Here is a 72089-nt window from a genome sequence, read left to right as displayed (position 1 = left end):
TATCAATAAGACAGAGCCCAGGCCTACCCAGTTGGGCTGAGCCAAGCCCAGCCAAGGACTCACTGGGCCCCTTCCAACCCCCTTCCCAGTCCATCATCTGGGATGAGGGGGCCTCCATGGTCCTTACTTGCCCCTTTTATTGGTGTCTTGATAGGGGCAAGAGTAATCTCCACACATGTGATATCCTGAGGAAGAGAGCAGTTTGCTAGAGTAGTTCCTGCCTGAGCCATTCATTTATTCTAATATTATTTGAAATATCCACTAAAGAACTCCAAAATATGGCCTGGTAAAGCAACAAATAAGCAAGGATTGGGAAGCAGGGTTGACTCTGCAAAAAATGCATCAGGCCTGAGTGAAGACTCCTCATCTGGAGGAAAGGACTGGAGCTTTTTTACAGTTGGATATGACTCAGCTGACCTGTTAAAAAAATATTTAGATCATTTTTTTCTGACAGGATCACTTCCAGCATTGATTCTAAACTGGAAGTTGTGTTGGAGAAGATGGCATTATTAGTCTCTTCTGTGCAGGAGCAAGGAGATAAAATAACACCTCACAGGCAGATATTTCAAATGAAAATAATAAAGGTTGCAACTTTATGCCAAGAAGGGAGTCTAACTGCATACTCGACTCCTTTGTGTATGCATAGATAGCAAACACCAAGGTTAAGTTAACGAAAGAGGGAGGATCACCCACATTCAGTCTATCCCGAGCAAGCAGGACTGGGTGTCCACCTGGGGAAGAAGTAGATCTGGACCTTAGGGACAGCTTGCCAGACAGGCTGTTTATAATGAAACTAGTTATCTCTGAGCTGGTTCTTCTTCAGTTATTAGATTATTATCGTACGTTGGATGGTTATCAGATTAATAATGCTAACTCCAGCAAGTTTTCCAGGTCTCAGGGTCTTCAACATGGCCTAATTAGGAGTTTCCAGCCAGATGTTATACTGGGGCTTGATTCCCAGGTGACAGATGACCCCAATCTGTTGGTAGCCTTCATGAAGATGCCAAAACATACACATCTCCCATCCACCTAAGATTCAGTTTCTGGGCAGTCCATAAGGGTTTGTCCCCTCAAATCAAGCTGTGAATTTAAGAAATACCTTCCCTTAGATTCCTCTTCTTCTCTCCCTTTTTAAAATTTTATTGGATCATTGTGTAAAACAGATGGACATCAACTTGACAAAAATTGGTCTGTAGCATCCACAGATGCCAAGTCATGTCTGATATGCCACCCTCCTTGTTGTATCAAAATTTGCCCACCTGATGATTGACCTTGACCACCACACCACAGGCGATAAGGAACAATCTTCGCCAAATGATGCAGTTTTCAGGAACTAGGACATGAGGAGTGCAATGTTATTCCTAACGGTGTCTACCAGCTACCACATGGATATTAGATCCTTGCTCCCTAGATGAATAACTAAAACCAGACAACCTAACCAGAAACTGAATGAGGTCATCCCAGTGCATTCCCCTTCAGCTGAACCATATCACCCATACATCCCATGCCACCAATTCCAGGTGCTTGCTAAAACTGCCACACATGCCTTTATGGTCATAAAACAAATTAATGCACAATGATCCAGTCTTTCTCCACCAGTAGGCTCTTGAAGGGGAAAAGGAATGAACAAGGTTAATGAAAAGCAGACACTGCTGTGCCAACCCCTTGCCTCATGCATATCAAATAGACAGCAGAGTACCATCTGCCTATGTGCTGAATGGTGCCCACTGACAGTCCTCAGGCAGCTGCACTAGATGCAGCCCAATCCTGAATGAGTGTGTGCTATACCTCCCCACACACAATCCTGTGGTCTGAAGGGTGCAATTATGGCCTACCATAAATTGAAAACTGCTCAGAGGAGAACCATCAGCATGAACTAAGAAATGTGACATATCTTTGGTCCATATCAACAGGTATATTCACATTCAAAACTGAGCAAATAACCAAACTATGAACATCTGTCAGCACAATAATCTCACTCTTACTTGGCCATTTACCTTGGACTACCATATGCAGAGCACTAATTTGTCCCTTGCCAAAGATATGCCTTCAGCTACCAGACTAGACTTATCAGTCCTGTTGCAGGTGCCAACTATCAACTCATGCATGCTTAATGCAGCAAAAATGCAAAAGAGAGCCACCTCAAATGCATAGGAAGCTACAGATAAAAGTAATTGTCATAGGAACATTAAACCATCATGATTGACTGGTTTTTGAATGTCTGGATTCATGCCAGCCTACTGAGGCCACCCCACTAGTAAACGTTTAACCATAAAAATCATGTTTGGGATTGGATCATCCCTGTACCTTGAAAAAAAAAAGGCTAGACCTGTTAAGTAAGAATTAGGAATGTGCCAGGGAAAAAAATGTGCTTGTTTTTTTATTTCATTATTGGGTTGTTGTTTTTTCAACTAACTTACTTTTGTTTAATGTTTGTTATGTTTTCTTAAGTTTGCAAAAATGAAATAAACATTAAAAAACAAAACACAAAAACAGCTAAAAAAGAAGAAACAGAGCCTCCTGAGGCTTTCCTAAAGCTCATCCCTCCCATCTGGCAAAAAGGTTGGTGCCAGGATCATCCCTGGTTCCCAATTACCTGGTCCATGGGGAATCTGATGTTGAGGCCCAGTCTCAGGCCGAAGCCTCAACCTTGAGAAGGCTTAGGCCCAGGGAGAATGAAATGACTTCAGCCTAGGACCCATGCTAAGACCTCGTTTGGAATTCTGGTCCCCACTCTGGGACTTAGGTCAGGGCTTTGGCCTTTTCCTCAGCCCATTCCCAATGCTGGGACCTGGCCCAGAGTCCAGGTCCTGGTGCTGGAGCCTCAGCCTAAACCAAGGCTCAGGTATAGGCCTGACATTGTGACTGGTTCTGGAGGCCAGGTCCTGATGCCTGGGCCTCTGCCCAAGCAAAGGCTCAATGTTGGGATCCTACCAAGGCCCACAGACAAGAGACCAGGCCATGGAGGTCCTCTTCTTTCTTCTTAAAATTATGTCATCCACTGGGGATGCCTCCAAGTAACTTAACTCCAGTGCCTTCCTTCTTAGTAGAAGATGCAATTGTGTTGTATGGTAGTTTAAATGACAATGTCATTATAAGAATACACCTAGAAAGAAGAGGACTTGGTCTCCGGCATCCAGGCCTGGGCCTGGGACTTGACCTGGGCCTAGGCCAGGGCCTCTGGGTAAGATCCAGCATTGGGCCTGGGCCATGGCCTAGACTAAGGCCCCAGCATCAAAACATGGCCTATAGGTTCAGCCCCGGTGTTGGGCCTACTCCTGGGCTGAGGCCCAGGATTCAGAACTCAGCCTCCAGGCCAAGCCCTGGCATTCGGCCTGGATTTTATCCTAGGCTGAGGCCACAGTTTTGGGACCGGGCCTCTGGGCTGAGCCTTGACATCAAGCTTGGGCCTGGGCCTATGCCGAGACTCCAGCATTGGAACCAGGTCTCTGGGCAGGCCCTGGCATTGGGCCTGGGCCTATGTATCGGGATGTGCTGAGGCATCAGAATCATGATGGATGTGGTAAGTGGGGGCCTGGAAGTTTCCTGACCCAGTACATTTTTCCAGGTCTTGGGCTTTGCTCACATCTTGGCCAATGCCCTGGAATCAGGTTTAGGCCTAGGGCAAGACCCCAGTGTCACAGCCAGGCTGCATCCCCTGTGTCGAGTTTGGCCTATACCTAGGCTAGGCATAGGCCAAGATGCTGGCATCACTCTCAGGGATATGTCACAGACCATGCTTTAGGCCTTGGTCTATCCCTAGGTGAGGCCCTGGCCTCAAGCCTAGATTTAGGCCTGAAAAGTGACTTTTCTTTTTTTCAAAACAAAATGGGAAAACCAACGAAATTTTGTCAGATTTTCAATTCTTTTCTTTTGAAAATGTTATGAAATGAAATAGGAAATTTTGTTGCTATTTCCTATTTCATTTCCAATAAATGAAAGCATAAATGATGCCCTTGAAACCCAAATGCCTTGCAAAGACAATGTACTCTACTACTAAGTAAACAAGAATCGGGCCCTGCTGCCAATCCTTGTTCCTGCAGGAACACTTTAGCTGCTCATATCCCTTGACATATGCCCTCTAGGTGGCGGAGGCCATGGATCTGAACAGCAGATCCCATGTCTTTGTGCTTCAAATGCCTATAAGTGATCTGGGACTGGGGTTCCTGTTACCTTCACTCCTGGTGCCAGCTCCCTGAATAAGGACCATTTGCAATGAGAAAGAGAGTCAGGGATTTGCTTCTGCAAGCCCAAGGCATGTCTTGCTCATGCAGTTACATTAAGTCGCAAGCACATTGAAATACATTTCTTCAACAGATCATATATTAGGAAACAGCAGAATAATGACTTTATAATGTCACTTCAGAATATCACCATCCTGTTGTTCAAACAGTCACCCCAAAAATGTAAGGTGACCATGATTGAAAAGAGCGCCAGGAAGGTGATACTGCATGGGATTCCCATAGACCCTCATTCTACTGGACATTTGGTAGCACACCATAATCCTTGACAAAAAAAGCCCAAAATATATTCCCTCAGAGGCATTGTAGTACAGTTCAAAACCATCACTTGTAAGAAGTGGAGGCAGCCACACAGATATCCTGTTGAATCTAAACAGAAACATTTCCCATATGGCCAGGTCCTCCCACATTTGAGTGGCCACTTGAATTCTGTGATAGTTCGAAGTCACCGCAACTGCTACAAGTGTTATTTTTTACAGATAATTTGTTTATTTTGCTTTTTGTTTAAGTAAATTAATAGCATGTAAAGGAGTGGCCCTTCAACTGCTCTTTAACCTGTGTGAGACCAGCCATCTAGTCAGGTCCACCTTAAAAGTCAGAAGGAGAGAGAGAGAGAGCTCTGTGGGCGTTTCTCCTGGCAGGGGAATATGAATGTCAGCCCAGCTGAGAACAGGAGGTCCTGTGTCTCCAGGAGAAGACAGCTCCTGAAACCTCTCTTTTCTGAAGTGAGGCTGTGAGTACACTGTTGAAGGTTAGCATTCTACATATTGTGAATACTGGTGTGATTAATAAAGTTGAATCTTTTAAGAAAGAAGGCTGGAATCAGTGTGATACATGCCTCTAGCCTAACAAGTTATTTGGCTAATCCACAAATTGATATTTATTCGATGTCTCTGTTGTAGTTTAAAAAAGAAAAATTATTAGGCAGCACAATGTATAAGATCCTTGTTTATTTAATGTCTTTATTTAAAATTTTTATAGACTGCTTAAAGCAAATGAATCATACTTAGCGGTATACATTATAACATAGGCAATATTAAAACAAACCAAAAACATAGCAAAACATAAAAGAAGTAAAACAAGAAAAAATATAAACTACACTAACAAGTTCTTCATAAAATATGAGCAAAAGCTTCTTGAAATAGTAAAACCTTTAACTGCTAATGGCTGGATTTAATATTGGGAATAAGTTGCAGCTGGATAGGCAATGCTCGGGAGAGCAGGTGGACTGATATTAGACTAGAAAGGTAGCATGGGCCTGATCCTTTGACCAGCTTAAATACAAATGTCAGAATTTTAAATTTTATTCTTTGTGCCATCATCAGCCAATGTAGCTGAACAAGCGTTGGTGAAACATGTTCCTTCAGTTTGCCGGGCACCACTAATCAAGCCATAGCCTTTTGGAGCATCTGCAATGTACACAGACGACATTGAGATAACCCAGTAGACAACAAGGCATTCCCAAAGTCAACTGAATACTGTCCTAAAATCATTTATTGATAAAAAAAAAAAAGCTCAAAAATCTAAATTTCAGTTTATAGAAACCTGAACTTGAAATTGTTGTGCAACTCATAGCTGAATCAAGTTGTAATCCTAGATTTCTAACATAGTCCTAGATTCATCATTTTGCTATAAATTTTGCATGAATAGTGCCTGAGATAAAAAAAACGGGTGTGGTTAGGGTAATTTTTGAGATACTGCAACACACGCTATTTTAGCACATTGCATAGGTATTTTACTACAAAACACATTACATTTGTCACACACAAATCACTAGCTGAGAAAGACAGAGAGAGAGAGAGACTATAAGGATCTCATATAAGTAAACTATAGCAGCTAGGCAGAGAGTGCATCAAACTAGGTCGAGAGTACAATGTACAAATCTCATATTTGTGTACCTTTCCTCACTCCAAATTTATTTATTTATTTATTTATTAATTTCTATACCGGCTTTCACGACCAAAGGTTGCATCAAGTCGGTTTACATTTAACAAGTCGTGTAATAAACATAGAACTAGGGTAATTGAACTGGTGCAGAAAATAATAGTTACAATGAAAATCATATCAAATCTTCACTGATGTGTATTGTGCTGTTCATATATCTGATTGTGCATGTAAAACTATTCCCCTAACCCTAGACCACCACCAAAACCTCACCTCAAGTTACTAGATTCCCCTCCTACAGTGGTATAAAAAGTTGACTAATATACACCTCCCCAGGTGATATTTATCACCTGCGTGATGGCATTATCACAGGCATTAAGTCCCTAATGCCCACGATAAGGCCATAGCACAATTTGATCAATGACCTCCATAGTTGGTAGAAGGACTAAATTTACATTCAGTAGTCATACTCTGATATGAATCTGGTATAGAATGATTCAAAATCCACATAATTTCCGTTTTCTTTAAACTCAACACAAACTGATTAGACATCATTCAGGATTTAATAAATCTCAGGCAAGCATTTACATGGGATAGCATAATCTTAATAGCAGACTGGATAGAGAAAAATATATGAATATCATCCGCATAAATTTTATGAAAAGATAACATCTGATCTAAAATTTGATATATTGATCGAAGGTAAAGATTGAACAAAATAACTGAACAGATCAATAGGACATATCAGCCTTCGGTTTCTACTAAGTTGACTGCTACAGATCAATTCTAACCTGGAACTGCAACTTCTCAGGCAAAAATGATGTAAACCAAGAAAGTACCTGTTATGTTCGTGGACCCTTGGGCTGGTTGGGACCGAAGATGGAGCGCTGTAGGGGTTTACAGCAAGGATCCCAACCAGGAGGCGGTTCGGAGGCTCGGAGCAAGCGGGGATACTGGACTATGGTGGAGTCCTTTGCAACCAAGGACTCGGTACTCACTGGGAGGATGGACGACGTTGGACCCTGGCGACAGCTGAGTCTTCACTCTGGAGACCAGCACTCCCCCGGGGGAAGCCCTTAGGACTCCGGCCGCTGGGACTTTTGGAGGTTCACCCTGGAAGCCGACGTCCCCCCAGGAGGAGCCCGTAGGGACATGACCGCTGGGACTTAGGCGACTACCTGGATGTGGAAGATGGTCCGGATGCAGGCGCCTCCTGCAGGTCCTTGGGTTACGGATGGCTGGCGCCTCCAGCAGGTCGTAGGTAGTCCAGAAGTTGGTCCAGGAGTCTGAGTCCAGGAGCGGTCCAAAGCCAGTCCAGAGGTCGAAGTCCAAAGCAGGGTCCAAAGCCAATCCAGAGGTTGAAGTCCAAAACATGGTCCAAAGCCAATCCAGGGGTCAGAGTCCAGAAGAATCAGAGAGAAGGGCAAGGCAGAAGCGGGACGAAGCAAACCAGGAACTCAGCTGCAGCAGGCCGAAGACCAGGAACCTTGTTGCAAGGCACGGGGGTAATCTAGATGCAGGGTACTTATAGCCTGAAGGCATCTGACGTCATCCACAGCTGCAAGGAGGATTTTCCCTCGCAGGCCCCTTTAAGAGGAGCTCCTCCCCGCGCGCGCACGCGTCATGGGGCAGGACCAGCCGCGCCGGATCGTCGGCGTCTCTCCCGAGGAGGGAGAGATGTGTTGGAGGGCCTGCAGGCCCGAAGAAGCTCCGACACGGCCCGGGCCGCCCCCGAGGTAGGTGGAGGGACCGGGGCCCGGCCCGGGACCGCAACAGTACCTGTCTTCCAAGTCCCATCTGACCCAGCCTGTGCAAAAAACTGTCTGGTGTAGTCCTTTTTTTTTTTTTTGTAGTTCATATAAAATAACGGATGACAGATAATGTCAAAAACTGCAGATATATCAAGAAATACTGCAATATCCGCTTGATTGTTATTGATTTCATAGAACAGCAAATCAGATACAGAGACCAACAAGGTCTTTGTATTGCGACCACTCCAGAATCCACACATCAATGAGGTCTTAAAATCTTGTGCTCATTCAAATAGAGTGTGAGTTGTGTTAAAAACTGCCTTTTCGATCACTTTAGCCATTGTTGGCAGATTGAAAGTTGGCCTATAACTAGAAAACTTATCAGCTGGAAGAGTCCCGTGTTTCAGTCTAAACAGGGTGACTAACTGCTTGGTTAAGCAAGCTTCCATTAATAAAAAAAAAAAAACCCTCACATCGCAGCGTGTGTCCACTAGCTCCCTACCACCCGAGTTGCAAAGGCCCTATGGGGCCGAACTTGCCACCACCCCTCCCCCCCCGCAAAACAAAAAATTATTGTGGCCGGGAGTCCACCCTTCTCCCAATCCCCTGCTCCTACTTCCCCTTATAGTTAAAAAAATTAAATCTCACAGGCTCCAGATTCTTCCCCCCCCCCCCCCCCCAATGTCCACCCCAACCTTTTCCCTTCTACCCTCCGCCCCGTACCTTTATTTGAAATTGGTCTCCAGGATCGCGGTAGCCTCCATCATAGTTGCCTAGCAAGGGCAGAGGCGTCAACAGACGTGCCGGTCCTGGATCGCGGTAGGAGGGGCTGCATGCCACGATGTGAGGGTTTTTTTTTTAATGGAACCTTACTTAACTGGATATATTCTTTTTTGAATATATCTGGTTAAGTCTAAAGTTATATGGCTAGCCATAGCCGAATAACATTATACATAACCGGTGATATTCAAAAGAATATCCAGTTATGTTTAAAGTTATCTGGCTATGTTTAATCAGATAACTTTAATTGGGGATATTCAGTGAGACCTTTATCCCACCGAAAATCCAGGATAAGTTATCTGGCTAACTAAAATACGTACCCCGTTGCTAGCAGTAATTTTGTTATGGGTTTGACAGTTGCTTGGCTTTGATTGTAAATATTATAACCCTTAACATAAGGCTTAGGGGTAACTGGCACGGAGCAGCAATAGTAACGGGCAACCTATGCAAAGCAGCAGTTACTACCATAAGAAACTTGCTGGGCAGACTGGATGGATCATTTGGTCTTTTTCTGCTGTCGTTACTATGTTACTATATTATTTATGTTACCAACAACAGATCTTGATGGCTTACTCAGTGTTTTAACTATTTGAAACAGGTCATATGGTGTTTTGAATGAATTGCTTAATTGAAGGATAATTTGTAGGTTTTACGGGCTAGTTGAAAAGCCAGTATTTTCTACAGTATCATGCTTGTGCCACTTGCATTCTGTTCATCATGCAGCCTGTTTTTTCTCACTCAGCATATGATCAAACTATGGCACAGAACTTCTGCGTCATGTAAGTTTCCATAATTTCACAGATGCAACGTCCTGCATTGTAGAATTAAAGGAATTCACTATAACATTGACAGAGTCATAGCTTAGGTCATTTGCTCTCTGTGATCACGCATTACAAAAAATGTCATAGTTCAGAGGGCTGTGTCTCATTTTCCAAACTGTAGCCTGAGTCACATCACTTTTTAATAGAGGCAAATTCAGCCAAAATCTCAATAAGTGATGATCCAATCATAAGACTGGGTCATTAGTCAGTACTGAAATTAGACCAGCATCTATAAATTCATCAGAGATTAGTAATTGATCCAGTATATGACCACCTTTATGAGTCAGGGAAGAAACTAATTGGCTAAGCTGTATGGCTGATATAATTGCCCAAAATTCTTTAAATGAGCTTTTAGATCTGGTCTTTCTTATCTGAATGGATGTTTAAATCCCCTAGAATCTCAATTTTTCTCATGCTCATGACAGTAGATAAAAAATAGTCACCCAGGGGCAATAAATCAGAGTTCCCTGGACCTAGGAGATGATAAATCCATGCAAAAAGCCATCATTCAATTGTATTATAAGGCTTTTGCAGCCATGGCCAACCTCCAGTGCAAGAGGGTGTAATGACAGAGAGTCTTTATAAATAATTATTACTCCACCACCCTGCTTCTCAATCCTGGCTTGATGATGAAATGTATAGCCTGGGGGGTACAAAGCAAATTTAAAAGAATAATATCATAGTCATGATGCCATGTTTCAGTGAGTAATAACATATCTAATCTGCCATTTATGATTAATAAATAGATAAGTGAATCTACTTTGCGCTTAACAGAACAAACATTAATATATGCTACGGACATGGAGAACTGCTGTCTGCAACAACAGTCGAATAACATTGCAGATTACAATGAGCAGGACATTGGTCTTTAGATCAAGCACAGATTCTCTTAAGGAAGAAAGCACAGTGACCATTACCTTGTACAGTAGGAGTAACTCATTCATTCAATAGAAGACATGTTCAGACCCAAACAATAAAAATCATAAAAAGTTCAGACAAAAATATCTTATACATCATAAAAATATGTAGCAATTGAAGCTGGAAGTGAAGGGGCAAGCAAAGAGGCATGAAGGTGATTCTGTAAGATTTAAATCACTCAGAGCATTAAATCCTTTTTGCTATTAGCTCTCCCTAGGAGAATGAATAAATATGGTGTGCTAATAGATATAACCAAAGAAAAATGTGAGTTTTCTAGAGAAATATATTTGAATACAGTGTGTAATTTATAATTTCAACTAAATGAATAAAAAGAATGACTAATAGTGTATAAGATTTTGAACTAACAAGCAAAATGTAAAATCTAATAAAATCTATGATTAAGCAAGGAACTCTATGTTAATCAGATTACTGAAAATATTAACAGCAAATAAATGATTAACAATTAATTGAGTAGTAATATATAAGATTGCATTGCATAGGAAGATAACAAAAGATAAAATGATTATTAGGACTTTTAAAAGTAATGGCATATGTGAGAAAATGATCATTGTAGAATAATAGAAAGATATATAAGTTTCAAATAGCACATGATTAACAAACTAAGGCCTGGATTTATCAAAATGCACTAAATATTGCATGTGATAGCAAAAGGGGCATGTTTTATGGTAATAGGCAGTTTATTGCAATTTGTGCTAATACCTATGAAAGAGCTAACTTTTTTGCACTTTGAGATAAGTGCCAGAATTGTGGTATTTCCTACATACAACCACTGGGGGGACCATGTTGAGAGAGAGAGAGAAAATAGCCATAATGCCCTCACCCTAGATAGGTATTTATATTTCTATGGAAGGCCCACCTAGTAACTCGAGGTGAGGTTTAGATATTAGTGTAGGGGGTTAGGGGCCATGTTGACATTCAAAGTGAGATGTATGAACAGAACAGTGCTCTCTTGTGAAGATTTGATGACCTTCGGAGTGAGGAAACTCACTCAAAGATGAGATTTGTACAATGTTCTCTCAACCCAGCTTGATGTTACCCAGGTAGAGAGTCCATCAAGCACCCAATAGCACCATCGTAAAAGGTGGTGCTATTGGACGCGAAACTGGCGGCGAAAAGGGCCCTTACCTTTTTGCCATCAGCGACGTCTCGCAGAGTCCACCCCAGTGCCATCCTGACTCCTCCCCTTCCGGTGCGGATGCCACCCAGAACCCGCCCCATTTAGGTATCGCATGCGATCCCTTTTGAAAATGACTCCCTAAGGGCCTGATTTATGAAGTCTTTCCCCATAGACACAGAATGGGGAAAAGCATTAGTAAATCAAGCCTTAAGAATGAAGAGTACTTGTACAATATAAATGATGTTAATAAGACACATCAAGAAATCAGAAGATAATTGGCAATTGAGGAAGGCCCAAATAAAGTTATCCAATAGAAAACAAGGGTGTCTTTATGTAAAACATCCATCGCATAAGAAAAATGTCAAGTATAGATAGAAATAATGGGGTAAATTTAAAAAAAATGTAGTATGTAAAAATTAGCATATATACACAAACGTAGCCTCATCTATCATATTCCATATTTTATAAAAATAAAAAATAAACACAAGGTAGATATTTAACCATTAGCTAGATGGGAAAATCTTGGGAAAGCAGAAGAGCAGTGGGCAAAACCAAAAGTAGATATTATAAGGGCAATTAATCTTTTTGTTACGAAAGTAAATAAAGAGAAGTAGAAAAACAGACCATTATGGTTTTCTAAAGAAGTAGCTGAAAAGGTAAGAGAGAAATGGTTAGCATTCATAAACTAGATGAGATCACAGAAAGAGGAAGACAGGCGATAATATCTGGAAAAATTAAGAGAAGCTGGGAAAGTAGTCAGGAGAGTAAAAATCCAAATAGAAGAAAAAATAGCAAAATTCAGTAAAACAGGGGGACAAGACTTTTTTTTTTTTAATTTATTTATTTATTTTTAATTTTTATATACCGGAATTCCTGTATGCAATACAAATCAGTCCGGTTTACAAGTAACGAAAAGGTTGCCCTGGTCTGGGAGGTTAGACTGGGGTTTTTTACATAGAACATAGAACAATAACAATCAACTATTGAACATTATTACAAGGAACAGTGAAAGTAACAATAGTATTTAACAAACAGATAATATTATTATAACATTATTTGTGTTCACATTTTACAAGGAACTTTAGTAGCGTATATAGTCTGCAAGTAATCGGTTAAATAATATAATATGAGAAGGATGACTTAAATAAATAGATATTGCGAATAATCAAGTCCGTGTATGAATTTGAGTGTCAATGTGTTTGTGACACCTTGCAATGGTTGGATCTGAAAGACAGGAGGAGGTGCCTAGTTACACTCTGGGAATTGGAACGCTTGCCTGAAGAGCCAGGTTTTTAACCTTTTTTTGAACTCTGGTAGGTTGGGTTCGAGTCTTATGTCTGGTGGGAGCGCATTCCATTGATGTGGTCCCGCAGTGGATAGTGCTCTTTTTCTTAGCGTTGATTTGGCGGGAGCTGCGACTAATGTGCCTTTGTAGGCGCTTCTGATGGGTCTGGCCGATGAGTGTAGGCGAAGTTGAGTTTGTAGAGATATAGGTGCGACGTTATGAATTGTTTTATGGATAATGGTTAAGGTTTTATATATGATTCTCTGTTTGATGGGTAGCCAGTAAAGGTAGCTCAAGATGGGGGTAATATGGTCTCTTCTATTAGTGTTAGTTAGGATTCTGGCTGCGGCGTTTTGTACCATCTGTAGGGGTTTGATGCTGTTGGAGGGGAGGCCCAGTAAGATTGAGTTGCAGTAATCAAGTTTCGAAAAAATAATGGATTGAAGAACGAGGCGAAAGTCATTGAAGTGAAGGAGTGGCTTTAGTTTCTTTAGGACCTGTAGTTTAAAGAAGCAGTCCTTGGTGGTTGTGTTTATGAATTTTTTAAGGTTAAGTTGATTGTCAAGCCAAGTTCCTAAATTCCTGACGTCTGCAGAGAGCTCCATGTTTAAAGATGTGGTTTGTGCCAGACTAGGTGGGTGGTTGTTCGGGTTGTGTGAGATTAGTAGCAGCTCTGTTTTGCTGGAGTTTAGAATCAGGTTTAGGCTGGAGAGTAGTTGTTTAATTGGTTTAAGACAATTCTCCCAGTAGACGAAGGTTTTTTGAATTGATTCTGTGATGGGGATTAGGATCTGGATGTCGTCTGCATAGAGGTAATGAGTAAGCTTGAGTTGAGATAGCAAATGGCAGAGGGGGAGGAGGTAAATGTTGAACAGGGTAGGGGAGAGGGATGAACCTTGTGGTACGCCTTGGTCTGATAGGATGGGGTCAGATTCCTTGTTGTTGATTCTGACCTTGTAATACCTGTTGGATAGGAACGATTTGAACCAACACAGGGCTGTGCCTTTGATTCCTATGTTTGATAGTTGTTCTAGGAGTTGTGAGTGATTTACCGTGTCGAATGCTGAAGATAGGTCTAGTAGGACCAGTAAGAATGACTGTTTTTTCTCCAGGTTCAAAAGTAAATTATCAGTGAGGGAAAGCAGAAGGGACTCTGTGCTTCGAGATTTGCGAAAACCATATTGTGCCGGGGAAAGAATGCTGTGCTCCTCGAGGTATTCGGAAAGTTGTTTATTTACCGCTTTTTCCATCAGTTTGGAGATCAGGGGCAGGTTTGCAATGGGTCTGTAGTTGGCTGGGTCCATGGGTGATGCAGTTGGTTTTTTCAGTAGAGGTTTGAGGATTGCAAGTTTTAGCTGATTAGGAACTGTGCCCATGGCTAAGGAGGTATTGATGATTTCTGCAATAGGTTTTGCGACGGTGCTAGAGATGGCAGTGAGCAAATTAGTAGGGAGTGGGTCCGAGGGATGTGCCGATGGTTTAATTTTTTTAAGTAAATTTTCAATCTCCATGGCTGATGTGGGCTCGAATGACTCTAGTCTAGAATTCAGAGTGAGTTGGTATGTGCTATGAGGTGTTGGAAGCGTTTGGTGAGTTGTAAGGGAGAGGGTGAGGTTTGAGATTTTTGTTTTGAAGTAGGTGGCTAGTTCGTTGGCCTTACTGAGCGCTAGATGGTCTGGAATGGATGGTGGTGTTGGTTTGTGAGTGATGAAACGTAGGAGAATAAAGCCTTCGAGTCGAAGATGAAGTTATGAATTCTTTTTGCATAGAAGTCCTTTTTTGTTTTGTGTATGGCGTTTCTGTAGGTGTTGAGGGTGGCTTTGTAGTCAAGTCTGGATGTGGGAGAAGGGTTGTTTCTCCAGCTTTGTTCTTTGTTTCGTAGTTTCTGTTTCAGGGTTTTGAGTTCCAGGGTGAACCATGGTTTTCTGTTGTCTCGTGTCGGTTGGATTTCTTTTGAGGAGGTTGGGCAGAGTTTTTAGATATATTAGTGATAGAAGGAAGTCCAAAAGTGGCATTGTGAGACTCAAATAGGAAGAGGAGAAATAAATAGAGACTGATGAGGAAAAAGCAAAATGGATTAACACATATTTCTGTTCGGTGTTCACTGTGGAAGGGCCTGAAGCAGGACCACATAAATCAAACACAAATAAGATTGGAAGTGAGGTAAACCTCAATTGATTTTCAGAACAATGTGTTCATGAGAAGCTAACTAAACTTAAAGTAGATAAGGCAATGGGGTCGGATGGGATATATCCAAGGTTAATAAAGGAACTTAGAGATGTCCTGGCAGTTTTGCTGGCTGAACCTTTCAATGCTCCCTTAGAGTCTGGAGTAGTTCCAGAAGACTAGAAAAGGTTAGACGTGATTCCTATTCATAAAAGTGGAAGTAAGGAGGAAGCTGGGAACTACAGGCCACTTAGTCTGACCTCTGTGGTGAGCAACTAATGGAATCGCTGCTAAAGCTGAGGATAGTGCAATTTTTGGAATCCAATGGATGCAAGATCCAAGGCAGCATGGTTTTACCAGAGGAAATTCTTGTCAGATAAATCTGATCAACTTCTTTGATTGGGTGACCAGAGTTGGTTCAAGGGAGAGCGCTAGACGTAGTGTACTTGGATTTCAGCAAGGCCTTTGACATGGTTCAACACAGAAGACAGAAATAAATTGAGTGCGCTTAGTATAGATCCTAGAGTGACTGACTGGATAGAAACTGGCTGAGTGTGAGGCAATAAAGGGTAGTGGTAAATTGAGTTTTTCTGAGGGGGGGAGGGGGGTGTATATTAGCGATGTGCCTCAGGGATTGGTCCTTGGACTGGTTCTTTTCAACATTTTTGTGAGCAACATATTGGAAGGATTGTCAGGAAAGGTTTTTATTTTTGCTGATGATTTCGAAATCTGTAACAGGGTGGACAGCCAGGAAGGAGTGGAAAATATAAGGAGGGATCTAGTGATGCTTAAGGAATGGTCTAAGGTCTGGCAGCTAAGAAATTTTGCATTTAGGTTGCAAAACCCAAGGGAAAGTTATTATTGGAGGTGAAATTCTTCTAAACACAAAGGAAGAATGGGATCTGGGAATAATTGTATCTGATGATCTTAAGGTGGTCAAACAGGTGGATAAAGTGACAGTAAAAGCAAAAAAAGATGCTTGGCTGCATAGGGAGAGGAATGGCCAGCAGAAAAAGAGAGATGATATTGACCCTTACATGTTATGATTCCTCCTGTAGCTGTGCCACAGGAGGCCTCTCACCTTTTCTCTGGAGGCTGCACCGAAGCCGGGGTCTTGCCTGGACAATCTATCCCGGTTTTGCTCCATGGCCTGGGAGGCCTTCGACGCCCTTGGGGCCTGCCTGAGGCCTGCTCCAGTCTCAGTTTGGACTTCCTGGTTTGGGCCCCGCCCTTCTTCCTAGGGGCTGGCCCGCAGCTCTTTGCTTTAGTTATAGGGCCAGCCAGGTGTGGTCCATCTACACTCTTCCCAGGGGGTTGCCTGCTTACAGCATTATAAAAGGATCTTCACTTCATTTCCTGTTTGCCTTTGGATCGGGTTCCACAGTTGTTTGTGTCTTCTGACCGGTCCAGGTCTTCCGTGGTCTGCTTCCGCTTTGACGGCCTCATCTTCATGTTCTTCTTGGAGCTCCATGTCTCGTGTTGGTGTCATGATCCAGTCCTGATGTTCCACCCTGATGTCTTCGCTTGTGCCCCTGCCTTTGGATCCTTGATGTCCACCTTCTGGTGTGCCATGTTGTGGTCTGTGACCAGCCCATGGGTAGTGGCTGTGTGGGGCACTCATGGTACTTGGCCATCTACAACTGTGCAGTACTGTGCTTCAGTTCTTGCTTGCTTCCGTCCCTGTCTTCGGAGTCCCTTGTATTGCATCCGTCCATGCCCAAGATTCTGACTGAACCTTTGTCTTTCAACGTGGTCTGTGACCAGCCTAGGAGGGGCTGTGTAGGGCGTGCCTGGGTACAGGATTCTACAGTATCTTCGCCATGTTCCAGTTCATCTACTCCACATCTCGTCTGGAGCCTGCCTCGCGTTCGGCGTGGTCCGTGACCAGCTCATTGGTAGTGGCTGTGTAGGGCGCGCTGCTTTGCAGTCTCAACCCAGCTCTTGACCTTGCTTCTGAATATCCTTTGCCTGCAGTACCTAGCTTCTGAACCTTTGTCCAAGTCCCTGCACGAGTCTTCGTCTGTGTACCCAAAGCACCTCGTTCCTGAGTCTTCGTCTGTGCACCCAATTACCTTGCTCCTGAAGTCTTTGTCTAGAGTCTCTATGTTCCAGAGTCTTCGTCTGCCCTCATCCTCTGTCCGGCCTGCCGCCTATTGCCATAACCAGCGGCAGGTCAGAAAGGGCTTGGAACAGTCGGAGGACTGTTCACTGATCAACATTGTGTTGTTGGTCATCCTGAGGCGTGCAGGTCCGGTAGAGGGAAGACCTTCAGCTTCCTTAGCTCCGCTTCCGCCATGTCCTGTTCCTCGCTACCCATGCTTGTACCAGCTCACCTCCTGCGGTGTGTCTTGGGGCTCCTCCCTGAGTCGTGCCATGGCCCAAGGGCTCACAACACCCGCTATAGAAACGACCGCGCTTCCGCGCTCGTAACATTACAGGTCCATGGTGAGACCTCACTTGTAAAACTGTCTACAATTCTGGAGACCTCACCTTCAGAAGGATAGAAACAAGATGGTGTCAGTCCAGAGAGTGGGTGCTAAAATGATCAGTGGAATGTGTTCTGAAGCATAAAGCAATAGACTTAAAGATCTAAACATGTATACCCTAGAGGATAGCGGAGATATGATAGAGACATTCAGATTCCTCAAAGGTTTCCATGCATAGGAGATGAGCCTGTGGGGTAGACTTAGGAGTAATTGTAGGATGTGTGGAACAGATTTCCAGAGGAGGCAGTGGAGACAAAAAAATATCTGAATTCAAGAAAGCATGGGATAAATACAGGGGATCTCTAAGGAAGTTATGCTAAAATAATTGGTCAGATGAGAAGATTGGGTGGGCCATACAGTCTTTTTCTTCTGTCATTTTTATATGTTTCTAAGAAAGCATGGGAAAAATATAGGGGATCTCTGAGACAGTGATAGGGATTTAAGCTGAATTGGATGGTATAAATGGGCAAACTAAATTGGCCGTATAATCTTTACCTGCTGTTACACTTTTATGTTTCTTTGTTTCTATGTGTTGCATGGAGTATTGTTCCTGGGGTATGAAGTAATTCATTAGTAAACACTTAGGGTAAGAGAGAATTAATCCTGCTGACTGTATCTCCTCCTCGGTGGCTCCTAGCCCTACCCCCATTTGTCTACCTATCAGCTAGTATGCAGGTTGCCTTGGTGGTACATGCCTGTGCCTGTATGACCTTTGAGCAGGGGCTACTATTCTGTATAACACATGGAAAGCTGGTGCCACTGATTTGGACCAAAGGGGGATTACCTGGCATCTGGTGTCCAAGATTCCAAATCTAGAAACAGAACAGCACACTATTGCTTCTTACCAGCAGGCTGGGAACAGAGACAGGATTGCAGGAGGAAAACTATAGGATACACTAGTCACATTCTGTCCCTTTGGGGTTGGGGGGTCTGGACTGTGGGGGAAAACTGAATTAACCCCAAGCAGAAAGATTCAGCATAAAACTGCCTAGGCTCTGCAGTATTGTTCCTTGGGTTTTTTTGGGTTTTTTTGTTTTGGAGAACTGGCTGCATGCATGGCTTAGCTGAACAATGTCAGCCCTTGGGAGGAAGGAAAAGAGGCCAGGTCAGCTACTGCCTTTGCCTTTTATCCTCCTCCCAGCTCAGACTCCACTTGGACTTACAGCCAGAAAGGCTTTCCGGGATGATGGCAACCCAGCTGTCCTACCACTCGTTTAGCTCAGAAGCCAGTGTCCAAAATTCAATTAGGGTTGAATTCAATATTCAACCAGGGTTCAGGAGCTTTGCCGGAGGTGGAGCAGATTAGAGTCCATTGCCACTGCATGACCTGGCTCCTCGAAGATAGAGCAAAACTGCTTCATGACTGCTGGAGGTCAAGCAAAATAGGATCCCCTTGCTCTCAGAGGGGAGAAGCCCTGGCCAGTGCTGTTTCATCCAATAATGAAAGGATATAGGTACGGTAATCTTGGCTTCGGCGTTGTGGAATAGTGGAGTCTGTAACTGGAAGAGCATTCTGCATTGATTAAGGAATCCCCAACACCACTTGGGATCTCCAGCATACTGGGGTGGAGCCTGCAGCTGAGAGGCTGGCTGACAGGGTGCAGAAAGAGGTGGAAGTGCTGTTGTGAATGGAGGCGGTGCAGCAGGAGTGGTCAGGATATCCAGACATGTGGTGAGGCTGCCCATAGCTGAGGCCAGGAGTCCAAGGTACCCTGCTGGTCATGCAGCCTGAGGGCTATACCAGGAATGGCTTGAAGTGAAGTCGAGTCCATCGAGTCCATGACTGTTGTGTCTGAGGGACCCTTGGACTGAGGCAAGATTGACTCTACCTGCAGGGAGGAGCCCTTCAATTCTCACTATTGGCAGGCAGACCAGGGGAAGCAAAGACTGGTCAGGAACTTCACTTTAGGACTGCTTCACTGCATGACCAGAGCTAGCAGGAAAAGATACCCAGCTAACTCTGAATCACCCCAGAACACCCCCTGGAATGTCCCTTTGTTATCCAGCTGCTAAATGCTGTTAAATATAGATCCCAGTGTCCCATTTCCAGGAAACCAGAGAGGAACAAGCATATTCCTCTCTCTTCTCACCACCTGCATTTATTTTCTGCTATACAAACATGGTTGGGCTGTACCTTAGGGATGGCAGAAACCAAAATCCATCACTACCCCTTGCCATTGCTAGTGTTATCCTCAGGCTAGGGTCCTCTAGTGGAGTCCAGGGAAACACCTTGCATACTGGGATTTAGCTGTATTCAAAATCCTATGTTCTCAATAAACCCAAAACTTCTCCAGGATTCTCTGTTGGGAGGGAGGGGGAAATATTTCTCACCAAGACTCTGGATCCATAAATAATTCTTCCTTTAGCAAGATAAGTCCAACATAATTTCACTGATGGTTCAATCAAAGAGAATTAATAAAATAATGTTACAAAGCAATCTTCAGGCAGTTCTTTACATAAAGTACTTGTTGCATTTGCAGATCAGGGGAAGGATCCCCAAGCTGCGTTACTCACCATTACACCCAGTTTCTCTCCTCTTCGTCATGCAGTAGAACACCACCATGACTGCTGCGGCCCCATAGCATCCTTAGGTGCATGCACACCCAACAGCCCAACTTTTAAAGGGTCTGCAGAGGGAAAAGGCCAGAGCACCTGAAAATGATGTCACCAGTCTGTATCCTATTTAATTACCTCACCAACAGCCCTTCCTTGCCTCAGAAACAGCTCCAGTTACCCCCATGTAATGCCTGTTGCTATTTGTCCTGATCCTGCCTTTGCTTCTGCCTGTTTCAGTCTTCATCCCTACCTGTTCCAAGCCTTGCCTACCCAGCCTTCCTCTGCCCATCTACCCCTCTTCTCTTCCTCAAATGGATCCTTGGTTTGACCTTTGCCTGGACTCTGGTTATGCTTGACCGCTGCCTGCTTTGGGCCTTTGCTTGGACTCTGGATACGTCTGTTCGCTGCCTGCCCCCGACTCCGGCCTGGACTCTTGAGAGGCCTGACCACTCTAGCCTCGCCTTAGACCACATATCCAGTCATCAGCAGAGACCCTCGCCAAATTCCTGCTGGCCCAGGGGAATGTGGGCTAATTTTAAGAATATACTGACAAAGTTAGCTGGATATTATTTTATTTATTTATTTTAAAACTTTATATGCCACTAACTAGAAAATTATGTTCTAATTGGAGTACATCATTTACATAAACATCGATAATAATAGCTAATGCAGCTAACTTTGCTGGCTGGACACAGGCTAAAAATGGACCCCATTGTATCTGTGGAAGCATTTATTTCTAGGCACAGGAAATATAGTTTCCATGGGAGAGAGAGAGAGAGAGAGAGAAAGAAGGAGAGTGCTATAGCACAACATGGAAATAAGACCTGTCCACACTTTCAGATCCTGTATGCAAGTTATTTTGTATTTATATCTTTTTTTTTTTTTTTGCAATTTATGCATTGTATTTTGAATTTTGTTGGAAGCCACTTTGGGCTGCCTTATTAGGCTGAAAAGGCAAGATATTAAGTGTTGGATAAGTTTGGAATAGAACTACCCATGTACATTTGAAAATACTGTTTTATGTAAACGTAAGGCCTATCTGAACTTGTGAGTTATCTGGCTAAATGGATTTGAATATTGACCCCGGGAATTTTAATGTAATTTAGATCAGCTACCATCACTATGGCAAAAACAAATTCCGAAGCCCGGTCTCTGACCCAAGATCAAAATCATGCAAGACCAGGAAAGATAGGGTGGTTGATGGTCAATGTTGGCTTACGGTACTATCAGACTCTTGGTTAATGTCTGTTTCAAATCACCAGCTTTCGTGGAGACTTTACAAGCAGCTTTCTTAGGCCAGCACTGGTAAAATCCTATTAGCTTATATGCTCTACAGCAAGTAAAGCTGGTTTTCTTTAAATGAATTTGGCACTTTAGAAATGTACTGCAGGTTTTTCTGGAGGATATTGCCTGCTAATTTGTGATGGTGGGTCCTTAAGACTGGCAGAGATTTATTGGGTATAAAAGATTCTATGCATGCTTTGGAACACATTTCAGCTTGGTGCACGTTCCCTGCTTCACAGGTTGATAAATGGCAGTTTCTAACTTCAAATATTCTGGGCATAAATTTCACATTTAAGAAGGAGAAATTTAAAAGTTCTCTGCTCTCCCTTGTTTTTGCTCTTGTTCCTTTCCCACATCATTTTAATGACATGCAGCAATATCCATTTATGTGCACTATTTATTCTATGTATTATTTTTATTCCTATGTATTGTCTATAAGCAAGCATGCAGCAATGGATAATTTATCCTATGTTTTACATGTAAGGCCCTGACTGCATGGACATTCATGCTGTTCCGGCTTATCTGAGACCTGGCACCTCTGCCTTGGGCGGGCTAGAAATAATAATGAATAAATAATTATTTCTAGTTTGCAACATCTGGGTAAAAATGTAGTTATATATGGAGGTTCCAAAATTTGCAGTTTGTCTTTGTGTGCTTACTGGGACAGATACATTAACCGATAAACTGGCATCTCAGAAGAGCATCTCTTTTCTAGAATTTTCCACAGACATGGAACAGGAAGCCCAGCAGGGCCTGCACAATGTATGCAAGAACTGCTGAAAAGGTAATGAAACTGTTCTGAACCTTAGAAAATTGTGAAGGACATATCTTCTCGAGCCCCAAGTAAATAAGAGCAAAATATGATTTTATGTGAACTGCTGTGATTGGTACTTCCTTGAAAATGCAAGGACACAGCTTCACTCTTACCCTTTGCCTCTTGAGAGGAGTATGGATTTGTGATGAGGATGTTAATATAGGCTTTTGAATAGTACACACTAGATTACCGATTACTGGCTCCGAAAAAAAGCAGTCAGTTTCAGTTTACCAATTACTGTTCCTGCAAAAAAAATATGTTTTACCGATTCTCAGTTGCAGTTTGATTCCTGCTATGAGAAAAAAGGGGAAATCTTTGGGAGGACAAGAACAGAATCGTGCCATCACCGATTTGTGAGGTATCCATGATATGCCGAAGGAAAAGAATCTCAGAATTCCTTTGGAGTAAAACTTGCATGAATGTGGCTCCACCTCCTACCCTTTTCTACTAGGACTGAATTTCAGAGTCAACATGATGGAATCCACATCCATCCCACATTTATAACTTCAGCCATTTTTCCACAGTTTTCTGTTGTGGACCATATAAAACGTATCCTATACCCATCCCACAGAAGTGCTCCTTGGTACTCACAAGAAATCTGGACTACAAAATATAAAGGGCATAGACTAGAAAAAAATTTGGTACAAGACATGTCTCAAACAGGATGGAATAAAATGCAAATTACACATGACAATCTACCACAAGGCCTTAACAAAGACCAAGAAAATACTTCTCCCAGTGTTTTGAGCAAGTCCCAAACCCAACCAAGAAGACATTTGAAACAGTAAATGGCCTACAACAACCACCATCTCAACAAAATCATTCCCCTACTTCAAAACTAACAGTACATTTATTTATTTATTTATTTATTTATTTATTTATTTATTTAGGAATTTTTTATACCATCATTCCATAATAAGATCAAAATGGTTTACAAAATTAGCATTTTTATTCTGGGTCAACAACCCCATTCTGTGTCAACATTCATATTCTAATTGCAGGCAGCAGAAAATACTTATTCTAGGTCATATTCACACGTATTCTAGTTCAAATAACAGTAAATTCATATTCTGCATCAACACATCATCATTAGGTACAGGTTAACTAGTGTGCTATGATGGTAGTTTGTAATCCATAATTTCCATTTCATTATTCTTCACTTGAAACTCAGTATGTTGCTTGTTATACTTTACATCGCTCAATACTTATTGCTCAATATACTCACATGATCTATGGTTCTGACAGTGACCTTATTGGCATATTATTATTTTACATTAGATCATATGCATTTCTAAAGAGTCATGTTTTCAGTTCATGTTTGAAACTCTTTTTTTCAGTTATCAGACATAATGACTCTGGAAGAGAGTTCCACAACTCGGGGCCTGCTATGGAAAACATTCGGTCTCTTATTTCTATTAGATGTGTACTCTGTGATGTAGGCACTTTTAGAAGTCCTTTGTTTTGTGATCTGAGGGCTCTCTGTAGTGCGTATGGTTGAAGTGTCACTCCTATTAAGCATCTGTTAATGTTAATGTTGTTGATGATATTAAAAATTAAAGTTAATACTTTATAATGAATTCTGGATTGTACAGGGAGCCAGTGAAGGGCTATCAGTGAGGGACTGATGTGGTCAAATTTACTTGTCCCTAGTAAGAGTCTAGCTGAGGCATGTTTTAGTAGCTGTAGTGGTTTTAATAGTTCTGAGGGTAGTCCTAGTAATAGCGAGTTGCAGTAATCTATAATCGAAAATATTAGTGCTTGCAAAATAGTGCAGAAGTCTTGTATTGTTAGTACTGGTTTCAGCCAATGTAATATTCTCAGTTTGGTGTATCCTGTTTTAATTAATTTGCTTATATGATTTTTCATTGTAAAGTTCTCATCAATTTGTATTCCTAGGTCCCGTACTTGATCAGACGGTATAATGTTAACATTTCCTAGGTTTAGAGTTGGCGGTTTGATTATTGTGGAATTTCTCCTTAACCACACAATTCCAGTTTTTTTTGTGTGTTTAGTTAGTTTCAACTGAGATAGTTTTTGTTGTATTGCCTTCATGTATGTTGACAGAGTCGATATAGTTTTTTCAAATGATTTGTCGAATGGGATGTAGAATTGGTTGTCATCTGCATATAGGAAATAGTTGATTCCTAATCCCACTAGTAGTATACATAGAGGCAGCAAATAAATGTTAAATAGTGTAGCTGAAAGTGCTGAACCCTGGGGGATACCTGTATCGATTGGGAAGGTGTCAGATATGTGATTGTTCTGTTGTATTTGGAATGATCTATCTGCTAGGAAGGAAGAGAACCATTTGATAACATTTCCAATTTGTTTCAACTGATGGCATAGCGGGGTGAGATCTACTGTGTTGGAGGCTGCTGCTAGATAAATTAGTACCAGGATATATGATTCATCATTATCAAACCCCTGTAGCCAAGGGTCAGTTAATGAAATGAGTAGGGATGTGAATCGGGTGCCCGATCGTTCCTGCTTTCGGGATCGTCTGGCCGCAGGAAAAAATCATTTTCCCACATTTCCCCATTTTTTTTTTAGTGAACTAACTAACTCGTGTTAGCGCGCGCTAACAAAAATAGCAAAAAATAACAAAAAGTAACAAAAATAAATGTTTTTTTGTTAATGAGCGCTAACACAAGTTAGCATGCACTAACCCAAAAAATGATTTTTACGAAAAATCAGGGGTAAAATTGATCGTTTCTTTCTTTTATTCGATTTCTAACGAATTTAGAAATATTGTACGATATTTCAATTTGTTAGAAAAACGATTCACATCCCTAGAATTGAATAAGGTTTCTGTTGAGCGATCTTTACTGAATCTGAATTGGTTTGGGTATAGAATATTGTTGTCTTCTAGGAGGCTTTCTAGTTGTGATAGCACTGCTTTTTCTAGGATTTTAGCAATGAAAGGCAGGTTTGATATTGTCCCAATCATCAGTTCTGCCAGTTTTATTTTTTAGGATTGGTTTAATCACAGCTTCTTTTGCCCTATCCTTCTGACAGCGAGTGGTTGATCATGGTTGTGATTGCTGGAGTGATGGCACTATGTATTATTTTCAAGGAACTTGCAGGGATTGAGTCCAGTGGGTAGATAGCAGGCTTAATTTTTGTTATGATTTGGTTAATTTCCATTTCAGATACTGTGTTGAATGAGTTCCATTTTGCTTGTCCATGTATTTCTTCAGGTTCTTTTGTTGGAAAGTAGGTGGAGAATTGTGTTTTTAACCTTTTGATTTTATCTAACAAAGAATTGGCATATTCATTGCAGGAGTTCTTTGAGAAGTTGTGGTTATGTGAGAGGGAAGAAGATGGGTCCCTGATTAAGTTTTTGACTGTTCTGAAGAGTAATTTAGAGTTAAATATTACACCATGAATCTGTTTAGTGTAATAGTCTTTTTTTGCTTTATTGATTTGTTCACAGTATTTTGTTAATAGGGATTTGTATTTTCCTAGGAATTCAGTTGGTTAGTATTTCTGCCATTGCTTTTCAGATTTTCTTAGGGTTTGTTTAGTGTTTCTTAGCTCTTCGCTATATCAAGGTTTTTTGGTTTTTTTTAGATGTATTGCGTTCTTTTTGGAATTTTTTTTCTGGACTGGACATAAGTTATCAGCTATTTCATTGACGATTTTATCCCAGGAGTGAAAAGCTGAGGAGGCATTATCATGTTTAAAATCAAGTACCGTATCTTATTTTTAATAGTTTCTTCAAGTATTTTTGGTTCTATCTTTTTTCTGTATGTAAATGATTGATTAATATAGGATATTTATTTTTATTGTTTCTTGTGTGTTGAGGAGGGTTATTTCTGCTTTTATTAGTTGGTGATCAGACCATGGCAGTAAGTTTGGATTGATTAAGCAGTTATTGTGATGTGTCCTGCTTTATGAGTGGGGTTGACTACAAATTGTGAACAACCCATTGCTTCCATAGTATCTAGAAAGGTTTCACAGGCTGAGCTTTAGGAATGCTGTCTACTTGTCTAGTGTCTAGATTTACATTAAAGTCCCCTACGATTAGAGTGTATTTAGGTGATGGAAATGCTTTGGTAAAAATTTCAATTAGGGGTGAGAAGACTTTTTGGAGTGTTCCAGGTGGGCAATAAACTGTACCTATATTTTAATGTGTTGATTTTAGTATTGCCATCTCATAGGGAGAGATAATCTCTTCTTTCTAGGGTTTACATTTAAGTTCTTTTTTTACTGATTATTAATATACCCCCGCCTTTATGTTTGTGTCTGGGGAAGTGAAAGATATCATAATTGGGGTGATCAATTTGATTTAAGAGAACATTGTCATTGCCTTTCAGCCATGTTTCAGTAATGCAGAAGACAGTAGGTTTTAGTTCTTCTAGCAGATTGATTATCAATGGGATTTTCTTTGTCAGTGATTGAACATTTAGTAATATAAGAGTAAACATTAGGCAAGAAGAGGTTTCAGGAGAGCTGGTACATTTCGTGGGATATATCAGCTTTACACTCTTTCTTTGCTTGTGTTTGGAGGTTCTCTGGACATTTCCATATTTTCCTTGTCCTGTAATAGTTTCAATGGGGTGTGTTGGCTCCAATATAATAGCAGGTTGGTAAGTGCGGAATTTAAATATTTACTTCAGGCATCACTTCAGGCACACATGAAGGGGCGCACAAAGGGGAAAGATCCTTTGTTGTGTTCCTTCGTGCATGCGCCAAGGGTGCGTACCTCACAGTCCAAGCACCTTTGGTGTTGCCACTGCAGATCTGTAGATGTTGGTGGGCAGGCAGTGGGTGGGTTGTGGGGACGGGGTGGTTGCATCAGCACCGGTGCTGAGTGCTCACCTCCTCTTTCCAGGGGAGAAAGGGTGCTCTTTCTCTTGTCCCCAAAGCAGGCCTCCAATTGAGATAAAGGGCAAGGCAGGCCCCGCTTCCCAATGACCCCAGTCGCCCACTGCCCAGCCGCTCTCCCCGGTGCTCGTCTAAGCAATGCCACGGCTCTATTTGTGGGTGGCCAGTGTATGGGCTAAGATTGCTTCCTACTTTGAGAACAAAATGAAGGTCTTCTGTAAACACCACCAAGACATCCCCCATTAGGAGACAAAGAGAAGCTCAACACCATAAAATATATTAGAGGCATGGTAATCATTTATCCTGATTACTGAAAAAGAATTTGGAAAGATCCTAGTGGTCATTCATCCAACAACCTGCACCTTTAAACCATGCCCAGCAAAGTCAGTAAAGCTAGCTAATGAAGTCCTTACAGCCTAGGCAGCCAAAATAGTAAACACCTCCCTCTCAGAGACCATGCTTCTTATGGAGCCAAAATAGACCAAATCTGTATCCAAATAAGCCTGAAAATTACTGTCCAGTGTCAAATACTCCTTTTCTAGGAAAATTAGTAGGTGCACAACTGAATGAATGGCTAGCAGAAAAACTGGCTGGACCAATACCAATCTGTTTTCAGGAAAGGCCACAGAACAGAGACAGTCCTTGTCACCCTGTACTGGATGACCTCTTGAGTTATCATGACAGAAGCCAGGCAGTGATTCTGATGCTACTGGATTTCTCATCAGCTTTTGTCACCATAGATTGCAACATCATGCTATTGTAACTAGCAGAGTATGGCATAAGTGAAAAGGTCCTTACCTGTTGGATAGGCAGCAGTCAGTACATTTCTCTGACATCATGTTGGCACCCTGGATCTTGGGTACCCCAAGGATCCATACTGTCAACAGTTCCTATCAATGTATACCTCAAACCACTGGCTCATCTGATATAAATCTTTGACATGAAAGCTTACATCTATACAGATGATGGCAAGCTCGTGCTACCAATGGACCTGGTTCCCATCAACAGATATAAATGAGCTAAGCTCATGTCTTACAGCCATTCATGAATGGAAAACAAAAACTCCACTTGAATCCCAACAAAACAGAGATATTATGGATACAAAACCAAGCACAAGCAATCCCTGATCTGGAAATCCCATTGGAATTTACAAGTTTCCACTTAAAACACAGATAAAAAAGACTCAGAATCCTACTAGACTCAGAACTCTCCAGATTGCCATGTTCAACTTTGGAACTTATAAAGACTGCACCCACTCATTGAAAAGCCAAACCTAGTCACAGTTAATTGTTCATGCTACAGTAATATTAAGACTGGACTCCTGCAAGGGATCCGCACAAACTTCAGATAATACAGAACTCAGTAGCCCAACCTATAAAAAGATGCAAACCACATGATGATATCATTCCCATCCTATCCAAACTTCACTGGCTGCCAGTACCTTAAAGAGCAAAATTTGAAACTCTGACACTGACATTCAGGGTTCTAAAAGCAGGCAGACCTAGCTACTTGAGGGAAAGGCTATCAACTTATACGCCTTCCAGACTTATAAGATCCTCACTCAGGACTTCTTTAAGCATCCCCTTGACAAAATAAATTAAAAGAGCTGACATCTGATACAGATCCTTCACTGGAGAAGCTCCTGCCTTATAGAAATCTTTTCCAGAAGAGCTCTGACTAATACAGGACTACTCTCATCAGGAAGCAAATAAAGATTTGGCTTTTCTGTCAAACCTTTAAATGCAAACTCAAAATTGACTATAACAACTATCTGACGTTCACCTTAAATGCCTTTAACAGCTGCTACAACCAGGTATTATAATGAAGCTTCTTTTTGAAGTAAATAACCAATTCTATGTTTCTATTAGAATTTAGTCTTGTTTGTAATTTATTTACAATTTATTTTATTCACTTTAAATTGATTACTGCTAATTCAAATTATTTATTCATTCAAAATGTGAAGATATAAATGATTTGTTTGTAAGTCAAATTTTCTAATATGGTGTAACCCACTTTGAGTGAATTGCATATTCAAAAAGGTGGAATATAAATCTAAAAAATATAATATATAAATCCTTGGAATTTCAGATGATGTAACCAGCTACAGAACAGACAATTCAATTAAATCTAACATTCATCCATATCTCATTGTCTAGCTGTCCTCTATTCTATATTTGATTGTACTAATGGGGATTCACCCTTGTTTTTATGTTTATGTGTGTGTGTGTGTAACCCGGGCACTTCTCAGGTTATAAGTAAGCCCTAGGTTAGTGCAGTGTTAATTAGCTAGAGTAGGATAGATTAAGGGAGGAACCATTCAAATACAGCCCCTCTTCCTGCGGGCTCTGGAATGGCCAGCCCATTTGTGACAGTAGATAGCCATACCTTTGCTAAAGCTCAGGAGGCAGTCCTTTGAGTTTAGAACAGATTTTCAGAGGTAGAGAGATTTAAGCTTTTGTTGTTTTACAGGCCAGTTAAGCCAAGAAATTAAAATCGAGGCCCCGCTGAACAGCTGGTCTCCGGCAGCGGTTAGCAGCACTGGTGTTAACTTCTTCGGCCCCTGCCGGCCTCAATTTTAATTTCTTCGGCCCCTGCCGGAGACCAAGCTGGGGGGCCAAAGAAATTAAAATCGAGGCCGGCGGGGGCCGAAGAAGTGAACACCGGTGCAGTGCTGCTAACCGCTGCCGGAGACCAGCTGTTCAGCTGGGGGCCTTAGATCAGAAGGGTGCTTCTGTGTGTATGTGAGAAAGGAACGGTGCTTTTGTGTGTGTGTGTGTGTGTGTGAAAGTAATGGAATGGTGCTTGTGTGTGTGTGTGTGTGTATATGTGTGTATATGTGATGTATGAGAAAGGAATGGTGCTTCTGTGTGTGTGTGTGTGTGTGTGTTATGTATGTGAGAAAGGATTGGAATCTGCCAGTTTAAAAAAAAATGAAATGTGATAATACATATACCTCAACTTTTGTGCTGGTAGCGCAACTTTTGAAAAGTTGGATAAAAGATGAAATTACTCAATTTTAAGCATCCCTCTTCTGGAAAATAAAATTTAGCAAAGTGGGTAGAAACAAATACTAAAGCAAAAAAAATTTAAAATATTTAAAATGTTTATCTCAGCAAAATCACACATTTAAGATACTGATGCCAGGTGGGGGTTTGATTTTTTTTTTTTGAAGCATAATTTAAGCATGAAGACTAGAATAGTTCAAATCTATTTGCTATTTTTTTAAGCCTTTAGAAAATGTATATTTTTAAATGACTAAGACTGGAATCTTCCCATTTAAAAGGGAAGTTGACTAAGGATGTCTTTCGGTTCCATATCTCCCACATGAATAATCATATGACTGATAGTTTGAAGAAAGACACTTGCTTTATTGACTGAAAGCATAAAACAAGAGAAGCTGTACGGTGTGGGTAGCTGTCCCTTGGGAGGACAGAACCTGAAGGAAGGGTGTCATTTCGCCTTCTGATAGGAATGTGATTTTCTTATTTAATGGTTGGGATCATCACTTTCACTTTTAGTGCTTCTGTGAGAGTGTAATGTGAATGTGAGACAGGGAGGATGCTTCTGTATGAGTATGGTATATATATGAGTCAGGGAGGGTGTTTGTGTGTGTCAATGTATGTGTGCAAGAGAGATGGAGCACGTTTTTGGCTGGCTTGTGGCTGTGAGAGAGGGCATGTGTGTGATTGAGAGCTTGTGTGTAAGTGAAATAGAGAGAGCATGTGTGTGATTGAAATCCTGTAAGAGGGAGCAAGAGCATTGTGTGATTGAGAGAGTCTGGCCAGAGAGGTGACATGTGAATGTGTGAGACTGATCAGGGAGATGACTGGTATGTGTGTGCTTGTGTGTGTGTGTGTGTGTTTGTGTGTGTGTGTGTGTGTGTGTGTGTGTGTGTGTGTGAGAGAGAGAGAGAGAGAGAGAGAGACTGGTTGGGGAGATGATTGGTGTGTGAGAGACAGAAACTGATCTTGAGGGTATATCTGGTGTGTGTGTGTGTGAGAGAGAGAGAGAAGAGACTGGTTGTGGTCCCTAAGGAAGAGGACCGTGAGGACAGCTTCAGTAGCTACTGCTGCTTCTGGTGTGGCCTGCAAGGGAAAGGAGTAGGAGAACTGGAGAGGGTAAGTAAAGGTGGCTTTTTAAGTTCATTTTTCTTGATTGACTACCATTTTAATTATTGGGTAGTATGTGATGTGTCTGCTGTTTGAAATATTTTATTGGTGTTTGGTAAAGGTTTCAAAATTTGCTTGAGTCTTTAATTATTGGATATTCTATTTATCAGCTGTTTTGAAATTATTTTATTAGTATGATTTTATAATTATGATTCATGATTTATATATCTTGATTTTATTGATTGTTTCATGAGGAATGGTGACATTTTTGTTTTTCCATTGTTGCACTGTATAGAGTCTGGCGTGATACGTTTTACAGTTTAGTTTTTGTCTGAACATTTCTATTTATACTTTATGTGGCTTTATTCTGTATTTGGTGAGAGTTTGTGTTCTGCATGCAAAGACTGAGATGAAGCATTCTTTTAGCATGTGTTTTCTCTGTAGGGATCTGTAGTAGCTTGGCCTGTTCTGTTTTCCTGATAGGAGATGTAATGATATTTTAGATTCTGGTGTAATATTTGTGGTATTCTTTTTCATAGGTGGGGTTGTTATTCTTTGAGTTTTGGCAAATAGTACTGTGTTGATACGGGAGGACCATGCCGAAATATAGGGGTGTGTACATATATATGTAAATTATATTGTATATGTAATTGGGTACCCATGGGCCAGAATGGAGAAAAATCACCTTGGCCACTATTTTCCCACAATCCGCCCCTGCACTGCTCAGCCGGTAAGGCTGAGCAGTGTACTGTTTTAGAGGGGCAAGAGAAATAACAAAGGAATAATTAAGGTGAAAAAAACAAACTAAAAAGTGTAACAACATTAACATTTTTGGGGAAAAATATATTATTATTGTAGGAGCAATCCAATTTTTAAGAAATATTATGCAATAATGTAACTTTTAGAGGTATAGAAATGATAAAGAGAAAGAAAGTTGTATTTGAATAAAAGGCAAACCTGTCTTGGCAAAGATAATAACAGTGGGGTATCTAGATATAAGCAGAATATATCCAGATGTCCTGAGACTGTAAAATAGAGAAGATAAGAAATAGAAACAAAGATTGACATTTTAAAAAAGGATGCAAAATGTTCAATCTATATAGAGCCATAGAATCAAAAGATGTCACACAATACTTGCATCTAAAGTTTAGGAAGTGTAGAAAAAAAAAGGTTATGTAAACCCTGCAGAGATTCACAAAGTGAGAAGAGTGTGAAGCCGGGAGGTCAGGCTGCTGCGGCAGAATCGCTGACCACACAGTTAGGAAAACTCAAAATCACCTAGCAACTAAAAGACAAAAGCTAAAGAAATTAGTAAGAAGGAACAAAGTCAATTGGTAGAAGATAAAAAATGAAAACAAATTCATACCAAAGCATCTTCAGAGAACTTAAGGTCAGACAGCGCAGTCCCAGCAATGGGACTGGCGGAGCAAACTGAGCAGCAGTTCAGTCAAAAGGCTTAAAGTATAAATGGTTTAACAATTTGTGAAATTGAAAACCAAAGAAGAAACTAACAATCATCCAGCCAGCAGCATTAACAAAGATAATGGAGGAGACAAAGATAATTAAACTATATGTTTACGTGCAAATCTTTGACCAGAATCAGATGGGCTGTGTATAGGGGTGTGCATTCATTTCCAACATATTGGTAATCTACAACGTATAGGGCCATGTTTGTTGTATTCGTGGGGAAGCGAAACATATCGTGATTCCCCACAAATACAACGAATCTTCACCGAATTATTTGGCCATCTAAAGGAGTGAATTTAAACAAACCCCCCACCTTCCTGACCCCTCCAAGACTTATCAAAACTCCCTGGTGGTCCAGCGGGGGGTCCAGGAGCCATCTCCTGCACTCACGCCGTCGGCTGCCGGTATTCAAAATGGCGCCAATAGCCTTTGACCTTATGTTACAGGGGCTACTGGTGCCATTGGTCGGCCTCTGTCACATGGTAGGATCAATGGATGGCCAGCACCATCTTGTGCTCCTACCATGTGACAGGGGCTGATCAATGGCACCAGTTGCCCCTGTGACATAGTGAGGGCAAAGGCTATCGGCGCCATTTTGATTACTGGCAGCCGACGACCCGAGTGCAGGAGATTGTTCCCAGACCCCTGCTGGACCACCAGGGACTTTTGACAAGTCTTGGGGGACCCTCCTGACCCCCACAAGACTTGCCAACAGTCCCTGGTGGTCCAGCGGGGGTCCAGGAGCAACCTCCTGCACTTGGGCCTTCGGCTGCCAGTATTCAAAATGGCGCCGATAGCCTTTGCCCTCACTATGTCAAAGGGGCTGACCAATGGCACCAGTAGCCCCTGTCACATAGTAAGGTCAAAGGCTATCGGCGCCATTTTGAATACTGGCATCCAATGGTGTGAGTGCAGGAGATGGCTCCCGGACCCCTCGCTGGACCACCAGGGACCTTTGGTAAGTCTTGGGGGGGGGGGGGGGGTCAGGAGAGTGGGGGGGGGGGGTTGTAGTTAATTCAATTTTAGCCAGGAAACGAATAAGAATGAATGCATGAACGTATCGGGGGCCCCCCTTGCCGAATGCAACGTATGCCATCCCTCTGCACATCCCTAGCTGTGTAGAGCATAGCAGGGAAAGCGAACTGCAGCATAAGGAGATATAAATACTAGAATGAAAGCCTGCCAGAAATCGAGGGTGTCAATCAGCATGACGTAAGAGAAAATGATGTAATCGAAACCAAAAGGAAAAGAGCATGGAACATGAAATCAAGATTGCTAAAATAAAGTAAAACTACTGTCAAAAGCTCCTTTAAACAATTTTCCTACATAAATAATGCCAGGCATGAGAACAAGATATGAGACAAATAAAAGGGATTACTATAATAAAACTACATAGTAGGGATGTGAATCGTTTTAGGACGATTAAAATTATCGTCCGATAATTTTAATATCGTCTTAAACCGTTATGGAACACAATACAATAGAGATTCTAACGATTTATCGTTATAAATCGTTAGAATCGTGAGCCGGCACACTAAAACCCCCTAAAACCCACCCCCGACCCTTTAAATTAAATCCCCCACCCTCCCGAACCCCCCCCCAAATGAGTTAAATAACCTGCGGGTCCAGCGGCGGTCCGGAACGGCAGCGGTCCGGAACGGGCTCCTGCTCCTGAATCTTGTTGTCTTCAGCCGGCGCCATTTTCCAAAATGGCGCCAAAAAATGGCGGCGGCCATAGACGAACACAATTGGACGGCAGGAGGTCCTTCCGGACCCCCGCTGGACTTTTGGCAAGTCTCGTGGGGGTCAGGAGGCCCCCCACAAGCTGGCCAAAAGTTCCTGGAGGTCCAGCGGGGGTCAGGGAGCGATTTCCCGCCGCGAATCGTTTTCGTATGGAAAATGGCGCCGGCAGGAGATCGACTGCAGGAGGTCGTTCAGCGAGGCGCCGGAACCCTCGCTGAACGACCTCCTGCAGTCGATCTCCTGCTGGTGCCATTTTCCGTACGAAAACGATTCGCGGCGGGAAATCGCTCCCTGACCCCCGCTGGACCTCCAGGAACTTTTGGCCAGCTTGTGGGGGGCCTCCTGACCCCCACGAGACTTGCCAAAAGTCCAGCGGGGGTCCGGAAGGACCTCCTGCCGTCCAATCGTGTTCGACTATGGCCGCCGCCATTTTTCGGCGCCATTTTGGAAAATGGCGCCGGCTGAAGACAACAAGATTCAGGAGCAGGAGCCCGTTCCGGACCGCTGCCGTTCCGGACCGCCGCTGGACCCGCAGGTTATTTAACTCATTTGGGGGGGGTTCGGGAGGGTGGGGGATTTAATTTAAAGGGTCGGGGGTGGGTTTTAGGGGGTTTTAGTGTGCCGGTTTTGCGATTTTTAGATTTTTAGATTTTTCACGATTCTTCACGATTTTTCACGATTTTTCACGATTTTTCCCGATATTTTACCCCCCCAAACGGCAACAATACGATTCCCTCCCCCTCCCAGCCGAAATCGATCGTTAAGACGATCGAGGACACGATTCACATCCCTACTACATAGAGGAGGGAAGGAAGCAAAGGGGAAGTGGGAGGGGAAAAGGGGAAAGGTAGAAGAGCTAAGAGAGGGAGAAGGGAAGGGGGAAGGAGGAAGGGGGAAGGGAGAAAGGGAAGGGAGGGGAGAAGAAAGGGGGAGAGGGGGGAAGGAGGTGGGGGAGTTGGAAAAGTGGAGGAATTTACTACACTGTCAAGATCAGCCTTTATCACTCCCGATGCAGCTCTGTGAAACACGTCCTGTGTCTGAGGACTGAACATATTAACATCAATTTAGGCGACTATTATACAATCAATTAAATTCACATTTTTCTTTCTTGATTTAAAAACAGTATTTTTTTAAACATTTTTTATTCTGTATTTTCCTTATTTGTACCTCCATTTATCTGACTTGTTCCTAATTACAATCCACTCATAAGGGTTATCACAGCACACATTTTGTCTTTTCATTTTCTCTTTTGGTGTGACATCTGCCCCTCGGTCCACCATATTTTTGTGGTATTATACCTTCCTGCACAGATTGAGAAAAAAATTATAAAGAATATATTTAGTGGTGTTGTGGATCAGTATTGTGCCATTTTACAACTATTTGCTACAGTAAAGATGTATTTGGGCACTAACATAATGGCTCCTTTGATTTTTTTGGCACACAGAGTATCAGAATATCCCTTTCCCAGGGAATTCCAGAGGGAGAATTAGTCACCCTGCACTGGGATCCTTGAAGACTCCATTCATCCCCCAGTCGAAAGAGCCTATACCCTGGAAAGGAAAGGAGGTTGGAGACCTAGCCTGGATTCCTGTTCCAAAGAATTAATAAATTATTTTTTATGGCCTAATTAGAGAGTAGTCAACACCCGAGGATGGGGGTCACATAAAATGGCATCTGAGAACGTGGGGCTTGAAGTGTGGGGTGTGGAGATGAAAGAAATTGCTGTGGGAATCACCGCAAAACAACTAGTTCAATTACTCGGACATTTGGAAAAAGGACAAAAACTTTACCAATATGGCCGCTGTTCCCGCTGAAATCGCTGCTCCTGTCAAAGAATACAGCAGCAAGAAAAAGTGCACCTAAAGAGGGGACATGTCACTGAATGTGTGATGTCATTGGCCTGAATGATGCCAGCACGTCAGTGCAACATCATTGTGTAAGTATCTCTGCACAAAAAATGGCCTGCATGGAGCACATTCTCCATGATGCAGTGGACCTGGATGCAGCAAGCAGCAATATCAGCTACACAGCTTTCCAGACTTGAATGATCATGGCCAGCTTCACCTGTTCTGACATGAGCAATAGCCACCACTCCACCTGTGGCTTGGATAAGGGGTCCTATAAACCAAGAAGAGCTTATAGCAGTGATGGATTACCAGAGGGAGACTACCCTTGTGGGGGAGCCTCGTCGAGTGACGTATTGACATCTACTTAAATGGCAACTTTCTTCACTCCTCATGGGAGGGTCAAGATTACCTTCTGAGGTGCCCAAGCAAAGGAATTGTGGGAATGCCAGCACTGTTATACCTTGCAGCCGGCACAGCTAGATCAGCTCCACTGCTGCCACTGTCTTCGCCTGATGTTCAGGGCAGCCAAGTTAACCAGCACTGTGTTGGTTCCTGAAGTGGCAAGCACCAAAATTGCTACTGCCCTGGAGGGAGTTGCTGTGGGTGGATGGTCTGCATCACTATCTGAAGGATTTGATGGCAGCGGGGATCGTGCAATCAAAGAACCTGTATTGGAGGGCACAGCCACCGGTCATCCTGTTTTCGAAGTTGATGGCAGAACATTGCCGTCTGAGGAGACAGCTGAAGCATACAAGACCAGCAGGTTTGGTGAGTCAGCAGAGCCGGAACCTGAACGACTGCCATCAAGGCTGGGTAGACCTGATTGGGAAGACCTGGTGGAAGTAGCATATCCATTGACCGAGTCTGAGGCAGACCAGACTTAAGAAAGAGGAAGGCCTCCCTTCAGGATATCACTCACTCAAGCAAGGCTCCAAGGCACAGGGCAGAGAATGCCAGCAATCTGGCTGGGAGAAACCATGAGAGCAAGAGGCTGCTCGTCAAATGTGGGGTCAACCATTTCCCACTCATCAGGAGGAAAACCAATAGGAAAGACTGGAGGGGCCAAGGAGTCGGCCCAGTGGAACATACATGAGTGGCCCGAGAAAGATTTCACATTGTGCCACCCAAAGTCAATCTTTATGCAAAAGAGCCAAAAACGTACAGAGAATACTGCATCCAAGCAATGAAGGGGTGCCAAGTGATCTTCAGTTCAGGGGTTTCTTCAATGGAGACCTGGCTGGCTGGAAGAAGTACCCTGGGATCTGGATGGCCTGAATCACCATACATCAGGTCACCAGTACCCAGTTAAGCATCTGTGGCTCTCTCATCCTGTAGCTTGCGGAGGCCCAACAAACTGTTTGACCAGGCTATGCAGGCGGACGTCCAAGACCAATCATGGTTGGTCCCTAGTATCTGTCCTGATGCTAAGAAGCTGCTCAGAGCCTCCCAAGTGGAGAGGTTAGTCTGCCAGTGGGTACAACTTGATTTTGGCCTGAACTACCCTTATGCGCCCATGCATTTAATGGATGATGTGGAGCTAAACAGGCAAGAGTGGTTGAGAAAAGAAGTGGATCATTGTATTACCCACTGATCTCAACTGATCCCAGTTTCCACAGAGCCCATCCAGATTATCCTAAAGAAGTGGCAAAATGTATGAAAGAAATGCAGCTGGGTTGCAGTATTAGGAAACATGCTGCTGTATACCATCACGTACTTTGACCACCCACTGAGTATAGTATCCATTGCCAGCTTCCCTGTATGGGGTGACCATTCTTAAACCTCACCCTGATCACTATGAACTCTTCCCTTTCCCCCCTGTTGGCCAGGAATAATAAAGTTCAAATCCTTGTTTCAGAGAACCTTGTTATTCAGTGAATGCATTATCTTCTTGGGAAGGGGGAAGTTTCCTTGTTTGTTTGGGCTGAGAAGCTGTTTGCAATACAAGTTTTGCAAGAACATTTGCTATAATTTCCTGCTTGTGAGGAGGACTCTTGAGTTATTGGACTTTACTTTTCCAGACAGAAAAAAAATCTTTCAACCAGATGACTTGCCTGGTCAAAAGGCCTCAAAGAAAAGGAAAGCTTTGCCATTGCCTGGTTATAGAGAGACTGACCTCATTAACTTTAGTTTTCAGATTCCATGGATGGCCATTAAGAAATAAAATTAAGGATAATTCTATGAGCTAATATTTTGTCACATAAATTGTGATATTGAAGCTCGGTTGGCAATGCCATCAATTTTGTAATATGTTCAAGCTTTATAAAATGCACAAAAAAACATTCTATAAAAATTACAACATTTTTTAACTATTGTCCCTGGATTTATTTGTAACTTGTCATTTTAAAGTAATTGCTTCCTTTTGTAGGAAGGGTGCCTGCCAACTCCCTTTCTGGTGCATTAACTTATTTCCAGACTGAAGTCCAGAGATGTAGCAGCCAGAGGCACCACAGCAACCTAAAACTATTTCTGTCCCCAGGTTCCTCTCAATGGAGTGAGTCATCTGTTCTCCAGCCTGGAGAACTCAGAATGTCACCTTCTCTCATGAAGGTGGGGATTTCAGCACAGAGTGCAATGTATCGTGGTATTTAGATGGGGTGGTGAGAGCATCCTGCAGCAAATCAGGGCGGTGGCAGCACCCTCAGTAGCCATGAGTGGCAGGGCAGACATTTTATTCATATTATAATCATTCACCCTAATCTGGTGGATATTCAAGTGCAGGTATCTAACTTTTCCATTTATAGGCTAGCTGTGTATGTCAGTGCCTACACCAGGTGAAGAGTCTGCTTAGGTTTGGGCCCAGCCCAGGTAGATTGGCTGCCATTGCTCTTCTGAGCAGTTTTGTGATTTATGTTTGGAGAAAGTTTCTTGGAAAAAGGAAAAATTGTGTGTATTTGTATTAAGGTGATTGCAAGGCAACAAAGATTTTTTTAAGTGTGCACACGGGAAAAATCTGTGCATGAGTCTACGCCACTTGGTCAGATTTTGAAGTAATTGGGGGTATAACCAGGGCACTTATCAGTTACCAGTAAGCCCTGGGTTAGTGCAGTGTCAATTAGCTAGAGTAGGATAGATTAAGGGAGGAACCATTCAAATACAGCCCCTCCTTCTGCGGGGTCTGGAATGGCCAGCCCTTTTACGACAATATAAAACAGTACCTTTGCTAAAGTTTGGGAGACAGTCCTTTGAGTTTAGAACAGAGTTCAGAGGTAGAGAGAGTTAAGCTTTTGTTGTTTACAGGCACAGCCAGTTTAGCCAAGCAAACCCTATTTGGTGGTCCTGGCCAGGGTCAGGAGGTTTCTGCCTAGCCAGTGAACAACCTGCCTGGTGGGAGATCCCTCTGGGTGCATTTTTTGGACTTTTACCTTTTTAATGAAGGCAACTCGCTGGATCCTGTTCAGCTCCTGGATTCAGGGCACAGGGAACCCAGGGTCCAGGCCTGACAGGTTAGGGAAGACCTGCCCCTGTATGGGGGGGACCCAAGATGGCGTACTAGTTATTGAATGCAGAGCATCCTTTTCCTGTTATTCTTAGTGAGTATGCCACATTCCGGTCGAAAGCATAGGACCCGGGTGAGGATAGTTTCAGAAGCCTCCCCAGCTGGCCCACTAATCGGTCCGATGGACGCCCACCTTCATCGTGGAATTGGACAGCCGTGCTTGCAGTCACTGGAGTCAGGTCAAGAAGATGGAATTACAACAGACTCCCTCCATGACTCCATTATATCTTTATCGCTGGCTGAAAGAATGGCCCCTGAGAACCCGGTGGAGACCAGGCTCATCACACACAGCATTTGCCCCCTTCGCGAATGGATGACGTGGAACCCTGGAGCTGATTCGAGACTGCTGAGTCCTTGGACTCCATTGTGGAGCCTGATGTTTTCGGTGCCTCAGGGGAGATCCCCTCCAGAGGAGTTTTGCAGCATCAGGGAGATCTCATACAGGGAGCAACTGTTTTTGAGGGAACTGGAGTAAAATTACTTCACATGGTAAGACCTGAAGTCTTTTCCTTAGAATCTATCTGGGACACCATTGTTACACTGAACGCTAATGTTACATTTCAGCTTAACCCTGTGGTTAAGAAAGTTGGTGAGATTGAGTCTCAAGTTAAACTACTGTAAGAGGAAAATGTTAAAAAATGTTCGGGCTTTGGACTCATTAAAACAAAACTTAGGGAATTTAAGTGCTCAACATCAAACTATAATGAATGTTAATCAATTTCTTTCCAGGAAAATTGAGAATTTGGAAAACCAAATGCGGGGAAGAAATTTAAGGTTGATAAATTTCCCTAAAGTTCCTTTGGTATTGGCAAAGGATATGTGGACTAGATATGCTTTGGAGATGCTAAAGTTGCCAGAACAAACATTGCCTCCAATTACAAAAATCCTTTAACATCACTTAAGAAAAAACCTGTAGAGGGTCAGAATATTCAAATATGATTACCTTTGAATGTCTCTGAAATCTTGGATGCTATGATTCCTGCCCGCGGAGCTACTCTCCGCGAGCAGACCTCTCACCTCTTCAAGTTGCGGCCAGCGCCGGAGCCACCCCGCGGCAGTCACAGCCTGAACCGCCATGCTGCTGACCTCCAACGCAGCCTAGGGCCGCTGCTTCCGATGCCCTCCAGCTCCTTGTGCAGCCTGGAGCCGCCGCTGGTCTGCCTCTGCATCAGGGAGCCACAACATCATCGCTGGGGTCTTCGTCGGATGGCAGGAGGCCATCCTGAAGCTTGCCTGCCTTTTTCTGCGCCTCCGCGTCGAAGTGCAGGAGAGCGCCACGGTCCATGGTGCTGTTCCTCTCTGATTCCAGCCCTGCTCTCAGGTGGAGCCAGCAACAGGAAGTGTTGCTGGCTCCACCTGATGACAACTTCCTGCTTCAGCCCTATAAGAGGGCCTTTCTTCAGTCACTCTTGGCCTTCGGATTGGGTTCCACAGTTGTCTGTGTCTTCTACCCGGTTCAGGTCCTCCGTGCTCTTCTCCTGCTTTGACGGCTTCGTCTTCATGTTCCTGATGTCCTTCGTCCAGGTCTCCAGTCATCTTCATGTTCCTGATGTCCGTCGTCCATTCCTCCAGATGTCTTCAGGTTCCTGACGTCCTTCTTCTGTGTCTTCAGATGTCTTCCTGTTCCTGATGTTCTTCGTTTGTACCTCCTAATGTTTGATGTCCTTCCTGATGCCTTTGTCTTCGCCTCTGCCTCCATGCCTTGGTTCCCTGAGGTCCACTTTCCTGGCGTGCCGTTGTCATGGTCCGTGACCAGTCCCACAGGTGGGCTGTGTAGGGCACCTCACAGTATAAAGGCCACCCTCATCTCTGCACTGCAACCCTCTGGAAGACTTCTGCTTCAGTCCTAAGTTTTTATCGTTGAATCCTGTGGTTGAATCTTGTCCCAATCTTCAGAGCCTATTGCTAATTGCCTCTGTCCATGTCAAGACTCAGTTCGACCCTGCTCCATGCCAGCGTGGTCCACGACCAGTCCCGTGGGGGACTGTGTAGGGCGTGCCCCAGTGCAGGCCTCTTCAGTATCTTCGTCATGTTCCGGTATCAGCTTCCATTATCTCTCCTTGAGTCTGCTACGAGCCCATGGTGGTCCGCAACCAGTCCCGTGGGTGGACTGTATAGGGCAAGCTGCATCGCAGTCTCGATCCAGCGCTTTGACCTTCTTGCCTTCATCTACCATGTCCTCGCTTCAGCCTTCGTCTATAGTGTCCTCGCTTCAGTCCTCGTCTACAGTGTCCTCACTTCAGTCCTCATCTAAGTCTTCTGTATTCTAAGGACTCCGTCTGCCCTCATCCTCTGTCCGGCCTGCCACCTCTTGCTGTACCCAGCGGGAGGTCTGAAAGGGCTTGGAAGGTCGGAGGACTGTTCATCGATCAACATTGCGTTGTTGGTCATCCTGGGGCGTGCAGGTCCGGTACAGGGTCAGACCTTGTATCCTTGTCTCCACTTCAGCCTTGTTCTGCTCTTCGTTACCCATGCTCGCACCAGCTCATCTCCCCTGGTGTGTCTTGGGGCTCCTCCCTGAGTCATGCTATGGCACAAGGGCTCACATCACCTGCTTTAGAGTCGACCGTGTCTCCGTGCCCGTAACAATAGCCAAAGGTCTCCAAGCCCTTGGTTCGTAACAGCTGCTGGAGGTCGTGCTCATAACATTGGAAACATCTGATTCAGTTTCAGCTCAACCCACAACTTTAATTGTTTTCTTTTTACTCGATTCGGATAGACTGGATCCTGAGAATGTATTTCAGGAATCGTATGGAATAATTTCTTCAGTTGAAAGTTCAAGTGCTTCCAGATTTGGCTAAAGACACTCAAAAAAGGAGGAAACAGTTTCTTATAATGAGACCAAGAGTCTTACAGATGGGTGCTTTGTTCCTTTTAAAGTTCCCAATCAAATGCCTTATTAAATACTGTGATGCGACATATATTTTTTTCAGTCCTTCTCAACTTTCTAAATTTATTTCAGATAGAATTTCTCCCTCAATTGATGTATTTCTAAATGATACTGCCTAACCTCTTAAGGTAGGGATGTTCTTTCTTTATTATGTAACTATTCCATATTAACTAGTACTTTCTAGAGATGTGAATCGTGTCCTCGATCGTCTTAACGATCGATTTCGGCTGGGAGGGGGAGGGAATCGTATTGTTGCCGTTTGGGTGTGTAAAGTATCGTGAAAATCGTTAAAATCGTGAGCCGGCAAACTAAAACACCCTAAAACCCACCCCCGACCCTTTAAATTAAATCCTCCACCCTCCCGAACCACCCCCCCCCCCAAATGCCTTAAATTACCTGGGGGTCCAGCGACACACTAAAACACGGCACACTAAAACCCCCTAAAACCCACCCCGACCCTTTAAATTAAATCCCCCACCTTCCCGAACCCCCCCCCAAATGCCTTAAATTACCTGGGGGTCCGTAGCGGTGGTCCGTAGCTTAAATTACCTCCGTAGCCTTAAATTACCTCCGTAGCGGCGGTCCGTAGCTAAATCGGGGGAAGGGGGAGAGCAGGAAACCGGCACACTAAATCGTGTAGTCTTCAGCCGGCGCCATTTTGCAAAATGGCCGCCGCAAAATGGCGGCGGCCATAGACCAAAACGATTCGACGCAGGAGGTTGTTCCGGACCCCCGCTGGACTTTTGGCAAGTCTTGTGGGGGTCAGGAGGCCCCCCCAAGCTGGCCAAAAGTTCCTGGGGGTCCAGCGGGGGTCCTGGAGCGATCTCCTGCCGCAAATCATTTTCCGTACGGAAAATGGCGCCGGCAGGAGATCGACTGCAGGAGGTCGTTCAGCGGGGGTCCGGAACCCTCGCTGAATGACCTCCTGCAGTCGATCTCCTGCCGGCGCCATTTTCCGTACGGAAAACGATTTGCGGCAGGAGATTGCTCCCGGACCCCCGCTGGACCCCCAGGAACTTTTGGCCAGCTTGGGGGGGCCTCCTGACCCCCACAAGACTTGCCAAAAGTCCAGCGGGGGGTCCGGAACGACCTCCTGCGTCGAATCATTTTGGTCTATGGCCGCCGCCATTTTGCGGCGGCCATTTTGCAAAATGGCGCCGGCTGAAGATTACACGATTTAGTGTACCGGTTTCCTGCTCTCCCCCTTCCCCCGATTTAGGTACGGACCGCCGCTACGGAGGTAATTTAAGGCTACGGAGGTAATTTAAGCTACGGACCGCCGCTACGGACCCCCAGGTAATTTAAGGCATTTGGGGGGGGTTCGGGAGGGTGGGGGATTTAATTTAAAGGGTCGGGGTGGGTTTTAGGGGGTTTTAGTGTGCCGTGTTTTAGTGTGCCGCTGGACCCCCAGGTAATTTAAGGCATTTGGGGGGGGGGGTTCGGGAGGGTGGGGGATTTAATTTAAAGGGTCGGGGGTGGGTTTTAGGGGGTTTTAGTGTGCCGGTTTTCCCGCCCTCCCCCTTCCCCCGATTTACGATTTTTTGACGATAAATCGGGGGAATTGGTATTGTATCGTGGCCCTAACGATTTTTGACGATTTAAAATATATCGGACGATATTTTAAATCGTCAAAAAACGATTCACATCCCTAGTACTTTCCTTTCATTTGTTTCCTTAAAATTATTAGTCCAGTGGTGTATGGGTTTCCTCAGACTTGAGGACTTGGATGACTTTGACATTATAATTATTATTTCCTTTCTTTATCTCTCCTACGGGCCGATACAGTAAAAAATGTGGGAGAGCGGGCGAGTGCCTGCTCTCCCAGCACGCACCCAGGACACTCTCCTGTGCGCGCGATACAGTACAAAATTTTATTTAAATTAGACCCAGCGGTAAAAAGAGGCGCTAGGGACACTAGTGCGTCCCTAGCGCCTCTTTTTGGACAGAAGCGGCGGCTGTCAGCGGGTTTGACAACCGATGCTCAATTTTGCCGGCGTTGGTTCTCGAGCCCGCTGACAACCATGGGTTTGGAAACCGTACGCCGGCAAAATTGAGCATCTGGTTTTTAACCTGCAAGCCGCAGACCTATTTAAATTTTTTTTTTTTTTTTTACTTTTTTAAACTTTTGGGACCTCCGACTTAATATCGCCATGATTTTAAGTTGGAGGGTGCACAGAAAAGGAGTTTTTACTGCTTTTCTGTGCACTTTCCCGGTGCCCGGAGAAATTAGTGCCTACCTTGGCTTGGCTGCACATTTTGTTTTCTGAATCGCGCGGGAATACCTAATAGGGCCATCAACATGCATTTGCATGTTGCAGGCGCTATTAGGTTCGGGGGGGGGTTGGACGTGCATTTTGGACGCGCTATTACCCCTTATTGAATAAGGGGTAAAACTAGCGCATCGAAAATGCGCGTCTAAATGCCAGCTAACAGTGCGCTCCGTCGGAGTGTACTGTACTGTATCGGCTCGCTAAGGAGTTAAATATTCTTTTTTTAATGTCATGGTAATTTTTCATTCAAGGAATTACTTGAATGTATAATTTAAAAAATGCAATAAATTAAAAAAAAAAAGGGAAGACCTGCCCCCCATTGCCTCAGTGAGGAAGGGGGTACCAGTGACCTGCTGTGAGCCACCTTCAGTTTTATAAACCTAATTTCAAGATCCAGGTTGGAAGTTCTGACTGCCCTTCCTTCCTGCTGGGAACATTGAGAATCTTGCTCTGAAAGATCCCTCCCATCAGGGGTTCAAAGAACAAGGAATGCATAAGATCAGAGAAGATTTAAATCATCTAACAGTGATTAAAGTCAAAGGCTAATATCTATGGACCTACTCATCTGGTGCTTCAGTGAATCCTGGGGAGGAGAGACGTTTAACTCTTTGTGCAGCAGCTTAGTATTTTGGCCGTCTGGAAGGGGTGTTCTGCTCATCTAAAGGACACCCTGCCCATCTGGGTTTCTATTTTTCCAAAGGCCTGGAGGGTAGAAGTTCCTCTGGATCTGGCATCAGACATTCCTGCACAGATTGAGGAAAATCCTGTAATGATGAATGCATTTAGTGGTGCTGTGGATCACTATTGTGCCATCTTACAACTATTTGCAACGGTAAAAAATGTATTTGGACACTAGCACAGTGGCTCCTTTAATTTCTTTGGCACACAGAGCGCTGCACACAGAATATCAGAATTTCCCTAACCCAAGGGAATTCCAGAGGCAGAGTTAGTCACCCCGCACTAGGATTCAAGAGGACTCCATTCATCCCCCAGTGGAAAGAGCCTGCATCCTGGGAAAGAAGGGAGGTTGGAGACCTAGCTTGGGTTCCTGCCCCAAAGAACTTATAAACTATTTTATGGCCTCATTTGGTGGCAATCCATACCCAGGAATGGGGGGTCACATACGTTCTTTTAGTTGGGAGTCCAAGTTCACAAAATGGTTATGTAGCTGCATGTGAAAATCTACTGGCATTTGCAGTTGATATAGTCAGGGGCATGATCTAGGGTATTCAAAACTGAATTGTTTCAGAAATAAAGCCTGGAATCCCTTTCTGTTTATCCCTGTTCAGATAATTGCTGAAGTTACACAATAAGAGCCTAATTTACTAGCACATTTTTTTCCCATTCTGTGGCATTGGGGAAAAAATAATGCTTCATAAATCACTATGTAGGAGACACCAAATGCACACAATTGAAACACTAAATCTTCAGTCTCAATTTGTCCAAATCCAGGACTTGGAAAACTTTAAAGCTGAAAAGTTATTTGTCAGCCTCAATAAATATAAATAGTTATCCAGTCATCCTGTTGACCCTCGATAATACCCTGTCTTCTATTCTTGACAATGGTCCTTTAGTTTTTCAGTCATAGAGCTGTTCTGATGCCTCCTTTATGAGTGAAAGCTTGCCCTGCAGTCTCTTAAGTCTATTCTAACCTTCAGCGGTGATCGTTGACCCAGTCATGTATTGTTCTTTCCCTAACATAAAACAGAAAGGCATGTACCTTGTGGAATGGTGAATGTGGCTATTGTCTGTCTACCATCATCTCTTTTTCTGTAGTGCAAGACCTCACAACATTTTGTGCATGGTTTTGTTTATTCTTTCATATTGGTCATTCCCTTGAGGATGGTAAGGCATAGTTTGACTTTTCTTCATCCACACATTAGACATACCTCTTTAATCAGTTCAGATTCAAACACTCAACCTACATTGGAGAGGACTGATTCCTGAAGGAGTACTTTAGTGTCTAACTAAAGCTTTAACAGGTAGTGGTAAGAGGTTTGATCTCATGTCAGAATGGCTTATGAGTCCATTTTCAAAAGGGTTACGCACAGAATGTTAGCATATACAAGCGTAAGTAGCCTGTATTTGCATATATACTATTTTATAAACATGAAAAGTATGCATGACGTTTTGGTTTCACATGTACATTTCCCTGTGCAAAAAAAGGGGCATACTAGGGGTGTTCCAGGGTGGGGTCTTGCTGTTTTATAAGAGATTTATGTGAATGCAAGCAACATATTTGTGCAATTTTACACCTGCTAATTAAATAGCGCAAATGATATCAGTCTGTCCACTGTTTTTGTTTGGCAGCTCTGGTGACCTGGGGGAGTTCAGAGTGAAGTACTAGGAGGGTCTCAGTGAACTAGAGATGTATTGGGTAAACTGATGGAGGTATCAGCAAACTAGTGCTTTCAAGTATGAACGGATATTTTAAAATATACTTTCCTCCGCATATAAATTAAGGTTTTATGTGTACATGTTATACTTTTTTTCATGCATAAAATACGCACCTATGGGGCAGATCTTTAAAACTGCGCGCGGGCATAGATTTGTTTGCGCAACCCGGCACGAACAAATCTACGCCGGATTTTATAACTTGCGCGTGCTGCCACTCGCATGTTATAAAATCCAGGGTTGGCGCTTGCAAGGGGGTGCACAATTGTGCAACTTGCGCGTGCTGAGCCACGTGGCCTTCCTCCGTTCCCTCCGCCCCCCCCCCCCCGCACCTTCCCCTCCCTTCCCCTATCTAACCTGCCCCCCAGCCATATCTAAACCCCCCTCCTGACCTTTATTGTGAAAGTTACACCTGCCTCCAGGCAGGCTGCTGGCGCGCCATTCCCTGCACAGTGGCTGTTCCGGAGGCCTCGACCCAGCCTCCGGAACACCCCATGGCAGGTGCCCCGCCCATGCCCCCCCCCCCCCCCGGAACACCCCTTTTTCGAAGCCCTGGGACATACTCGCATCCTGGGGCTTGCGCGCCCCGCCGAGCCTATGCAAGATAGGCTCGGCATGCGCAGGGGCAGCTTGGGGCAGCTTTTCGGGGGTTACACGCATATGTTACGCACGTAACCCTTTGAAAATCTGTCCCTATGTGTATAACATAGAGAAAGTATACACTTTCAATGAACTGAAAATACAGTATACCTACAGTTTCAGAACTGAAATATGCAGTATTTTAAACAACTGTGCAGCAACTTGCAACACAGTTTGTAAAGTACTAGGCTAAATCTCTGTGCGTCCATTTAAGCGCAAATCCAGTATCATGTACAGTTTTGAAAGTTATCCTCTTTCAGGTGACTTTTCAAAGGAGTTACGCATATAAATGTAACATAGTAATGCAGTAATATTCAAAAGCCATTTATCCACATTAAGCACATTTAACACAGGTAAATCCTATTGACAATCCAATGGCATATATTATAGCAATTTTCAAAAGTCCATTTATATAGGTAAAGTGCATTTACCTATTTAAATCCCAGTTTTAGCAAACAGTGTGCACTATTAGCAAATCAGTGGGCATTATTTGAAAAAGGGTGCACTATTTGTTAATAATATACCTTATTTGCAAATAGTACATGCTATTAGCAAAATACTGCTACCAAGTAAAAAACAAAAAATTAAACCCCCAATAACAAAAAGCAAACAAAAAATCTCCATAAACCAAAATACAAAATGAAGTTAAAAACTTCATATTCCTACCAGGTAAACACATCTGACTATCAACACACTCTCGATAGAAATTTTGCCTCTACCCTTTGACTCTGCAAGCCCTCTAGACAGCTGAGATCAGCAAACAAGAACTTCCTAGATGTTCCCACTATCAAGCTGGCAAGACTCGACATAAGCAGAAACTGGGCACTCGCCATCACTGGACCCCATTTATGGAACAGTCCAGCAGAATCCCTTCATGCTGCTCCAACCATTACTTCCTTTAAGAAAGCTTTGAAAACTCATTTTTTTATACTTGCTTTCAAAGAATGAATCACTGCAACACAGATAAGCCAATTGGCTTTGTGATTTTTGCCCCTTCTCTGATTTGTATTGTTCTATGTAATACTTTGTATGGGTTAGAAATTATTTTAAATAAATACAAAAGGCAAAGAAGGAGCGCTACTGCACGCAATCAATCAAATCAGACAAACAAATGTGCAGAAAAATTCAAAGTCCACACATGATTTGAAATGAAGAAAATTATTATTATTTTATTATTTATTATTTATTATTTTAAAATGGCAAACTCCACAGTGTTATACAATGCAAGGGTTCAAGAAAGGGTTTCTCTGCATTTTGTGGACAATTTCAGTCCATACTCGTAAAACCTAATAAGCTCAGGTAGTCTTTAGAACTAGAGGAGAAAACTAGACTATCATCTGCATATAATAATAGGATATGAAAGATGTATTTGATTATCGCTACCTCCATGAGGCGAGAAAAAGTTGCAGGGGAATTAAGTAGCCCAAAAGGATGCATTCATAAAGTTTGAATGGGCTGGGAACAGTAGTTTTATTTTTTTTCAGTCATAGCAATTTGGAAAGAGCTTGAGGTAACATCTAGTGTGGAGAAATATCTTGCCTATCCTAAGGATTCCTCAATAAATGGAAAAGGATGTGCATTCTTGATAGTCACTTGATTCAGCATACAGTAATCCACCCAGAATTGTTTCCCTCCATTTTTCTTCTGAACAATGACCGCCAGTGATGCTCAAGGACTAGAGCTCTTTTGGAGTATTTTCTGATCTACTAAGTGCTGGATGTGTTTCTTGGATTCATTATACATATGCAGCAAACCTTTATGGTATCTTTGTTTGATAGAGATAGAATCTCCTGTATTTACTACATTCTGAATTATTTCTGAGTATCTGATATCCTTCTCATCTTTAGACAACACACTCCAGTCTGGTCACAGTAAATTTTCAAGGTTTCCTGCTGAGAAAAAGTAAGTCTTTCCCAATAACATTGGGATTTTCATAATCCTTTTTACTCTCTCCTGAAAAATGTGTCTGCTCTTTGGCCATTGTGATGCTTGATACTTTATCCTGGAAATGAAGTGTCATACAGGTCAAAGACTGAACTTCTTCAGGTCCTATCACTGTAACTAATCTCACCCTTGGTCTCACCTGAATAGTATTTCCACTTACATTTAAAAGTCTTACTGTCAGTCTTCTCTTGGTCACTTTTTGAGGCAGATTGCAAAATTACATAAAAGGAAGTTAAATAGCATAACTTATGATAAATGCTCTGTGTCACAGCTTCTTTCAGTGGAAAGATAGTCAAATGCTCATTACCTACTAATTTAATAAAATCCAAATGACCAGATTGTTACAGATGCCAATGGTGTGCTCTAATTTCTGTGCAAAATGTCGAAATTTTCTTAGTAACAGCACCTGAGTCAACTAATCTGAAATTCTGGTATAGGCCTGCAAATTCTTTCAGAACACTGGTTCCTATCAGATCTGGCATCTTCTTCTCCTTCCTGCTTTGTCCATGGTTCATCTCAAGCTATAAATATGCCACTGTTTGGCACTTTTTGGCCTAGCAGACAATATTGACTTCAAGGCAACCCACCAACAGAAACTCTATATCATGGGCTGCAGTTAATCTTTTTCAGTCAGCTTTAGTCATCTGAAATAACTAACAGTAAAAGACTCTAAAAGTACCCATTTCAGACCCAGTGTATAAAAGATATTTTATATAAAACCTCCAATTAACACTACTAAAATAGGTCTTGGATCAACAGCATTAAGTTTACTTTTCTCCTATTAGGACATTCTGTTTTAACTATTTACACCTCTCATAAGGATGTGCACAGAAAACATTTTCAGTTCGGGTTGTTCATTTGTTAAATTTGGCTGTTACATTTGGTGGCTCACAGGACTGCCCCGCAAGTCACCGCACTCAACCCTGCTGCTGACCGATGCTGCTGGATGCTTCCCATTGAGGCAGAATGCCGCCATCACCGCACACTCCCAACCGCCACTGATGTCAACAGGCCATCACCTTCTCTTAGGTGCATGCGCGTATGTGTGCACATAAAATAGGCCCGGTAGCAAGAAACAGAGTGACAACTTCTAATGATATCAGCACAACTGAGCTATTTAAGCAAGGACCCTGCAGCATTACCTCACCTCAGCAAGGTCTCCAGCCTTGCAGTACGTGTTGCTTGGGTTTTTCTGGTTCCTGTTCTCCTGCATTCCTGAGTCTAGCCTTTTCCTCCAGCCTTGTCTCATCCGGCCTTGCCTAATCCAGCCTTGTCTTCTCCAGCCTCCTCATCCAACCTTGTCTTCTCCAGCCTTCCTTGTCCATCCTTGCCTTGTCCTATCTATCTTGTCCAGTGTCTTCAATGAGTCTTTATCCACCTGACTCTCCAAATCATGACCTCTTGCTTGGACCTGACCATGATTGCCTGCCACCTGGGCCTGATCCTTTGCCTGGACCTGACCCCAGTGTGCCTTTTGACTCTAGTTCTCTTCACCAGCCTAGGAACCCACCTAAATCCTTCCAGCATCCAGAATCCAAGGGTTCAATCTGCAGGGGAGGCGGCTGGTATTGGTAAAGCTCCAGACTTTCCCACTACAGGGTGCATTCATCAGCTGCTGGTATAGACTTCATGGGTTCACCTTTGAGGCTGCATCAACTGCGCCGCAGCACAAAGCTCACACACCTGCTACCCCTCACATTTGCTCAGTAATCTTTTTTATTCCATTTGGGTTCAAAAGAAATATTTGTTTATTCTTGTCACTTGGCCATTTGTTTTCCATTATAATCAATGGGGGAAAGCAATGCAGCCTATTTAGGGGTTTTCTATCCAGGTTTAGTGAAAGTTGAAGGCAGCCATCTTTAAAAATGGCACGGGCCATCCAGTGCTCCTACCATGTGACAGGGGCCGGCCAATGGCACGGATACTCTGTCACATGGTAAGGGCAAAGGCCATCATCGCCATTTTTATTAGTGGCAGCCAACAGCCCGGGAGCGGGAGATCGCTCCCGGGACCCCCACTGGACCACCAGGCACCTGTAAAAAGTTTTTTTAGGGGGGGGGGTCAGGGGGTGGGGGAAGCTAAGGGATTAGTTTTAAAGGGTCGGGGTGGGTTTTTTGTTTATCAGCTCAGGCACAGCCGATAAACAAAACCGCGATCGGGCCGGACGAAAAAAAAACACGATGTGAATCAGAACCGGAATCAGAACCGATTCCGGTTCCGATTCACATCTCTAGTAAACAGCACAAATAGCAGTGGTATGAAGACCCCAAAGCACTATAAAAGAGGAAAATTATAACAAAAAGTGATGTAAAGCCAGAGAAACTCTAGAGAAGTTTCAGACAATGCAGTCCATGACAAGCCAAATGGTCTTCAAACTTGGATACAGAGAAAATACTAATCAAAACATCTAGAAACCAGAAAATGTTGAATTTACTATCCCTGGGCAGGGCAAAGTCAGAGGAAATATCTGGAGGAGGTCCACAGCAGTCTTGATGGGAAAACTGGACCTCATATCTCTTATAAGGGAAAATGTGAATTGAAGTTTCTAGAAGCTTAAGGATGGTAAACATATTATCCCTGGTTAAGATGAAACTAGAGAAAATCTCTGGAGATTATCTTGATGGGTAAATTGGACCTCAGATTGTGAACTTAATATCCTTGGGCAGGGTATAGCTAGAGGAAATCTCAGGAGGAGGCCCACAAAAGTCCTGATGTATTTTTCATAGAGAATCAATGACAGAAGGGGCTGGGGGGGGGGGGGTCACATGTTTGAAGATTGATTTCTTCTTTGCTGTGCCTATGCTGAGGTAAAAAAACACCTCAATGCAACAAGATACTCCAGTGTCAACTGGTCTCCCCTTTAGCCGGTGGGAGAAATATGGCATAAAGAAGACTGCCTCCTTGATGCTTCTTGAGAACCCAAGTCTTTCAGATTGAGGCTCATATCTTGGATGGTGTTAGACTGGTAGTGGCCTATGACTCACAGGGACAGGCATTCTCTAAGTTGGCTTGCCTGGGAATGCAGACTCAAATGGGTGGTATTATCCTTCGAATCTAAATACCAAATGAGACCAATAGTCAGAAACTATTGTAGGAAAATTTGAAAAGAAGTTTGAAGAAAGAGTTCAAGAGGGCATGAAACCTTTAGAGGGTAATAGGTAATGTCTGTGCAGTGTACCAGGAGGATCCAAACCGACAGAATGGTTGGTTGGATCAGGATAAGGGCAGGCATATTCCTTATTTTACAGCTCCCACATGTGAGCTGCTGTCGTGGTAACTAATGTCCTGTTTTTATAAAAACCAGTGACACCATTTTAGGGTGTGCTGTTTAAACTTCTCAGGAGTTAGGATTATTTTGCTTCTGTTCCTGTTTTCTTTGCCTTTTTTGGGGGGGAAAAGAAGACACTTGAGTCTCATGTTTAAGGTCTGGATTTAGAAAGAGTAGAAAAGATGTTTTCTTCCCTTTTAAGAACTTGTTTTGCTTATTGTTGTAAAGTTCTTTTGAAGGAAGTTGTATCCATCCATCCTTGTTTTGTTTTTGCATGTTTGGAGACTGGTCCACATATTTTGTCACCTAAATCCCCTTTGCTGGAAGAATTTAGACCCCATTAATTACAAGTTTTAATGAGTTTGGGACATCCTGCCATGTACTGAAAGAGGAAGGGAAAAGGGAAGGAGAATAGTGGCACCTATCCAGAGTTAACCACTTGAAATATCATCAAAATATTCTGGAGAGGAGTTGGGAGGTGCCATGTAGACACCATGAAGAAAATTGAGGAGGTTGGAGAAATAGGAAGAAGCCTCTTGATTAAAACAGGAGAAATGGGACAATGAACATCATCTAGCCCCATCCAAGTATGATATCCACCATTTTGGGAAGAAGTTCCAAAGCTGCCCCCGAAATTGGGATTGGATTATGTAATGGACTGTACTGAAAAAGGATTTGTCATTTGTCATTTATCACTTTAATATCAATTATCATGTTGGAACTACACTCCGAGTCCAGCGTGCTTATTACTGGTCACTTCAGAGACTGATGGAACATGCCTAGGGCCTTGGAGAGTAATCTTCACACTCCCTACTCACCCACCCCCACCAGGGAATCCTGGGGGCACTTTTTTACATTTAGAGGTAGATCTTCAAAACATACGTGCGCATGTACTTTTGTTCGCGCCACTGGCGCGAACAAAAGTACACCAGATTTTATAAGATACGCACGTAGCCGCGTGTATCTTATAAAATCCGGGGTTGGCGCGCGCAAGGCTGCGCAAAATCGGCAGCCTGTATGCGCCGAGCCGCACAGCCTGCCTCCATTCCCTCTGAGCGGCCTCAGAGGGAACTTTCCTTCCGCATCCCCCCACCTTCTCCTCCCTTCCTCTATCTACCCCACCCCCCAGCCTTACCTAAATCCCCCCCCCTACCTTTATTGGTCAACTTACGCCTGCTTGAAGCAGGCGTAACTTGCGCGCGCCGCCCCGGCATCCCCCAGCACAGGCCGCAGTGCCGGGGGACTCGGGACCACCCTCCCGGCCCGCCCCCGAACCGTCGCCATGCTCCCGGACCCGCCCCGGACCACCCCCTGCCCCCGGATATGCCCCAGACAAGCCCCAGACAAGCCCCCTCCTGCCCCTTTTACGAAGCCCCGGGACTTACACGCATCCCGGGGCTTTGCGCGCGCCGGCGGCCTATGCAAAATAGGCACGCTGGCGCGCGAGTGCCCTGCGCGCGTAAATCCAGGAGGATTTACGCGCGAGGGGTTTTAAAATCGACCCCATACAATTTTATAAAACCATTAAAGGGCAGGTGAATGATGGCAAGTTATTTTGCCTCCCAGTTTGCTTTGTGCCTGTGGCCCCATGCTTGATGTCTGCACACTTTCCAGTGAAGGAATTTTACATGTGGCATACAGAGTGCATTTCGATGCGTCGACTCTCCACTTTTTTGTTAGGTAGTACATTTTATTGTGTGAGAGGATAAAATCCTGCTTGTTTTAGATCTTATTTTAAGGAATACCACACAATCTCCCAAAAAGGTTTCACTGGTTGCCAAGCTAAAAAAAACAAAAACAAAACTTCTTTCTACCAAACCGGCCTGAAAAGGCAAGCCTACTGTAAATGAGCCAACACTACAAATAAAAGCACGTAGTGAAGAGGAAAACCTCAGACCAACCCAAATGGGAGGCAACTAATTGACTAGTTTTCTAACAAACATGCTACAAAAATGCTTCAAATAAATCATTAATCTCTCCCGCACTGTTCAACACACTTCTTGCATTAATGGAATGGAATGCTTATAATGCTTGTCATAAATATTCACTTCAGTCCCATCTCAGTCCAACATTTTATACAACCATATAGCTTTCAATACGGAAATATCCACTTTGGTCCAGTACTTTCATGGTAATGTTTCATAGAACTGATGTGACCCCCAGCAGAAATCAGCTGTGAACATTTGTATTTTATTTATTTATTAGTTTTATATGCCATCATTCGGGGGAACCATCACAACGGTTTACATAATAAAAAAACCAGGGTCAGCCAAGGAATCATGATATAGGAAATAAAATTACAATATTTTACAAAAAATGCATAACAGAACAACAGAATAAGATATTAAAATAAAATGATTAAAAAGCTGTGGTAACAAGTCAAAGGATAAAAGGAATCTTATCTGCTAGATAGTTTAGCTGTACCCTCATAAGCCTTCATAAATAGCCAGGTCTTCAGGCCTGATTGAAATAGTTTTATATCAGAGTGTGTGCGTAGTGATAAAGGTAGAAGGTTCCATATTTTAGGGCCAGCAAGGGATATGGTTCTTGCTCTGATATCTCTAAGATGAGCAGATCTTACTGGCTGAAGTTGTCTGAAAGCATTTGCTCCCAGGCAGCAAAACATGTGGACCAAGCCAGTTCTACGAATTGGTTCTACAAAATTAGCGGACTGAAGTGCACGTAAATCCGCTTTGAAAATGTATGGGTGTGCGTGGAACCCCCTGCAGCACATGCCCACCTGAGAGCAGATGTATCGCTGTGTGCATTCACACACATTCTTTCAAATGCTGAAAGTATTCCCACAAAATGCCGATCCTGCCCCAACTGTACTCCCCCAACCCCAGAACACTCTGCATATGCTTTTACCTACTTGCATATCCATTCAGGCGATTTTTTATGAGCCATCTACGTGCATGAAGCTGGATTTTATGCCTGTAAGTGCTTTTGAAAAATACACCCATAATGCACATACTGCAAATGTATAATAATGAAATTGTGTCTTCAAGGGAACTTACAGTTCGTTGGGTACCACATATCCAGTGATCTCCCAGTTAACAAGCGCATACAGAGATGACATTCAATGTAGCACAGGCTACCTGCCACTCAATAAACATCCTGGCTGTATATATGTCCTAGAAAACAAATTGGATTATTGTTCCAAAAATTGTATAAGTGCAAGAACGTAGTATTAATGTATTCGTATGTGTATGACCTTGGTGCAAAAAAAGGGGGGTTGAACCTATATATTGGTAAGTGAACTGTACATACCACACAGTGAAGGTAAAGAAATGATCAGAGGAACAGAAAGTTATACAAAGTACAGAAAGTAACAAATACATATCGTTGTTAATTGTCTTCAATTGTGAATGATCAATGATCAGTCAGAAATCATACAATCCAGGCTAAGCAACTTGGTGTTAAAATCTATTAAAATCGAAAAAAGGAGGGGGTAATAAATTATTATAATTTGAATGAAAAATAGTAAATATTTAAATAAAATCTAACAATGAATAAGAAAAAATAAAAATAAAATGAATAATAATAATAAAGATGATGTAGTACAATAAGATATTGAAACTAAAAACAGAATACAACTTACTGAACAATATTTCTACAATAGTAACTTTTTTAAGTTTAGGAAAAGCTTACTGAGTGAGGATGTCAGCCAAAGATCCTCTGCAAAACAGAAATGAAACCTTGCTGAAAGGTTTAACAAATGTTATTGTACTAGAAAAAAATAAAAGAATTTGGACCTGGCAGACAACAATGAGATAGCAGGTAAACAATAATTCAGGAAAGGCTTTTGTATACTTCTATAGATACTTAGATAATTTTCAATGTTAAACACATTCAACTTTTTCTATAGTTTAAAAGTATCTGGGAACAGAATTAACAATTAAATTTATTTTCTCGTAGAACCTTAAGCTGAATATCTCCATGAGTCAGATAAATATGGCCTTTGTATTCCTCTTTGCTTTACTGTTACTGAGTGTTTATACTCCAGAGATGTATTTTAAGAAATTGATCCTTTGTATTGTTTTCTCTTTTTAGACTCTTCAAGGGCAGATTCCCTTGAGGCAAGATTCTTGCCTTTTCTTTCTCCCTGTGCACCAGTTGTTTTTCTCTCAGGCTTTGCTTTACCATTGAGCTCAATAAAGTATAAATAGTCTGGCTAGACCTAGCATATGGTGCCTCGTATGGTGGGTATACACACACTTATCTCTGGTCTTTGGTCTTCATCCCAAGTTCTAGTGTTCCAGCAGACTTCTCCTGGATGATGGATCCAGATGAGACGGGTATCCTCGGGTCGAGGGGTCCAGATGCACCAGGTATTGGTACTTCATCTGACATGCTCCACATGGTGCCTACTGCCTAAGTGTATCAAATCAATAATAAAGCCTGCATCCCTGGCACCGGAAATCTTCCACCAGCTAGGTATCTTGCTAGTGAGGTATCCAGTGGTTAATTAAACTGATCAGCTAACTTTAAAAAATAAATGATGAGCAAGAATTCCCTGTCCTAAACGAGTAGGGGGAACAGCATTCCCTTTCTGTCAACCTTCCTATTCCCCTCTAGCAAGAGCAATTCTAATATTCTGCATTCTTGCTCGTTTCCTTTGCGATTAGCTATCCCGTCCCCTTCATATGACACAGCAGTCATATTGAATTGAATTCACTTTTTTTCTTCCAGTTCTCTTAGTCGCTCAGTAACACAGGTTTTCCCAGTCCCTGTAACTGTCCCACGTTAGTGCTGGCTGGCTCCACTAAAATTTCTCTGGAGTCTGGCAGAGCTGGTGAACAGCGCTTCCACCTTCATCCAGCACTTCCTGTCTTCTGCCCGAGTTTCCTTGTGAAACCTTTTTCTCCCAGAGCAGATCCTTGCTCTGATGGCATCATGAAAATAGAAAATAGCACCATTTAAAAGTTCTGACAGATCCTAACCTTGTATCTCGCAACCATCATAGAACTTCTTAGCCACTGCTTATAATTTTCGACATCAGTAGCATGGGATCTATTTAACATTAGGGTATTTCCCAGATACTTGTAGCTTGGATTGGCCACTGTTGGACACAGGATACTGGGCTTGATGGACCCTCAGTCTGATCCAGTAAGGCAACTTATTATGTTCTTAGTACCATGGCACAGGTACCAGCCACATCTATTTAATTTCTTTCTTTAAAATAGCTGTGCTGTCCCAAAACTCCCGGAGGGGCTGATTACTTTACACCCCTGGTGTCCTTACACTGGGCATCTCATTAGCAAAAGCCACAAGGCTAAGGAGATAGAGAATGCTCCTCAGATAAAACCCAGCATGAATTCCTGTAAAAACCAGGCAATATCTCCCCCGTCATTGCACTCACATAAGTGTTCATGTGGATGGGTGCGTGTTTTTGAATAAACAACTAGCCAGCCCTTTCGTCTGTGTTGGTCTGTAGGTCACTACAGTGTGGACGGATTTGCCATCTCTCCTTTTGCAAGGTAACACACCTCCTCCTTTCCCCAAATGCTTACATTTCTGTTGCCCTAATGATATTCTCTCTCTTCTCTCTTTCCTGTTTGATCTATATCCTAGCCACGAGCTTCATTGATCCCACTTTTTTGTGACTGCCGCACTGTCTAAAAGCTGCCTCTTCTATTAGGGCTTTCAAGTCTGGAATTGTATTACCTGGAATAGGAACATTTGTGCTCACAGCCTTGCAGGTATTACCTTTTATTCACTCTGAATAGCCTCATATCTACCTCCCTTTCATGTCTGCTCTGTACAGGTAGCTTCGTGAGATCCACTTCACTAACTTTGGGGGTCATCTACAAAATGTTTTCTCCCATTTTGTGTCTATGGGAAAACTATGGCCCTTTGTTGGAGGTGGCAGCCCAGTTAATTAACTTCCATCCACAATTCCATCATCTAGTTTAAAATCTTGTCAATTCATGATCACAGTTGTTAATTTAGGATCCTGGTATCTCCCTCAGACAAATGCAGACCGTACTTCCAGTACAATCTTGTATCCTTCCACATATCACCCGAGCCCCCAGGACATCCAAAACCTCTTTATATTAGCTCTTTAGCCATGTACTAAAACTTCTGATGTGACATAGCTTTCCCTCCACTTGCCATGCACAGATAATACCTATGAAAATGTTGCAAGTTGAAAAGAGTCACCAGAGCAATGTGAACAACAGACTATATTACAGCTTCCTAACAATCAGACTGAGGATAGGTTTCCTCTGCATAGATGAAAGCCAAAGCATCTGCACTCCTACAGATTTGTTTAAATCCAACAATAAATAAAGGAGGCAAGTGACTACAGATTAACTGGGAGTTAAATAACCACAGATTAACTGGGAGGAAAGTGACCACAGATTAACTGGGAGTTAAATGACCGCAGATTAACTGAGAGGAAATAACTGCTGATTAACTGGGAGGTAAGTGACCTCAGATTAACTGGGAGGTAAATGATCACAGATTAACTGGGAGTTAAATGATCTCTGAATAACTGGGAGGAAAGTGGCCACAGATTAACTGGGAGGTAAATGATCACAGATTACTTAAAAAAGGTTTGGATAAGTTCTTGGAGGAGAAGTCCATTAACTGCTATTAATCAAGTTGATTTAGGGAATAATCACTGCTTTTACTGGCATTAGTAGCATGGGATCTACTTAGTGTTTGGGTACTTGCCAGGTTCTTGTGGCCTAGTTTGGCCACTGTTGGAAACAGGATGCTGGTTTTGATGGACCCTTGGTCTGACCCAGTATGGCATGTTCTTATGTTCTTATGGAGGTAAATGACTACAGATTAACTGGGAGATCATAGATTAACTGGCCATTTTAACCCTAATGTAGTTTGAATCCAATAGTCTACACTTTTCCTTCAGGGATCACCTCCTCCCCCCCCCCCCCCCCCCCACACACACACACACACTCCCGAGTCCCTAAGCTGTGATTTCCGCTGAGAAATTCCTGAAACCGGAGATCAAATATAAACTATCTCCCAAATTCAAATTCAAAGCAGATTAAACCGGCCAATTATTCTTTAAAACAACAACAGTAACAGGACGTAGCCAAGGTTAAAGTCTAGGTCTCCACATTTTGACCAGCCAAGCCCACCAACGCTCAAGACTATAAACTGCGGCCCAGATAATCATCTCTCTCATACACGTTTTTCTTTTCTTTTCTCATCAAACCTCTCGTGCTGTATTTAGAAATTGTCTTACTTGCCGAGGGTCATCAATGCACTCAGTGGTTTCATAGGGAAATGCAAGCAGTAGTAAATTATCTTGTTGAACAGTTAATTAAATATGCGATGTTTAGCACATTGACACTGATAGCACTCAGGTGACTGGGCAAGTCTCTGCAAAGCATGGAGGTATTTGGAATCAATTGAGCGCCTTCAATCAAAGGCCTTCGGGGAATAATAAGCTAACGCATTTCAATAAAAAGTTTACTATAATAAGTGGTGAAAAGTTGTTTTTTTTTTCTGTAGTTATAAAGCAACCATGAAGAGATCTGTTGTGAACTCCAGATGAAATACTGAAATCTAGAGTTATCCCTCATTCTTTTGGAAGAAAATTAGCTCTTTTTTTTTTAATAACAAATTATTACTTTTCTACTTACTGTCTTGAAAATTCCATGATTCCAGTGGAAGAAAAAAGATAATTTTTCTCCCTTTCCCAGTCTCCCTTTCAGGGAATTTCAGGAATTTTCATCTCTGTTATTTTTGCATTAGTAAATAAGCAATGGGCGAGCTGTGTTGAGTTACTACTGGATTGGTTTTGGCCATCATGGACCTAACACTTCTCGGGTGTAACATCCTTTGAAATGCAGCAGTGCTTGTGCATCCTGGTTTTTGAAATTAGTTAACTTGCCATCGCCCTGCATACTAATTTCATCCGATGCAAGATGGGTTGCATGCCAATCAAAAAATAATATATATATATATGCGCGAGACAGACAGTGCTCACGGGGCCACGACGGCATTCCCACTCTGCACGAAAGCAAGCAGAGCAAGAGAAATGTGCAGACAATTCAAGGTCAGCTACAGCGGGTTCCTAGCCTAATAAAATGTGAGCTATGTTCCTATAAAAATGACAACTGGTGCCCCCTGCTACCAGCAGCACCTCCGCCAGTCATGTCACTAAAGAGGATGGATGATGGGCTAAATCTAAAACAGCAGGACAGGTATGGTATAATGCGCAGACTACATCTGAGGCTGTCCTGTGCATCTCTGCTGGAGGAGCAGCGCTGAATCTCCTGTGAGCCGTTTAAAACATCTTCAGTTGTCGGGGTAGCTGCTCAAACTACGCTCAGTCCCTTGCTGACTGTAAAGTAATACCATAATTCTACTTTTTTTTTTTCCTTTCTGAGATTTTAATGACAATTGCAATTATTATGAGCACTGTATGGGGGAAAGAAGGGGGTTTTTTTTCACCCCTCCAGTCAGATGATTGCAGAAGGAAACCATTACTAGCTTCTTCCAATCGTTGGTCTTAATTGTTTTAGAAAAAAAAAAAGGGGGGGGGGGGCTGTCCAAAATCTCAGATGCTGTGGCATGGCTCCTTGGTATTTTGCTAATTCAGTTACATCCTGAAAAACAGGAGGTCCACCATACTGCATATCTGTTATCAAAAACAGATACAGAACAACTGGGACAAGAAGACAGATTTCAAATGGATTTCTCCAGGTACTGTTGCTGGTAACCTCTTTTAAGGCCTTGGGTGTTCCTCCCACACTTGATCTCTTCTTGGTTTGTTATACTGTGGTGTTTTGTCCCCAGCGCAAACATTTGAAAAACAGATTTTCACCACTGGACATGACAGCATCTGTTTGTTCAATAAGTCTTCCTTTCCTCCAATAATCTTAGCCTGGTTCTCCCACACTGTTGTTTGTTTGATTAAACTGGGGTAGTTTCTTCAACAAAGCCCTCATTCAGAGGAAGAACTGCTGCTTACAAGACAAAAGATGCTCAGGAGAAACCATTTACTGAACTGTATACCTTAAAAGGTTAAAGTAGTAAGAGGGACACAGGCAAAACCAACTTGACAGCGTTCAGGTACAGGTACGGTAAGAATTTTCTGCCCAAAATAGCTCTCATTCTGCAGGAGAGTAAACTGCCAGAAGACAAAAAGATGCTGAAGCATAACCATTTCTCTGTTCTGAATGTGATAACACTAAGAGTGGTGTCAGAGATTTTAACCAAAGCCAGAAAATCAGGAAATGGAACAGGCTGAGGGCAGCTCAGGGATTTTGGAAATGGTATCTAAATAAAGCAGTCCTCATTACTTTCTTGGAAAACTACCCCACAGTCATTAGAGAAACCATTGTGATGGTTTCTAATTTTAATAAGAACTTTTACATTGGTAAACTCATTCTGCTAGAAAATCTAAATTCCACCCTGCCCCTTGGGGGTCTTTGTGCCACTCAGCCTTGCTTACACCTTGGAATTTCCTTTGCCACTGTGCCTTGCTGTCGTACCCCAGAGCTAACACCTTGCCAGACTGGGGGAGCTGCTTTGCACCTCTCATGGTGCTCTGGAACCTTGAAGCCACTCTTTGTGCTGCTTGGCCCCTTTATCATTTCCTGCCTTGGAGGTTTTACTGCCACCTTTTCTGCTTTGTTCCCCCTTCATGATGCCTTAGGATGCTAATGCCACTTTCAGTGACAGTTTTCCACTTTAGATGCCATCAAGGGTTCATGGCACTGCTGCTGGTGCCCTGTATTGGAGATTTGGGGTCTTCTTCCCACTTTTTCTTCTTCTTTCTCTTACAGTGACTTGGGGCCTCATTTTCCAAGCCGCTCGCACGCGATAAGGGACCTTTTGCACGCAAAAAGTCCCTTATCGCGTGCAATACCAGGATGGGGGCGGGGCGGAGTCGGCCGCGGAAGAGGAGGAGTCGGGGCGTCACTGGGGCCGACTCTGAGCCAACGCCGCGGACAGCGAAAAGGAAAGTGCCTTTTCACTGCCTATTTCGCTCCCAATAGCTACACCTCCTATGGTGGCGCTATTGGGTGAGAAACCGGCAGCGATCGCACCGCGATAGTGCGATCGTTGCCGGCTAGCGCAGGCCTGCCCCCCGTTTCAGCCCCCCGCCCCTCATCTTCTAAAGTATCGCAGGCCTGTGATACTTTAGAACATGAGGCCCTTGGTGAAATCCTGCCAATGCTGGTACCCCTTTGCCCCTTTACAGAGTCATAGGCTATTCATGCCACTTTGTGTGCCACTATCCAGTCTCCTCAGACTTTCTAAGTACCTTGGAATTATTTTCCCCTTCTATTGGTTTCTTCCCACAAGTTATAATACAATTGATTTAAAATCCCCTATTCTGGAGCCCAATATTTTATTTATTTATTTTATTTATTTATTTATTTATTTATGTATGTATGTATGTATGTATGTATGTATTTAAGGTATTCACAAAACAAACTAACAAACTGAAACACATGTGTAAGGCTGTACATTCCTATCCCCTTGTGTCTCTTCTCCTGTATGGTTATGGTTCTCAAACCAGTTCTTAGGGACCACCTGGCCAGTATGTTTTTCAGGACACTCTCAATGAATATGTTAGAGATATATTTGAATGCACTACATCTAATGTATATAAATATATATAATGCATATTTATTAGGTTTATCCTGAAAATCAGACTAGCCAGGTGGTCTCCGAGGACCTTGTTGAGAACCACTGCTCTATGGTATATATATTTGGGTCCTTAAGTCCCCATCTCATATGGCTATTGACCATTTTGATGGAACAAATCAAGGTCAAATTTGAATCAAGTGGATTTCAACTTTGGCTAAGTTTGTTGGGAAAACTGACTTTTGTTCAGATCTGCAGCAAAGTTTTGCTGAATCTATGAAACATCCAAAGTGAAGCAGCAACATTTTTGAAAAATCGGAAGCTGAAACTGTAGCCAACAAAGCTGATGAAATCTACTACAAATCTTCTGAAGAGCCAAAGCAAATTTTTGACAATTTGGTACAGAACCTGAAGAAAACCTTCAAACTGACTAGTCAGTTTAAAATCCCTCAGACTCATGTAGATAATTTGAAAATCTAATATTGTTTTTTATCTTTTTTTTTTTTTTTTTTTTTAATTGTATATGAAATCTGTTGATTTTCCATTGAACCTGTTTTTGAAAAATTTGCACTGAGGGCACTATTGTGAGAAACTAAAAATGTGTTGTAAAGTTGCTTTTTAATGGAGTAGGTTACATTTCATCTCACCCGTCACATTCCTACCTGCTGAAGTCAAACTAGACAGCCGGTGAAACACAATGACATGCAAAATCTCAACCTGGATAGGATGAGAGTCCCATTTGGGTGAAATATAACTCCCTCCTCCCCTCTCCTTCTCCCCAGGTAGAAATGACAACACTGAGTCACGTACATGTTCTGAACAATAACTTAATCTGTACACTGTTTTAATGAGTTTCAATGAACTGGATGGCTATATTGAGGCTACTAGACCAAAATACAAACAGAATAACATTACACCACTATAAGGCAATGGCAATCAATGATTTCTTGGGGGGTGACCAGCATGCATAATTTGCTGTCATGCAAAATGGTATCAGCTGACTATGCCGGACTTGTCCATAAGAGTGTTTGGGTACGAGGCCTAATTAAGCAGACGGGCTCTAATTGACAATGACCCCAGTGCCCTGATCTGTGAAAGACCAGCTACCATTTGGGCTCCACTGCCAGCCAATCAGTTCCCACCGTCGAAGCGTGAACAATGTTCCAGATGTGGAAAGTCTGTTAGCGTTGCATGAGAGTGAGGCCGGATTTAAAGATGGCTCTGCAGGCCACGTGCAAGCTTAATGAAGACCATGGGCGGCACACAGAACCCTCCAGACTCCATCCCCATGACACAGTCCCCTTTTGCATAGCCCCTGCTTCCTGCCCCTCCCCTCTCCCTCCCTACATCCCTACTGACACCAGGCACTCCCTCCCACCCCATGTTGTGTCCACGTTTCTCTAGGCTTATCTCACATGGAGTCTGAACATCTAAATATTACAAAATACTTTCTTGCTATGCCAGAACCTCCCTTTTCCTTTCCTTTGAATGGAGAAGGGTTTTGCTTTTTGTATTTTATTTTTCTTGGAAGTGAATCCTGATTTCAAAACAATTGTATTTCTTGAAAATGCAAATTTACAAATGTATCCATATAAGCTTTGAATTATAATTTTAAAAAGTGAACTGATTGCATTTTGTTTTCATACATTTTTTTCAGGTTTTCTTTCATTGTCTCCTTGTGAACAATCTCCTTTTACTTTCTCCTAGGCTTGCTAATCAGTTGGGGATAGCAATAAGGGATGTGATGTCGTGCTAAAATGCCATGAAAACATTGACAATCTTGGTTACATCATTTTGTGTCCTTTCCCATCTGTAATGACACAAAACAAAGCAAAGAAAATAATTTTAGTACATACAGTCACATAATTCAGAAATGCACACACATTGTATTAAAATTTAGTAAAATGCATGCATTGTAAAAATAGAGCATATGCTAGAACAAATTGAACAATATATTTGATAAAATGAACATAAGAACCTAAGATATGCCATACTGGGTCAGACCAGTGGTCCATCAAGCCCAGCATCCCGTTTCCATCAGTGGCCAATCCAAGCCACAAGTACATGGCAAGTACCCAAACATTAAATAGATCCCAAGGTACTATCGCTTATTGATTAATAGCAGTTTATGAATTTTTTCTCTAGGAACTTATCCAAACATTTTTTAAACCCAGTTACACTAACTACCATAACCACATCCTCTGGCAATGAATTCCAGAGCTTAACTATGCACTGAGGGACAAAGAATTTCTTCCATTTGTTTTAAATGAGCTACTTGCTAACTTCATGGAGTGCCTCCTAGTCCTTCTATTATCTGAGAGAGAAAATAATCAATTTACATTAACCTGTTCAAGTCCTTTCATGATTTTGTAGACCTCTATCATATCCCCCCCCCCCCCCCACCACCACCCCTCAGTCTTTTCTTTTCCAAACTGAACATCTCTAACTACTTTAGCCTTTTCTCATAGGGGAGCCATTCCATGCCCCTTATCATTTAGGTTGCCCTTCTCTGCACTTTTTCCAGAGCAATTATGTCTTTTTTGAGATGTGGCAACCAGAATTGCACACAGTATTCAAGATGCGGTCTCACCAAGGAGCAATACAGAGGCCTTATGACATCCACCATCTTGCCATTCCCTTCCTAATAATTCTTAATATTCTGTTTGCTTTTTTGACCACCACAGCACACTGAGCTGACGATTTCAATGTGTCATCCACTATGACACCTAGATCTCTTTCCTGGATGGTAACTCCTAAGATAGAACATTACATCGTGTAACTATAGCATGGGTTATTTTTCCTTATATGCATCACCTTGCACTTGTCCACATTAAATTTCATCTGCCATTTGGATGCCCAATCTTCCAGTCTCACAAGGTCCTCCTGCAATTTATCACAATCCACTTGAGATTTAACTACTCTGAATAATTTTGTGTGATCTGCAAATGTAATCACCTCACTTGTCGTACCCCTTTCCAGATAATTTATATATATATTGAAAAGCACTGGTCCAAGCACAGATCCCTGAGGCACTCCACTTTTTACCTTTCTCCACTGTGAAAACAGACCATTTAATCCTACTCTGTTTCCTGTCTTTTAACCAGTTTGCAATCCACAAAAGGGCATCACCTCCTGTCTCATGACTTTTTAGTTTTCTTAGAAACCTCTCATGTGGGACTTTGTCGAATGCCTTCTGAAAATCCAAATACATCACATCTACTGGTTTACCTTTGTCCACATGCTTATTTACCCTTCAAAAATATGTAGGAGATTTGTGAGGTAAGACTTCTCTCGGGCAAATCCGTGATGGCTGGGTCCCATTAAAACATGTCTATCTAATATATGAACATCATAAACCAAAGCAACATAACATAAGACAACATTTTTTTTCCATGCACATGCCTAATAACAGCTTCTTTAGAGCAGTTCCTGCAAAAGATCTTCAGCTTTGCTCCAGTTCCCTAAGCATTCCAAGATAATCTTGAAGCCCCTTTGTAATAAAGAAGAACTATAAAAGATGATATTTTTCTTCCAGAGATTTTCCTAGAGAACTGGAAAACCATGTGTTGGGGTACCCCCAATTGCACCCTGTTCCCTTTTAGTAGTAGAAGATATTTTGGGTAGGGGAGACCCTGGGATTTATCATTGTTGGCAGTGTTATAGAACATATTGAATGTCTGGACCTGCAGTCCTGCTAACTTTTCACTGGATGACATTTAGGGGATCATTTTCTATGTGGATCGCACGTAAAAAGGGACTTTTCACACTCAAAAAGACCCTTTTCGCATGCGAAAGCTAAATCGGGGCGGGTTCTGGGCGACTTCCGCACCAGAAGGGAAGGATTCGGGGCAGCACTGGGGCGGACGCCGCGAAGACAAAGCTGACGGCAAAAAGGTAAGGACCCTTTTTGCTGCCAGCAGTGCATCCAATAGCACCACCTTTCACGGTGGCACTATTGGGTGCGAAAGCCGGCAGCAATCGCACCGTGGAGGTGCAATCGCTGCTGGCTTTTGCAGGCCCACCCCCCCTTCACCCCCCCACCCCCCATTACCGCTGGATTTTCTAAGGTCCTGTGTCCTTAGAAAATCCAGGCCTTAGTTCAATATGGGATTAATGGGATGTGGTTTCTGGGATATTTTAAGGCAACATAGATTAAGGGGTTTTGATGAGGTTATCCCCTTAAAATTAATGGGAGGACATGATTGGGGGGGGACATGGTCTGAGAAGGTGTAATGTCTGGGTCAATTTAGCAGGAGCTATCCTATCTAGGTTGGAGCTTCAGAAGAGAGGTACCTCCAGGAGATAGGGTCCTGGGGTAGCCAGACCATGGGCTGGTGGGGCTCAGGCATCCATCCAGTATGGACTGGGCTCTGAAGGGTCTTTTCACCAAAGACAAGGAGTAGAAAGCTGGAAATTCCTGCCCTGAGGAGAAAAAGCCTGGAGAAGGAGGTGAAGGGGTAACCTACAAGGAAGAGAGAGTGTAAGGGAAACCAGGGAAGTCTGCACATTGCCAAAAGGAGAGGCCATGGATGGTAGGAGAGAGGTCCCTAAGATCAAAAGGTCATGAATAGCTCATGGATTTGGGAGTGAGAGGCCTCAGGAGAAAATTGGGTATTTGAGTTTCATGTCCCCTAAGAGAGAAAGAAAACCTGAGGAATGGAAAGGGGTATCTGTGATAAGGAGGGTAGATTGATGGATCTAAATTACGTTCAAGTGAGGACTGTGAGGATGGTATTCCAAACCTTTGATATAATTTTGTATGCTGTACTCTGACTGCATATCCTATGAACTCTTAGAATTCAGTATAGAGTCTTTACGCTCTGCTAAAATGTGTCCAGTTGCTGACTGGAAAATCCAGAAAAAGAAAGTTAGGAGCTTGGTTAAACTTGTGAGTGGGGACCAGGTTCATGGAGGGAAGGATAGGCAATCTCTCCTGTACAGGTCAGGGAAAGGTATTCTGCCCCCACTGCTTCAACAGGGTCTACTTCTGTTATGAAAATTGAGCAATAATTAAATTGCAATCCTCAGTTTGTTTACAAACTGGCAAAATAGCCATCCCCTATCATATTGTGCATATTATTTTGCTATCAACTGTCAAAATATATATTAAGAATAAACATCAGACATTTAGAATTTCAGTGAAATGCACAGCTTAGGTCACTTTATTTACATGAACAGTCCAGTACTGAGTTCATTGGTGCTCCCCATCAGAAGGGGAAGATCCCTGTTTTAACATTCCCGGTATGTTTAGAATGAATTCTGGTCAACGTGACCACCCTGCGACATGTTCATATGACATTATCTACATTTTCAAAATGAGGTTTTGGGGGTGTGACAGATATATTGACAGGCCCAAGGAAGACTTTTGACTTTAATACTGTTAAATAGCACACCAGTTTCTGTGGAATGTTTCCTCCTCTTCACGTCTTCTGTTTCCCTGGATGACATGCTCTAGTTTTGGCTCTGTGCGAGTGAGTCACAAAGTGATGTGGGTTATCCTGAGCACATGGATATCAAGGATGAGGTTTCCTTGGCAACAGTAACCCCATGAAAGCTCTCAGAACTCTCCCCCCCCCCCCCCATCTCATGGGACTTGTCAGTCATTTATATGATGTAAATTGTAGCAGGGAATGATGCAGCTAAACCAATGTTTGCCCCATTAGGTATATCCCCCCTCCCCCCACACCCCTTGCAAAATGATATAAATAGTTAAACCTATTTGGGGGAAGGAGAAGGGACATGCTAAATAACATACCTGTTAAATAAATGTGCGTGGCCAACTTTACCAGGAAGAAAGGAGATGTTTCACGGGTAACAATTTTCCTTGCGCCACACAGCATATGTTTGGGCCAGTTCAAGGGCTATTTGGCTCGTTCCTCGGGAAATGCATTCCATTGCCTGTGCTCAAACTTACATCCCTGCTGAAAGATGTCCAACCTTTATGTTCGAGATCCTGTAAGCAAATGAATTATGATACACGGCATCATTTTTACTGATGGACCTGTGAAAATAATAATAATGCAGATTCGTTATGAACTTCTCTGGTAGTTCTACATTGGATATAGAAATGCCATAAGATCATTAATTTCTTCTGCGTCCGGTGTCAAGTCACTTAAAGTTCCTGGAATGGACTGACATAGATAACTTACTGCAGGAATAAAGGGAATAGATGGTTTTAATTGCCATACTATAGACTAGTTTGGATAAATGCATGCAGAAAGGCCAATATACAAAAAACATTTCCATGGATAAAATGTTGCTTTACTTGTGGAAATTGACTTTTTGATTATTTCCCCCCAATATAAATAAAACTCCTCAAGTTCTGCAACATGCATAATTTTGCTTGCAACAGCGTTCCCCAAGGACATGTTGGGCTCAGGAGAGGGAAAACAAACTTGACATTTTCAAATCAATGCATGATATTTGCAAGGAGATAAAGTACCCACAGAAAAGGTAGGCAACAATCTTTGAGGGTACTTTTCCTCTGGGTTAATAATCATAGCTCTAACGCATGCATTATTTTGCTTTGATTATTGGTGCAAAACCTGCTGGTAACAAGTAGCTACTGATTGTTGCATCCATGCGTGCAGTTTGAGTATTGTCCTTGCGGTAACTAGGATTTAGGTTCAGGATCAACGAAGGAAAGCCTGAATATTTAGTCAAGACATAACATTCAGAAGATTGCTTTTTCTTTTGCTTCTTCTAAGCAAATAGATTGCTTAGGGTGGACAGTTTGAAGAAGGCTGAGGAACAACTGTCTTCCTTCAACAAAACTAACAGCACTGGGTTATGTTGATTTTGCAACTAATATGTTTGAAACCAGTGGTTACTAAAGGGGTATGCTTTGGTCACCCTGCTCTCAGATTATATATATAGGAGGACCTGGATGACAGAGCATACTCCTGTATTATTGAGTCGGTGAGTGGTATGTGTGAGCTCAAAGTAGAGAAAGTGAAAGCAAGGAACAGAAACTGGGATCCCATTGGGCAAGTTTCGCCATGCCTAAGTTATTGAAAATAAATTCTCTTATTTAATATCTTCAAAATATTACTGATTTTGCTATCTGCACCCCTTCATAGGAAGAAAATATTAACATGCCATACTGGGTCAGACCAAGGGTCCATCAAGCTCAGCATCCTGTTTCCAACAGTGGCCAATTCAGGCTACAAATACCTGGCAAATCCCCAAAAACTAAGTAGATCCCATGCTACTGATACCAGTAATTGCAGTGGCTATTCCCTAAGACAACTTGATTAATAGCAATTAATGGACTTCTACTCCAATAACTTATCCAAACCCTTTTTTAAACCCAGCTACACTAACTGCACTAACCACATTCTCTGGCAACAAATTCCAGAGTTTAATTGTGCGTTGAGTGAAAAAGAACTTTCTCCGATTAGTTTTACATGTGCTACATGCTAACTTCAAGGAGTGCCCCCTAGTCTTTCTATTATCCGAAAGAGTAAATAACTTCCTTAGTGAAACTCTGCGAGCTCCTAGGAAGGATTATGCTGAAGCCAGCAGATTTCTTGCTTCATTGGGAGGACCAGTTTTGATCAGAACCAAGAGTGAGTATTATGAAATTTATCAAGGCCGATATGGTAAATGAGATTTTAAGTATTATCGTATGTGCAGATCAGATACTAAGGGAGGGAAACATAACTGTCTAAACGCATGCTGATAGGTTAGGAAGAATTGTTCATGTCGAACATCACCCAGTTGCTCCACGTCTGACTGTAGTTTTCATACATGTTTAGCTGCAATAATAAAAGAGGATGTTTGAACCTCATTCAATGGCATGTTGTTATTATTATTATCGGAGTGTGTTTTACTTGATGATCATATCAAGGCACAACAGAAGGAGATACCCCGAGATTCTCTAAACACAAATATTCTTTTGTAACAAGTAAAAGAATCCACTCTGGCTGCTAGTGAACAAAAGGTCAGGGTGTCCTGGTGACATGCTGGAACTGCATTGACAGATGAGTCGAAAACCAGTTGACAAGTGGTTGTCAATTAATTGCACTGTGGCTGCATGTCAAATAAAATGGGCACAGTCTTACCAATGGATTTTATAGCTTTTTTTTTAGAAAGCTTAATTTGTGACAGCAGGAACTGTTCGATGTTCTGAATGCATAAAACTGTTAAATTGTTCTTGCTGTCAGATCTCTTAAACCAAGGAGGATAGAACATGTCTTATGTCGGGGGTTCTCAACTTTAATACTCAACGGCCAAAATGAGGAACCAAAATATGCAAATTTATCTGAACTCTCATTGTATACATAATGACATGCAGGCCTATGTGAGACCCTCAAGGATCAGAGCTGAGAACCCCTGTTTACATACAATTATTTTGTTTACATAATTTCCTTTCTTAGAACAAAAAGAGAATACAAGATACACTGCCAGCAATGAGCAGATGCAACAAACATTAGGGATGTGCTGCAGGGACGGATTCATTCCATTCGGTATTCGTATTCTTGGGGAGTCAAATCCGTT

This window comes from Rhinatrema bivittatum, chromosome 3, assembly GCF_901001135.1.
Source record: "Rhinatrema bivittatum chromosome 3, aRhiBiv1.1, whole genome shotgun sequence".
In the NCBI taxonomy this organism is placed as follows: domain Eukaryota; kingdom Metazoa; phylum Chordata; class Amphibia; order Gymnophiona; family Rhinatrematidae; genus Rhinatrema; species Rhinatrema bivittatum.
The sequence above is the reverse complement of the archived record's forward strand: the minus strand, read 5'-3'. Positions refer to the sequence as shown.